Consider the following 68,228-nt stretch of genomic DNA (forward strand, 5'->3'; position numbering starts at 1 on the left):
GGCAGAACAGGTAGAGGGGTGTTTTTTACACTAATGCAGGGAATGCATTAAGGTAAAAAAAAAAAAAGTTTTGACTCTAGAACCACATTAGGGACGGTTAGTGTTAGTGCTAGTTTTAGGGTTACTAATTGGGCTATAAAAAGATGGAGGTAATATTGAGGTTATAAGAAGGGTTAGTGTTGCTCCTGACCATGCTTCTACTTGACCCTGGCTAGACCACTTCTCTCATCGTGTCTGCTCACCTGTGGCTGACCTTGGCTCAGCTTCTGGACTTGTCTCCTTGCCGTAGGCTTGGTCTCCACCCTACTACATCCAAGATCTGCCTCACAGGTTCCTCCTGTACTACTGCGGGCACACAGACTTTCAATCATGGTTCACCCAGAGTGTCTTCAGGACTTCTGTCTGCAGCCCTGACACCACTTCCATGGGCCATTTCCACAATAGCCATCAACCACTTGCTACTCTGTGCCTTGTACGTCTGTCTACATACTCAGTGGTACTCAGAGCCGCAAGGAAAGCCCTCTAGTCACCTCAGCCTCCAATCAAGGTACACGACAGAGGGTTAGGGTTAGTGTTGTGGTGATAGGAAGGGTTAGTGTTGTGGTTATAAGGAAAGCTAATGTTGGGTTATAAGGTGGCCTTGTGTTGGGTTATAAGGAGGGCTGATGTTGGGGTTATAAGGATAATTTTTTTTAAAGTTATAAGAAGGGCTAGTATTGTAGTTATAATGAGGGCTAGTATTGTGGTTATGAGGATGGTTAATTTTGGGTTATAAGGAGGGTTAGTGTTGAGTTATAAGGATGGTTAATGTTGGGGTTATTAAGAGCGTTAGTGTTGGGTTTTTAAAGAGGGTTAATATTGGGTTTATAAGGATGGTTAATGTTGGGGTTTTGCCACAGTCCCATTGGGGAGATCTCCCTTCACTTCCTGTCCCATAGTCAAGTTATAGGAATCCCTGCAAATTAAGAGAATCCATTGGGGGCACCCCAGGTCACCAGAATTACTGTCCCCATTGGAAGAATTACTTTTCTGAGGACAACCCAAAATGTATTTTCTTTTACTATTGCTTTCACTTTCAATGATAATGATAACCATGACAATAACAGAGTGGATGAATCTCCCTGTCGGGGACACAGACAGCAATAAAAACCTAATAGGTATTCTAATCCATCTCCACTCTGTCCAAGAGGGATATTGTTGGGTTTATAAGGAGGGTTAGTGTTGGGGTTATAAGGAGGATTACTGTTGGGGTTATAAGGAGGGTTAGTGTTGGGGTTATAAGGAGGATTAGTGTTGGAGTTATAAGTAGGGTTGGTGTTGGGTTATAAGTAGGATTAGTGTTGGGTTATAAGGAGGATTAGTGTTGGAGTTATAAGTAGGGTTGGTGTTGGAGTTATAAGTAGGGTTGGTGTTGGGTTATAAGGAGGGTTAGTGTTGGGGTTATAAGGAGGATTAGTGTTGGAGTTATAAGGTGGGTTAGTGTTGGGTTATAAGCAGGATTAGTGTTGGGGTTATAAGGAGGATTAGTGTTGGAGTTATAAGGAGGGTTAGTGTTGGGGTTATAAGGAGGATTAGTGTTGGGGTTATAAGGAGGATTAGTGTTGGAGTTATAAGGAGGGTTAGTGTTGGAGTTATAAGGAGGGTTAGTGTTGGGTTATAAGGAGGGTTAGTTTTGGGTTATAAGGAGGGTTAGTGTTGGGTGTTGGGTTACAAGGAGGATTAGTGTTGGGGTCATAAGGAGGGTTAGTGTTGGGTTATAAGGAGGGTTAGTGTTGGGGTTATAAGGAGGGTTAGTGTTGGGGTTATAAGGAGGGTTAGTGTTGGGTTATAAGGAGGGTTAATGATGAAGTTACAAGGAGGGTTTTAAAGAGGGATGGTGTTGGGATTATAAGGAAGGTTAAAGTACTGTAGAACTAAAGGCTTTTTTATTTTAGATAGGGTAAGTGAGGGTTATACTTCCTCTTAGATTTTTTATTTAATATCTTTGTCCCATTGTGGAGATTTTCCTTAATTTCCTGCCCCATAGCCAAAACAGGAAGTGGGAGGAGATCGCTCCAAAGTGAGGGAATCCTTGGAGGTCACCAGTGTCACCAGAACTAGTGTTATCACTGGAAGATTTCCCCTCTATTCCTGTTCTGGTAACAACCCAACATTTGGGGGTTTCTTTCACTTTCACTCTAGTAGATTACAGTAAACAGGAGGGTGAATCTACCTAATTAGGGACACAGCAATAAAAACCTGACAGGGGTTCTAATCCCTCGCAACTCTATGCAACACAAAAAAAAACAAGTTTTGCCTTTAGTTGTAATGTAATGTTGGGATTATAAGGAGAGTTAATGTTGGGATTATAAAGAGGGTTAATGTTGGGTTATAGGAAGGGTTAATGTCACTCGGTCACTCTGCTCTCTCCTTCTATCAGTATATCCCTAATTAGTACATTAACACTGCAGCACAACTGATTGGTACCTTGTGTTTCTTCTCCTTTTCCCTGTCTGAGCTCTATTGTACATAGAATTACAAAAGACTGGTACCAGGTCAAATTCAGGTACTTACACTATTTGCATTAAAAGATCAAATTTAATGTAGTAATCAATACAGAGCTGCATTAATTTGTGTCTTTTTTAATCTGCCCGGAGTTCACCATTAATTCCTCTTCAGTACCATTGTGCTAAAATCCTTTTGTGTTTGTATGGAAGTGGCACCATCTAGTGGCTCTGTGCAATATAGCAATTGTACATTCAGAGCATCCCACTATCCACAAACCAATACTTTAAGACCTCTTTCACACTGGGGTGGTGCTTTACCGTCGTTTAAGCGGTGCTTTTCGGCCACTAGCAGGGCGCTTTTAACCCCGGCCAGTGGCCAAAGAAAGGGTTAAAAGCGCCCGTGTTGCGGTGCTTCCGAAGCGCTTCGGAAGCGCTGCCCATTAATTTCAATGGGCATGGGTGGTGTAGGAGCGCTGTATACATTGCTCCTACACTGCCCCAAAGGTGCTGCGTGCAAGCGCACCGCCCCAGTGTGAAAGCACTCAGGCCTTCACACTGGGATGAACAGCATATGTCATACATAAACAGGTATCATAGACTATGATAGAGATAATAACAGCTAACAAAATCGTGCATTTACCCTACAGTTACATCACATTTGTATGGTTTTTAGCGCTAAAATGCCTGAAAAGCGCCTCGGTGTGAAAGGGGTCTTAAACATTAAAATAGAACTAAATCCATCGATTTAACATATTAAAAAAACTGTTAAGTTCCTATCACGTGCCGGGAATGACGACTGTCACATTGGTTGTGCTCCCAACCAAACTGTCAAACCATCCAATGGCTGGTGTCATAACTGATCACATGTGCAGCACCATGGCAGTTGCAAATCCAATAGAGGTCAAGATGGCAGCTTCCTTGACTGAAAAAGATGGGAGGGTTTAGTCTTGCTTTAAATATACATAACTTAAAGTGGAGTTCAGCTTAAAAAATAAAAATTAAAAGTCAGCAGCTACAAATACTGCAGCTGCTGACTTTTAATAATCGGACACTTGCCTGTCCCAGGGTCCAGCGATGCGGGGAAATGAAGCCCCGCTTGTCTCCCCCTCCTCTTTGCGGCGCCGGCATTGTAACTGTGGGCGCCCGGCTGTGGCTTCACAGCCGGGCACCCACTGCGCATGCGCGAGCCCGCGGCGAGCCGTGACTGGCCGGGCAAATCATCCAGGACCTGTGACGTGTCCCAGATGATTGCCGAGAGGGAGGGGGGAGAGGTGATCTCCCTTCCGGTGCCGCGGTGCACCAGAAGGGAGTGGGAGCTAGGACCCTCTAAAAAGAGGGTATCTGCTCTTCCCCCAAAAAAAATGACATGCCAAATGTGGCATGTCAGGGCGTCACCTTCCCTTAAAGCGGAAGTTCCATATTTGGGTGGAACTCCGCTTTAAATTGGAACATTGGTCAGAAAATGAAGTCCTGCTAGATCATTTCAGGTTGGCCCCTATTGCGGGTATAGCTATGTAAAACATTACAAATAAGTGTCTATACAGTTTAAAATCCAGTAATACATTGTTCCACCCTGCTCTGTACATGCTCAGTTGCTCTCCATTTTTAGGCATTTTTAGGAACTGCCGAGTTTGTAGAGGCCGATCTGCTGACATCCTTAACCACTTGCCACCCGCCCACCGCCAAATGACGGCAGGGCGGTGCGGCTCTCGTTCTGGGTGGACGTCATATGACGGCCCGTGGGGGCGTGCATCGCGGCGATCGGTGGCGATCAGTCTGACACACTACTACACTGATCTCCGTCAGAGGCTCTTTACCATGTGATCAGCCGTGTCCAGTCATTGCTGATCACGATGTAAACAGGAACAGCCGTTGATCAGCTTTTCCTTACTCGCATCTGACAGACGCGAGTAGAGGAGAACCGATCGGCTGCTCTCCTGACAGGGCGGTCTGTGCTGATTGTTTATCAGCGCAGCCTAGGGTTGCCACCTGTCCGGGATTCACCCGGTTCAGTTCAGGTTTTGAATCATGTGTCCAGGTTTCAGTCCACCTGAAACCCGGACACACATAGCTCCCAACTGTCCCTGATTTAGAGGGATTGTCCCTGATTTCGAGCAATGTCCCTCTGTCCCTCATTCCTCCTCATTTGTCCCTCATTTTGGTCTGATCTATATAGATGTATCTAAAATGCACTTTTTATCTATCAAAAAGTGTTTTCCAGCGCTAAACCTTTCATCTGATTTCTAAATTGCTGCATTTGTAAATTCCAAAAGCCAATATAAAGGAATAGAGGTGGTAAAAAAAAAACACTTGTGGGTTTAACCAATCTTGTTTTTTGTACAATTCTCCTTTAAGGGGGCCTGGCAAGGGGTGTGCCCTATGCTTGCATACTTCTGCTGCTAGGTGTCCCTCATTCCCAAAAAGTTGGGAGGTATAGACACTAGGGATGAGCCAGACACCCCCCGGTTCGGTTCGCATCCAGAGAATGCAAACGGACCAAAAGTTTGCGCGAACATTCAAACACCGTTAAAGTCTATGGGACTCGAATGTGAGAAATCAAAATTGCGAACTTTAAAGGCTAATATGCAAGTTATTGTCCTAAAAGGGGTTTGGGGACCCGGGTCCTGCCCCAGGGGACATGTATCAATGCAAAAGAAAGTTTTAAAAACAGCTGTTTTCTCTGCTGGAGCAGTGATTTTAATGATGCTTAAAGTGAAAAAATAAAAGTGAAATATTCCTTTAAATATCGTACCTGGGGGGTGTCTATAGTATGCCTGTAAAGTGGCGGTTTCCCATGTTTAGAACAGTCCCTGCACAAAATGACATTTCTAAAGGAATAAAAGTCATTCAAAACTGCTTGCGGCTGTAATGTAATGTCGGGTCCCGGCAATATGGATGAAAATTATTGAGAAAAACGACATGGGTAATCCCTCAGCCTATTACCAGGGCCTTGGGGTCTTGTATGGATATTAAGGGGAACCCCGCACCCAAATTAAAAAAAGAAAAGGCGTGGGGCCCCCAGGCCCTATATACTCTGAACAGCAGTATACAGGCGGTGCAAACAAGACAGGGACTGTAGGTTTGTTCTTAAGTTGAATCTGTTTGTAATTTGGAACAGGTACATTTTGTAAGTGTAGCTCCAGCCAAAAAAATAAATTTTTTAAGTTTTTTAGGGAGGGGGTAATCATCACCCCTGTAACATTTGTTTTGCTGTCTGTGCCCCTGTTCAGAAGATTTCACCTCACTTTCTGTCCCAATGACAATTGGATTTTGAAAATTTGGGGTTTTTAGGGAAACAAGGATTGGTGATAATAAAGCATCTGTGGAGACACATTTTTTCCCATATTAACTCTTACAGGAGAGAATTTCCCTTCCTAGGGGTAGATTTCCTCTCACTTCCTGTTGTCTCCTTCCGTTTGTAAGTTGGAGTCATTTGTAAGTCGGATGTTTCAAAGTAGGGGACCGCCTGTATATACTATATGGCCTGCCCTATATACTCTGCAGAAATTTGGGCCTTAGGTGTTGGTGGTACAAGAACACTGTAAGCCCTCACAGTTACTCTTGGTGGGTGCTGGAACTGGAACCGCTGTGAAATATTATATCAAGAATTGTAATTACATGCCCCTGTTGAACAGGGGCAGAAAAATTGGGCCTTTGGTGTTGGTGTGGTGGTGTTGCCACAACACTGTAACCCCTCACAGTTACTCTTGGTGGGCGCAGGAACGGGCCCTGCTGTGAAATATTAGATCAAAATTGTAATTACGTGCCCCTGTTAAACAGGGGCAGAAAAATTAGGCCTTAGGCACTGGTGCTGGAGCCACAACACTGCAAGCTTTCACAGATACTCTAGTTGAGAGCGCAGGAACGTGCCCTGCTGCAAAATATTACAGCAAAAATTGTAATTACGCCCCTGTTAAACAGGGGCAGAAAAATTGGGCCTTAGGCGGCGGTGGTGGTGCCACAACACTGCAACCCATCACAGATACTGTAGAGCGCAGAAACGAGCCCTGCTGCAAAATATTACAGCAAAAATTGTAATTACGTGCCCCTGTTAAACAGGGGCAGAAAAATTGGGCCTTAGGCACTAGTGCTGGTGCCACAACATTGCAACCCCTCACAGATACTTTAGTTGAGCGCAGGAACGAGCCCTGCTGCAAAATATTACAGCAAAAATTGTAATTACACACCCCTGTTAAACAGGGGCAGAAAAATTGGGCTTTAGGAACTGGTGGTGGTGCCCAGAACCAAATATGTTCTTAGAAGCTATCAACATGAACATTGAGGAGGAATAGGATAGTCACTCAGCATAACAGGATAGTCACTCAGCATAGGCAGTCTTCAAGGGATCTCACATTCATAAAAAAATTAATCGGTTACATCAGCATCAGGTGCTTGGTAGCTGGTGATCCAAGACTGATTCATTTTTATGAAGGTGAGCCGATCAATCGAGTCTGTGATCGGTTACAAAGCCTTCAGCAGCACTGAATGTGCGTTCAGATAGAACAATGGATGCAGGAGAGGCCAGTAGCTCAATTGCATACTGTGCAAGCTCTGGCCAGTGATCCAGCCTCAAGACCCAGTAACCCAGTGGATTTTCGGTTGGAAAGGTCTCCAAGTCTGATCTTGCCCCAAGGTATTCCTGCACCATGTAAATCAGACGCTGGCAATGGTTGCTGGAACCGATCAGACCTTGGGGCTAAAAAATTTGTCTGATTGTCGCATTGGTCAGACGGCCACCTTCTCCACCGCTCCTTCTGTGACTGACCGAAGCCTCAGCAACACGTTGTCCAGGAGGACCAGGAAATTGTAACCTCCCAGGCTCTGGAAACGCATTGCACAAACCTTTCTGCAAGGCCTGCCGAAGATGTTTCATCCTCTGCTCCCTCTGCGAAGGCTGGATAAGTTCCGCAACCTTACCCTTGTAACGTGGATCAAGAAGGGTTGCCAGCCAGTACTGATCATTGAGCCGATGGAATAGGCCGCTTTGGCAGCTGCATTGGCAGCCAAACTTGTCTTGGCCTGGGTGACAGAGGATGAGGACGGCTTTGTGATCCACTCTTTCAACTCTTCTGCAAGTTGTGTCTCAACACGGCCAGCTGTTGCCCCACGGCCACGTGCTGAGGATGCACCGTGTCCACGACCAGCACTGTTGGCTGTAGACACAGAGCCTGCTTGCCCTCTTTTAGTGGCCTGTGAGCATCTGCCTTTCCTTGGTGGCCTTCCAGACATGCTGTAAAATTGGATTAGCAAAACACCGCCTGAAGTTTACTAGAAAAAATTACACCAGGAGTCAGGTATAGGCTTTGCTAGACTAGAATGCAGTGGATATATATGTAGGAGACTGTATATATATCTTTATGCACTGCAGATCACCGAATCATTTGCCTGGCCTGCCTGCCTGAAAGTGTCTTTGAATACGTACACCAGGAATGGCCTGTAGTCAGGTATAGGCTTGGCTAGACTAGAATGCAGTGGATATATATGAAGGAGACAATATGTTGGAAGGCTGGCCGCAGGCCAGCCTGGATTTGTGGGAGGAGTCCGGGGCTATATAGCCCTCCTCCACGGTCAGTTTCAGAGTCGGCTTGAGTTCCGGGCCAGGCGACGTAATTTGTGGTGGATTCATTTCAGTTTTTTTCATTTAAGGCATCTCCGTGCACCGCGGCACCTCGTGGCTTCATTCCGGTCTGTTGGGTGGAAGGTAGGTGGGGGGCCCTCTCTGATGGCTCGGTGGGTGCCTGGACGATGGACGATGGTGCACGATCGGATGCCACGGTCGGTCGGGGGAGGGACGGTCATGTCATCCACAGCTGGCGGTGGTGCTAGCAGGGCGGTCGGAGGGCTGTGTTGCAGGCTGATTGTGGGCATGATGTGGAGGTGTAGGGGTGACTCGGTCAGGGTTGTGCTGGGTGGCTGTAGAGCTGGGGGGGGTCGTCTGAGCTGCCAGTAGGAGCCTGTGCTCAGTGGGATGGGGTGCCTTCTTCATGTGACTGGCACGTGACTTACTGGGGGTTCGGATGAGGCGTCTCAGGCATGTAGGGGGGAGGGCAGGGGGTCACACAGCAGGGGTCGCTCTGTCACGTTGAACTGTGTGTGGGTCTGCAGATGTGGGCATGCTTCTTTCAGGGGATGCAGTCCAGCGCTACTCTCTCCTTCTGGGGCACGCACTGTCTCAGCATGTGTGGGTGTCATTTGTTCTTTGATATGTTATCTCTTTTTTTGTCATGTTTATTTTCAGGTTCTGTTCCTGTACAGGTGTTTTAGTTCTCTGAGATTCTTGCGTTTCTCAAAAACGTCAGGTGCGTCGGCTTGTCAGGGTTTTTTTTTTTTTTTTTTTTATTGGTTGCATTCCTTTTGCAGGGTAAGTGATTTAGTTGTTTTTTTCTCTGTCTGTTATTTTACCATTTTCAGGTTCATCACCTCGCGGGTGATTTGTTTGTGTTGTCCCAGCTTTTAAGCAAAAGCGGAAGGTGCATGCATGTCGTTTGGGTTCACGGGGGCTTTTAGTCAGTTTACAGATCAGGATCCATCACGACTTTAGATCCTCACGGGCCAGAATTCACTTGTAAGTGTCAATACAGATTCTCGGCCGACATTCATACATCATACGTACCACTTTCACTTCCTACTCTTATTTCCATACCCACTACGCTCTGTGTGTATCGTAGCCTTGAGTGTTCGTTGTTAATTGCCTGTCTTGGTGCCACAGGTTGCTCGGGCTCACTCAGTACATGTACGTAGGGTGGTTGCGCATCAAGTTTCATTCACACGCTGTTTGGCACATTACTGCACCCACGTTTCTTTAGGTCTGATCTTCGGGGGGGGGGGGGGGGGTTGGATGGTCAGTACAAATCTTTCCTTAAAGTGTTTCTTGTTGTTTTTCGTCTTAGATTCAACCATGTCACACGTGTCAGAAAGCGATGAGTTTGCGTTCATTCCTCCATCCCTTACTGGGGTTTCGGAGCACGGCAGCACCCCGTCATTAAGGAGTTGGACTGTGCCCAGGCTCACGGCAGAGTTTCGTCGTAGGGGCATTTCTTTTCCGGCTACGGCCAGGAAGACGGAATTTTTAGGTTATTGTTCCCTAATCCGGCGCAGCCTCTCCCTTCTACCAGTTTGAGTCAGGTGTCGGTGCACAATTCACTTACGCAGATCCATGTATTGTTAAACACTTTCCACTTCCATGTCTCAGATGCAGGACAAAATGGAGGTGGTGGAAGCACATGCGGCCAAAGCACAGCTGTCACCTGCACCCCCAGCTCCAGTCCTTCCCAGTGCTTCCGATGCAGGACAGAATGGAGGTGGTGGAAGCACATGCGGCCAGAGCATAGGCGTCACCTGCACCCTCAGCTCCAGTCCTTCCCAGTGCTCCCGCAGGTAATGTTGCTATTTCCTTGCCTGTAGCAGCTCCATCTCCTTTAGCAACATTTCTGTCGGTATCTCCGGCTCATTTAATTCCTGCCAACTTAAAGAAAGGCATATTGGAAGGGAAGGACATGAATTTGGCCTCCCTGCTGATAGCTTCGCAAGATATCACGGAAAATAAGTCTAATAGGGCGTACACACGGTCGGATTTTGTTCGGACATTCCGACAACAAAATCCATGGATTTTTTCCGACGGATGTTGGCTCAAACTTGTCTTGCATACACACGGTCACACAAAGTTGTCGGAAAATCCGATCGTTCTGAACGCGGTGACGTAAAACACGTACGTCGGGACTATAAACGGGGCAGTGGCCAATAGCTTTCATCTCTTTATTTATTCTGAGCATGCGTGGCACTTTGTCCGTCGGATTTGTGTACACACGATCGGAATTTCCGACAACGGATTTTGTTGTCGGAAAATTTTATCTCCTGCTCTCCAACTTTGTGTGTCGGAAAATCCGATGGAAAATGTCCGATGGAGCCCCCACACGGTCGGAATTTCCGACAACACGCTCCGATCGGACATTTTCTATCGGAAAATCCGACCGTGTGTACGGGGCATTATGCTTGCGGCGAAGTATCGGTTGTGCTGAAGACCAAAGATCCCAGGCTCAACCGCAAGCTTAGTGTGGCGGAATTCGTGCTGGCGTTCGGCATCTTCCGTGATATCATTTGTGTGGTCAGTCCAGACAGGAGGGTGGAGTTAGATTTGTATCGGCACAAGTATGGAGGTACATTTTCTTTGATTATCACCGGTCTTTCTCGGCCAAAGTGGTGGCCACTTGGGCTCAGTTCCAGGTGGTCATGTGTTGGAGCAACGTGGACATGGAACTTTTCTGCAGGCACTTTGCCAACCAGAAGTCCCCGCCAACACCTGCCAGTCCTCTGCGCTTACCTCTGCTTGGTGTCCTATCTTTGAGGCCCCGGGTCCATCAGAGGTTAGTAAGCAGGGGGCCGGTGTGTCCTCCACAGGACCTTCCAGGCAGGTGGACAAGTTGGGTAGGACTATCCATTTCTTAGGCAAATCGCAGGTATGCAACAATTTCAATCATTCTGGCTGCAGTTATAATCAGTGTAGGCTCCTGCATGTGTGGTCCAATTGCTTTCTGGCTCATCCCAAGTCTTCCTGTTTGGTCAAACCCTTTAGTTCAGTATGACTAAGCCGAGTTAATGTTTCTGCTTTAGGGGCTTATTTAGAGGGTCACCCATCCTCTGGTGTCAGGCAGTTCCTGTTAAATGGTTTCACATCTGGGTTCCACACAGGGTCACGCTGCCTACCAGAGACCTTTTTTTTTTTTTTTTGAAAAGTTTTATTTATTGCTTTTTAACATCTACCGAGACCTTTGAATGTAGGAATCTTTTGTCTGCAAACCACCATGCTTCGCTAGTAGAGGAATTGTTGGAACTAGAGGTGGCCAAAGGGTTTGTAATTGGGCCATTCAGGTCATCACCTTTCGGCATGTGGAGGGTCAGCCCCATTGGGGTTGTGTGTGGAAAATTTTCCAATAAACATCATCTCATTTATTATTTGCACCTCATTTTTCGCACGTTCCGAGTCAATTCACTGATTCCCTCAGAGGAATATTCTTTGAAATATTCTTCTGTGGATTCAGCCATACAGCTTATTCTTCAGTTAGACAAGGGGGCTTGGTTGTCCAAAGCTGACATTGCTGATGCGTTTAAGTCACTGCCTATCAGTCCCATAGTTGCCAACATTGGGAAAAAAAAATTAGGGACACTTTTTTTGGCTGTAGGCGGAGTCAGCCTATAATTAGGGGGCGGGGCATGCGTTAGTAGGCGTGGCATAAAAAAAGGAAAAATGCGGCGCGCTTCGCGCGCCGCGCAAAGAAATGGGCGTGGTTTACGTGAAATAGTGGGCATGGCTTACATGGGCGTGGCTAAATGGGGTGTGGTTAGAGTCTGAGGTGAATGAGGGATGCAGAGGGAAAGGGGGGTAGAGGGATGGAGGGAAAGCAGACCCAGACCCTACACCATAATAGCAATGTGTATTCCAGAGTTTAACAATCAGCAGATAAAGATACTCCAAACACCTGGTGTTAGCGCTTCAATCATCCCGGCACCATGGTTGTTATGGTGTCAGGATGATTGAAGCGCATTATTACTATTATTACATTGTAATATAAATAATGAAATCATTCAACTCACCATAATGCAGAATCAGTGGGACCCCTGAGCGTGTCACCTGCCACGTCGCCTGCCACCAGATGCCATCAGGTTCCCCCAGCAGAGTCTGTCCTTACATAAGGTGCCCCCAGCAGAGGGGGGAGAAGGGGGTGCGGGTATGTTGGTGACACAGGGGGGAGGGGGGGAATCAGGTATGTTGGTGACACAGGGGGGGAGAGGGGGGTGCAGGTATGTTGGTGACACAGGGGGGAGGGGGGAATCAGGTATGGTGGTGACACAGGGGGGAGCAGGTATGTTGATGACACAGGGGGGAGGGGGGAATCAGGTATGGTGGTGACACAGGGGGGAGAGGGGGGTGCAGGTATGTTGGTGACACAGGGGGGAGGGGGGAATCAGGTATGTTGGTGACACAGGGGGGAGAGGGGGGTGCAGGTATGTTGGTGACACAGGGGGGAGGGGGGGAATCAGGTATGGTGGTGACACAGGGGGGGAGAGGGGGGTGCAGGTATGTTGGTGACACAGGGGGGAGGGGGGAATCAGGTATGGTGGTGACACAGGGGGGAGCAGGTATGTTGATGACACAGGGGGGAGGGGGGAATCAGGTATGGTGGTGACACAGGGGGGAGAGGGGGGTGCAGGTATGTTGGTGACACAGGGGGGAGGGGGGAATCAGGTATGGTGGTGACACGGGGGGGAGAGGGGGGTGCAGGTATGTTGGTGACACAGGGGGGAGGGGGGGGAATCAGGTATGTTGGTGACACAGGGGGGGAGAGGGGGGTGCAGGTATGTTGGTGACACAGGGGGGAGGGGGGGAATCAGGTATGGTGGTGACACAGGGGGGGAGAGGGGGGTGCAGGTATGTTGGTGACACAGGGGGGAGGGGGGAATCAGGTATGGTGGTGACACAGGGGGGAGAGGGGGGTGCAGGTATGTTGGTGACACAGGGGGGAGGGGGGGGAATCAGGTATGGTGGTGACACAGGGGGGAGAGGGGGGTGCAGGTATGTTGGTGACACAGGGGGGAGGGGGGAATCAGGTATGGTGGTGACACGGGGGGGAGAGGGGGGTGCAGGTATGTTGGTGACACAGGGGGGAGGGGGGGGAATCAGGTATGGTGGTGACACAGGGGGGAGAGGGGGGTGCAGGTATGTTGATGACACAGGGGGGAGGGGGGAATCAGGTATGGTGGTGACACAGGGGGGAGAGGGGGGTGCAGGTATGTTGGTGACACAGGGGGAGGGGGGGAATCAGGTATGGTGGTGACACAGGGGGGAGAGGGGGGTGCAGGTATGGTGGTGACACAGGGGGGGAGAGGGGGGTGCAGGTATGGTGGTGACACAGGGGGGAGGGGGGAATCAGGTATGGTGGTGACACAGGGGGGAGAGGGGGGTGCAGGTATGTTGGTGACACAGGGGGGAGGGGGGAATCAGGTATGGTGGTGACACAGGGGGGAGAGGGGGGTGCAGGTATGTTGGTGACACAGGGGGGAGGGGGGAATCAGGTATGGTGGTGACACAGGGGGGAGAGGGGGGTGCAGGTATGTTGGTGACACAGGGGGAGGGGGGAATCAGGTATGGTGGTGACACAGGGGGGAGAGGGGGGTGCAGGTATGTTGGTGACACAGGGGGGAGGGGGGGAATCAGGTATGGTGGTGACACAGGGGGGAGAGGGGGGTGCAGGTATGTTGGTGACACAGGGGGGAGGGGGGAATCAGGTATGGTGGTGACACAGGGAGGAGAGGGGGGTGCAGGTATGGTGGTGACACAGGGGGGGAGAGGGGGGTGCAGGTATGTTGGTGACACAGGGGGGAGGGGGGAATCAGGTATGGTGGTGACACAGGGGGGAGAGGGGGGTGCAGGTATGTTGGTGACACAGGGGGGAGGGGGGAATCAGGTATGGTGGTGACACAGGGGGGAGAGGGGGGTGCAGGTATGTTGGTGACACAGGGGGAGGGGGGAATCAGGTATGGTGGTGACACAGGGGGGAGGGGGGGGTGCAGGTATGTTGGTGACACAGGGGGGAGGGGGGAATCAGGTATGGTGGTGACACAGGGGGGAGGGGGGGGTGCAGGTATGTTGGTGACACAGGGGGGAGGGGGGGAATCAGGTATGGTGGTGACACAGGGGGGAGAGGGGGGTGCAGGTATGTTGGTGACACAGGGGGGAGGGGGGAATCAGGTATGGTGGTGACACGGGGGGGAGAGGGGGGTGCAGGTATGTTGGTGACACAGGGGGGAGGGGGAATCAGGTATGGTGGTGACACGGGGGGGAGAGGGGGGTGCAGGTATGTTGGTGACACGGGGGGGAGAGGGGGGTGCAGGTATGGTGGTGACACGGGGGGGAGAGGGGGGTGCAGGTATGGTGGTGACACAGGGGAGAGGGGGGTGCAGGTATGGTGGTGACACAGGGGGGAGGGGGGAATCAGGTATGGTGGTGACACGGGGGGGAGAGGGGGGTGCAGGTATGGTGACATGGTGTGCAAGAGGGGAGCCAGGACCATCAATGTCCCCAGCCAGCGGAGCCCCAGTCCATCCATGCTGGACCTCAGCCTTTGAGAAGTGTACTGCAGGGAAAGCTCCAAGCCTCCCATACACTGAGTACACCCCCTCCCCCTATCTCTCTTCTCCCCCACTACACTGACAGGCCACTACTCACAGGTCAGACAACTCCTGAACAGCCAGATGAAAGCCTCCCTTCTTCCCTCCCGTCACTCCCACTATTCCCTGAGCTCCGTTGGACACAGGGGGGGGGAAGGGTGATGGCAGTGGAGGCTGATCACGTCTTCCTTGTGTGCAGTGTAGAGCGGGGAGGGGTTGCCAATCCCTCCAACCAATAGGCTTCAGTGTACAATAGAATTTTCTATTTGTACACTGAAGAGAGAAGCGGATTGGCTGCCCCTCTCCCCTGCACTGAACACAAGGGGAACATTGTGACTGACTCGTGGAGGCAACGGCGGCCATTTTTGTGGAGCCGTTGCCGTTTTTTACAAAAACACTCACGATTTTCTCGGGACAAACCCCAAAAATTCGGGAAAACACCCGGGACAAAATTAAATCGGGACAAGGGTCCCAAAATCAGGATTGTCCCGGGAAAATCGGGACTGTTGGCAACTATGCAGTCCTGCGCTTTGGCAATGGCACGGCATCATATGGTGGGGTTGTTACTACTTTGCCACCAAATTAACCTTTGGATCAAAGAGTAGTCCCTGTTTGTTCGACATTTTCTCTCAGGCTCTCCATTTGATCTTGGTTCACTGTAAAGGTTGTCTTGGGGTGGTGCACTACCTTGTTGATTTTTTGCTCGTAGACAACCCTGGCTGGCCACCCAGGGATTTGCAGTGTCTCATGGAACTGTTTGCCGAATCGAATGTGCCACTGGCGGTCCACAAGGTGGAAGATCCTGCCAATATCATAAATCTTTTAGGTATCACGCTTGATTCCGATCGCATGATTGCAAGTTTGCCCAAGGAGAAGTTGGACAGAATTCGTTTGACAATCCATGCATTCATCTGCTCGAAGAGGGAGTTGCAGTCACTCTTAGGCATGCTAAATCATGCGATGAGGATCATTCCACAAGGTAGGGCATTTGTCTCCAGATTGTCGGCCCTTTTGCCCCTTTTTCAGGATGTTGACGCGTGTGTCAGCTTGCAAGCTGACGCACGTGCTGACTTGGTCATGTGGGACAAGTTTTACAGTACCAACAGCAGGTGGTGTCCGCTCGAGGTACTTGACTCATTTTCTAGGTTTCTGGCTACATCCCTGCCGGACAGCCCTCTGTTGCCATTTCCCTCAGATCCTCTAACTTCCAAACAGTTCATGGCACATGTTAGGATCCTGATCGCGAAAATAGGCTTGAATCCAAAACGATTTACCGGGCATTCTTTTAGGATCGGGGCGGCATCTGCCGCTTCTAAACAGGGGGTGCCTCCTTTCATCATTAAGCATATGGGGCGATGGAGGTCCTCCTGTTTTAGCAGGTACATTCCTGAACCGCATATGGAGGTTATTGGGGTGTTCACCTCTTTGTTGGATTGGTCTTGTTATCTCATTTCCATTAAAATTTTCTGTTTCACACCTACTCATGTATCTTTTGCCCTCTTTTCAGGCATACCAACCAATTAGGCCAAGGCACACCACAGGTCTTGGTAAGTTAGTATTTGTCAGTCTAGGGGGACTCTGACTACAAGTTGGAAGGCTGGCCGTAGGCCAGCCTGGATTTGTGGGAGGAGTCCGGGGCTATATAGCCCTCCTCCACAGCCGGGGTCAGAGTCGGCTTGAGTTCCGGGCTCTCACCCTCCCGGTTCCCACACTTATTTCAGTCATAATTTGTTCAGTCATGCTCACATATTTTCATCCATACAAGGTATGCCCTCTTTTCAGGTATACCGACCAATCAGACCAAGGCACACCGCAGGTCTTGGCAAGTATGTATTTGTCGGTCTAGGAGGACTCTGACTACAAATATATTTAATGCACTGCAGATCACTGAATCACTTGCCTGCCTGCCTGAAAGTGTCTTCGAATACGTACACCAGGAATGGCCTGCAGTCAGGTATAGGCTTGACTAGACTAGAATGCAGTGGATATATATGTAGGAGACAGTATACAGTCAGGTCCATAAATATTGGGACATCGACACAATTCTAATCTTTATACACCACCACAATGGATTTGAAATGAAATGAACTTTAACTGCAGACATCCAGCTTTAATTTGAGGGTATTTACATCCAAATCAGGTGAACGGTGTAGGAATTACAATAGTTTGTAAATGTGCCTCCCACTTTTTAAGGGACCAAAAGTAATGGGGCAATTGGCTGCTCAGCTGTTTCATGGCCAGGTGTGTTATTCCCTCATTATCCCATTTACAAGGAGCAGATAAATGGTCCAGAGTTCATTTCAAGCGTGCGATTTGCATTTGGAAGCTGTTGCTGTCAACTCTCAATATGAGATCCAAAGAGCTGTCACTATCAGTGAAGCAAGCTATCATTAGGCTGAAAAAACAAAACAAACCCATCAGAGAGATAGCAAAAACATTAGGTGTGGCCAAATCAACTGTTTGGAACATCCTTAAAAAGAAAGAACGCACCGGCGAGCTCAGCAACACCAAAAGACCCGGAAGACCACGGAAAACAACTGTGGTGGATGACCGAAGAATTCTTTCCCTGGTGAAGAAAACACCATTCACAACAGTTTGCCAGATCAAGAACACTCTCCAGGAGGTGGGTGTATGTGTGTCAAAGTCGACAATCAAGAGAAGACTTCACCAGAGTGAATACAGAGGGTTCACCACAAAATGTAATTGGTGAGCCTCAAAAACAGGAAGGCCAGATTAGAGTTTGCCAAACAACATCTAAAAAAGCCTTTACAGTTCTGGAACAACATCCTATGGACAAATGAGGCCAAGATCAACTTGTACCAGAGTGATGGGAAGAGAAGAGTATGGAGAAGGAAAGGAACTGCTCATGATCCAAAGCATACCACCTCATCAGTGAAGCTTGGTGGTGGTAGTGTCATGGCGTGGACATGTATGGCTGCCAAAGGAACTGGTTCTCTTGTATTTACTGATGATGTGACTGCTGACAAAAGCATCAGGATTAATTCTGAAGTGTTTCGGGCAATATTATCTGCTCATATTTAGCAAAATGCTTCAGAACTCATTGGACGGCGCTTCACAGTGCAGATGGACAATGACCCAAAGCATACTGCGAAAGCAACCAAAGAGTTTTTTTAAAGAAGTGGAATGTTATGAAATGGCCAAGTCAATCACCTGACCTGAATCCGATTGAGCATGCATTTCACTTGCTGAAGACAAAACTGAAGGGAAAATGCCCCAAGAACAAGCAGGAACTGAAGACAGTTGAAGTAAAGGCCTGGCAGAGCATCACCAGGGATGAAGCCCAGCGTCTGCTGCTGTCTATGTGTTCCAGACTTCAGGCTGTAATTGACTGCAAAGGATTTGCAACCAAGTATTAAAAAGTCAAAGTTTGGATGATTGTTAATCTGTTCCATTACTTTTGGTCCCTTTAAAAAGTGGGAGGCACATATAGAAACTGTTGTAATTCCTACACCGTTCACCTGATTTGGATGTAAATACCCTCAAATTAAAGCTGAAAGTCTGCAGTTAAAGGACATCTTGTTCGTTTAATTTCAAATCCATTATGGTGGTGTGTAGAGCCAAAAAGATTAGAATTGTGTCAATGTCCCAATATTTATGGACGTGACTGTATATATTTAATGCACTGCAGATCACTGAATCACTTGCCTGAATGCCTGAAAGTGTATTTGAAAACATACAATAGCAATGGCCTGCAGTCAGATATAGGCTTGGCTGGACTAGAATGCAGTGGATATATATATGTTGGAAACTGTATATATATTTAATGCACTGCAGATCACTAAATCACTTGCCTGCCTGCCTGAAAGTGTATTTAAAAACGTAAACACCAGCAATGGCCTGCAGTCAGATATAGGCATGGCTAGACTGGAATGCAGTGGATATATTTATGTTTGAGACAGTATATATATACAGTATATTTAATGCACTGCAGATCACTGAATCACTTGCCTGCCTGCCTGCCTGCCTGCCTGAAAGTGTATTTGAAAACGTACACCAGCAATGGCCTGCAGTCAGATATAGGCTTGGCTAGACTAGAATGCAGTGGATATATATATGTTGGAGGCCTGGAGCCGACCAATAAAGAAGAACTCTTCAATAAAGAAGTTCTTCTTTATTGGTCGGCTCCAGGCCACCTGTTGATTGCATTTGCTGTTGATTGCTGACTTCTTCAATAAATTCTTCGTTAAGCCGGCATAGCAACACTCACAGTACGGACCAGAGACATCCAGGGCTGCTACACAGTGGCAAACACTGTGACTGCTCATACCCCTGCAGGGGTGTCCCTATTCGGTGAGTGCAAGCATAATAAGACCCCAGTTAAGGAGCACCATCACAAGACCAGCACTTGAATAAGGAATTGTTTTTCATAACACCACCTCCTAATGAGAATTTAACCCTTTCCAAATCATAATTTAAACAAAGACTTTTTGAACCATTTAAAAGACTTTTCATCATAATTATGCATATATCTTTTTCCAACAAGTACTGGGCTTATGAAGCACAAATCACTTGTTTTACTGTTTAAGCACCAGTCACTTTATGATTTTAGTATAACTAGCATGTTTTTTGCACTTAAATGAAATGGTATGTCATATAGAATTGCAATACTTATAAACCCATATTTAGCACAAGGCACTTTAATTACAAGTATTCACATATGTGTAATCAGTAAATAGTTTTCACTTTTAGTTTTGGTTTATGCGACATCCATCTGTAATTTTTATTTGCATATTTTAATCATTCTTACCCACAACCAACATCTAAAAGGAGTAATCTACACTATTATTTTAATTTAATAACACACACACACCAGAGGGTGTAGCACAATTGAAAAATAAGCACAAATTGGCCTTTCAAGGCTATATCACATGCCACTTTAAATTTTAATTTTTAAACAGTTTTCATTTTGCTTATAATATGCTCTCCGTAAAGAAGTCACTTTTTAAAGCACTATTTTATTAAGTTTATCACCTTAGAAATTTGCAAGATAACACATTTAGTCAGCAGATTCCAATTAAGTCATCACACAAAGCAGCTATAAAAATCGCATCACATCAGAGCAGCGCCATACCTACACCCCTTACCTTTATTCATATTATAGTATTTTTCCACCCTGGTGGATTTATACCTGTAGGGGCAGCAGCTCATAACCCACCCGGAGAGTACCTCTATCCATAGCGCGGATTCATTTCACTTATCCATAGTGCATGCTTGGCCAATCATCAGCCAGCAATGCACTGCGATGACGCAGTGCATTATGGGGTGTGACGCACCACTCGAATTTGGCGCGAACGCCCCATAATGTTCAATCTTCATCGAACAGCCGATGTTCGACTCAAACAGAAAGCTCATCCCTAATGGACACATTTCACACCTAATCTCATCGGGATTCCCCCTATAACAGCCACCCTCTCTGCATCTTCTGCTGCTCACCACCACCAGCTCTCCCCCTTCCTCTGCACCTTTGGCCTCTCACCGCCCCCCAGCTCCCCCCCTCTATCGGCACTTCAGTTTACAATCTACCCCCCTGCGCTGTTTCCGTTCTCGCTTGGTTTCTCCCTGATCCTCTTCTGCTCCTCATCCATTCATGCTTTGGTTCACCTCCACTGTAACACAACCTAACTGCCTTTCATTCACATTACCTGCTGCTTAATCTCTCACCCCCACTAGCAATGCCGCATCTCACTTCAGAACTGCCGCTCTCCCATTCATTCAGCCTCTTCCTTCTCCTCACCACCGACTCTGGTCCTCCCCTGATCATTCCCTCCTCGCTCACCTCCATCCACATCTCTCACCTTAAAGAGCATGCTCCCTTCTCTCTGCAAGTCTCATTCCATTCCTTTCTCCCTTCCCATCCTTGTCTGAATTCCACGCAACTCCACCAACCTAGCACCTATCTTTGCTGCATCCCCTCTTTCCATCCCCAGTCATCCCCCTCACTCACCTTTCCCCCACCTTTCTGTCCTAGGTCACCTCTCCCCTTGCAGCCCCTCCTATTTATACTACCCACAACCCCCCCCCCCATGCCCCCCCCCCCCCCATCCTGCCACATTTTTACTCTCATTGGCACATCCAAAGGTGTGTGAGGTCTTTTACTAATAATACAGGGTATACTACAAATAAATTGCCGTGCACCACTAAGGTGTTTGGGTTTGGCTTGAAGAAAAGGTGGCAACCATAGCGCAGCCCCCCCTCGGATGTCCGCCCAGGACCACCAGGATGCCGAGTAAAAAGAATTGCAGCTCACAAACACTCCCTGCTCCAAGATGACACCGCCCCAATGAAAACTTGTTCCAGGTGCTGGCTTTGCATGAGTAGCAATGGAATGAGGAAAATCCTGGATAGCCGCACTCTGGGATGAAGATGTCTTTATTAAACAAAAATCCACACTGCAGTCAAATTACAGGAAAGTACAGGGTAATAGATAGGCTAACGCGTTTCACATCATTGGATGCTTATTCGTAGCTGAAGAGAAACAGTAAGAGTGTGGTATAAATAGAGAAATAAAAAAAATTAAAAAAGGGAGGGGGTGGAGTGTGTGCGCTGGTGAACCAACCAATCAACCCGCTGCACAAAAAACCCAACCCTTTCAGTGCAATTAAAAAGTGATTAACGCTTCCATAATAAAACCTACACCTGTGGAGTGGGGCGAAAAAGCATCCACTTAAAGCCAAGACATAATAATATTTACTTATAAAGAAAAAAATATATATGTAATAGTAATACCCGCACAATGGCATGAATTAAACCCACATACATTTTTTATACATTTTCACCCAGAACGCGGGTTATGTGTTTACACTGTAATTTTATACATTTTCACCCAGAACGCGGGTTATGTGTTTACACTCTTTTTGGTTTATATAGTTTATTATGGATAGCCTTTCTATCACATCCATTGGCCGTTTTCGGCTTATGTGTTTATCCTTCATTTATTTCAGCAACAGAAGTGAGACCTATGGTTTCCGCATGGCTCGTCCTTGGATTGGTCCATGCAGTAATGGAATAAATGAAACAGTGTTCCTTTAGGATTTTATGTTCTTTTATCATGTAAACTATAATCACTATCATATGAAAATAGAAAAAAATCATGAGAGTCCGATCACACACAACAATGTTTAGTTATTTCTCTCCTATGACTCATCTGACATTTAACCCATCTCGGTTTTTTTTTGTTTTTTTTTCTTTTTAGGAGGCAAAATTCATTTGGCATTATTGATAGTATTTGTTTGGACAGAATCTTGTATTTTGTAACGTTTGTCATTACCTACACTGAGTAGTCTGAAGTCCATCTGTATCCAATTTTTACCATGTACCTCCTAATTAATATGTGATACAAGCCGATACATGTGAGTGAATATTTGGTTAATATGTATTCATTCCACTCCTATGTTCGTTTTATCCGATTGTTTATGTACCTTTTAACTTGGGTTTTGTCAGCATTTTAGGATATTTGTTGATGCCATGGAGAGGGTTTGTATACTGCACATTGGTGTTTTTGCATATGCCTAGACTTTTTACACGAGTGCAGTTGCGGTATCCTGTGCATCAATTTAATTTTTCTCTGATGTCAATAATATTTCATTTGTTTTGTTGTGCTTTCACCTGCTGTGGGGCGGCATGGCATCATATACTCACCTTTTACATATATGTAAAAAATGTTTTAGTTTTAACCCCTTTTTGTGTCATTTAGCTAGTTTTGACATTAAATAGTATGTGGGTTGAATTCATGCCATTGTGCAGGTATTACTTTTACATATATATTTTTTTCTTTATAAGTAAATATTATTATGTCTTGGCTTTAAGTGGATGCTTTTTCGCCCCACTCCACAGGTGTAGGTTTTATTATGGAAACGTTAATCACTTTTTAATTGCACTGAAAGGGTTGTGTTTTTTGTGCAGCGCGTTGATTGGTTGGTTCACCAGCGCACACACTCCACCCCCTCCCTTTTTTTATTTCTCTATTTATACCACACTCTTACTGTTTCTCTTCAGCTACGAATAAGCATCCGATAATGTGAAACGCGTTAGCCTATCTATTACCCTGTACTTTCCTGTAATTTGACTGCATTGTGGATTTTTATTTTAATAAAGACGTCTTCATCCCAGAGTGCGGCTATCCAGGATTTCCTTCATTCCATTACCACCAGGATGCCGCCAGGACCACCAGGGATGTCCACTGCACTAGACCACCAGGTATGCCACCCTAGACCACCAGGGAAATGCCAATCAGTGCCCAGGCAGCTGCCAATCAGTGCCCATCCCAATGCCTGCCAGTGCCATCAGTGCTGGCTACCAGTGCCCATCAGTGCCACTTATCAGTGCCTAGCAGTGCCCATCAGTGCCACCTATCAGTGCCCAGCAGTACCGCCTATCAGTGCCACCCATAAGTCCCCCTCAGTGTCGCTTATCAGTGCCCACCAGTGCCACCCATGAGTACCCATCAGTGTCGCCTATCAATGCCCATCAGTGCCACCCATTAGTGCCGCCTACCAGTGCCCATCAGTGCCCATCGTCAGTGCCCATCAGTGCCACCTCATTGGTGCCACCTCATCGGTGCCGCCTTATCAGTGCCCTTCAGTGCTGCCTTATCAGTGTCCAACAGTGAAGGAGAAAACTTACTTATTAACAAAATTTTATAACAGAAACAAAAGGAAACCTTTTTTTTCAAAATTGTAGGTCTTTTTTTATTTGTTTAGCAAAAAATTCTGTTTGGGTACAGTGTAGCATGACCGCGCAATTGTCATTTAAACAGCGACAGCGCTGAAAGCTGAAAATTTGCTTGGGCAGGAAGGGGGTGTAAGTGAACTGTATTGAAGTAGTTAAAGCGGAATTAAATCCTTTTATCCTTTACAGCCAAGGAATCTGCTTCTGTTTTGATCTGCAAATGCCATGGTGCTGTACATGTGATCAGTTATGACTCCAGCCATTTGATGGTTTGACAGTTTGGTTGAGGACACAAGCAAATGTAACAGTTAGCAATCCCAGCATTCCATGAATGTAACTGTTTTTTGGAACCGTTAAATTGATGGGTTTAGTTCCACTTTATGATTTACTGCTATCAGGGTCTCTGGGCTTCAGCAAAATGGCAGCCTCCAGCTAGAAGAAACAATAACAATGCTGGAGACAATTTATAGCACACACTAATTTTGGTAGAATAATGTGAAATGTATGTTCCTTGCTAATGAACATTCGTGCCGATATATGTTGGCAGAATGGCATAGCTGCCCTTTAAGAGCCGCCGGAGGCGTGCGCGCCCGCGGCATGGCAGGGGGCCCATTGCGCGTGCCCGGTGGGCACGATCGCCGCCAGCCATGCGCGATTGCGGGCATGAGAGCCAGCACAAAACACACAAATCCCTGTTCTGTCAGGGCAGAGGAGACATATTGTGTGTTCCTAGTAAGTATGAACAACGATATGTCTCCTCCCCCAGTCTGCCCTATCCCCATACAGTTAGAAACACTAACTAGGGAACACATTTAACCCCTTGATCGCACCCTAGTGTTACCCCTTTCCTGCCAGTGTCATTTATACAGTAATCGGTGCATTTTATAGCACTGATTGCTGTATAAATGTCAATAGTCCCAAAAATGTGTCAAAAGTGTCCAATCTGTGTCACAATACCGCTAAAAATCACAGATCACCGCCATTACTAGTAAAAAAAAAAAAAATAATAAAAATGCCATAAATCTTTCCCATAATTTGCAGACGGTATAACTTTTGCACAAACCAATCAATATACGCTTTTTGCAATTTTTTTTTACCAAAAATATGGAGAAGAATATATATTAGTCTAAACTGATGAAGAAATTTGTTTTTTAAAAACATTTTTGGGGACATTTATTATTAAGTAAAAAATATTTTTTTTTTTTATTATTAATTGTTGCTCTTTTTTGTTTATAGAGCAAAAAAGAAAAAACGCAGAGGTGATCAAATACCACAAAAAGAAAGCTCTATTTGTGGGGGGAAAAGCTAATTTTGTTTGGGTACAGCGTCGCACGACCGCGCAATTGTCAGTTAAAGCGACGCAGTACCGAATTGTAAAAAGTGCTCTGGTCGGGAGGGGGGGGGGGGGGGGGTCAAATCTTCCGGGGCTGAAGCAGTTAAGGAGGAGGTGAACTTTGGAAGTTGTGCCTGAAAAAGCAGGCAGAGAGCAAAGGACTATTCATTAATATTACCTGTGGTCTCCCTGCATATGATTTTCATCTGTTGTTCTGTACTGTGTCTCTGTGTGAAGGCGGCCATCTTGGTAGAGTCAGGGCTTTACTTCCTCATGTCAGAGACTCCAGCCAGGAGAACAATGCGCAGTACAGTAGTGACCTCATCAAATCTCACTGAAAATCTGCTGAGACTAGCAGTCAGAGGCAGCAGTACCTCATTCATACTGGAGTAACTTTTATGTTTCCCAGATCACTTTCGAGCATTTTAGATATCCCTGCATGTTAAATCACTTTTAGCTGTATTTACACACAAGTCTACATACGTTTAGCTGCATTTCGGGTTTCTAACTAGATCCTGGAAATGCAGAATTCTATTTTCTCTAAATGCATCTAAACTGACCGCACCTAAACGCAGGTAAACATATCAGCAGCACCTGCTAAAGAGAAGCTACAATGACTTTGCATCAATTTTATGCAATTTTTTAAATACTTTTTTATTATTTATTGGGATTGCTTTTTACTTTAAAACATTCTAACCCGTGAGCCTGAAAAAGAGCAGGGACACATAAAACTTTAGTCCTCACATTTTTGTAAATATTTTATTATATCTTTTCATGTGACAACACTGAAGAAATAAAATTTTGCTACAATGTAAAGTAGTGAGTGTACAGCTTGTATAACAGTGTAAATTTGCTGTCCCCTCAAAATAGCTCAACAGACAGCCATTAATGTCTAAATCGCTGGCAACAAAAGTGAGTACACCCCTAAGTGAAAATGTCCAAATTGGGCCCAAAGTGTCAATATTTTGTGTGGCCACCATTATTTTCCAGCACTGCCTTAACCCTCTTGGCATGGAGTTCACCAGAGCTTCACAGGTTGTCACTGGAGTCCTCTTCCACTCCTCCATGATGACATCACAGAGCTGGTGGATGTTAGAGACCTTGCGCTCCTCCACTTTCCATTTGAGGATGCCCCACAGATACTCAATAGAGTTTAGGTTTGGAGACATGCTTGGCCAGTCCATCACCTTTACCCTCAGCTTCTTTAGCAAGGCAGTGGTCGTCTTGGAGGTGTGTTGGGGTCGTTATCATGTTGGAATACTGCCCTGCGGCCCAGTCTCCGAAGAGAGGGGATCATGCGCTGCTTCAGTATGTCACAGTACATGTTTGCATTCATGGTTCCCTCAATGAACTGTAGCTCCCCAGTGCCCGCAGCACTCATGCAGCCCCAGACCATGACGCTCCCACCACCATGCTCGACTGTAGGTAAGACAGACTTGTCTTTGTATTCCTCACCTGACTGCCGCCACACACGCTTGAAACCATCTGAACCAAATAAGTTTACCTTTATCTCATCAGACCACTAGTAATTCATGTCCTTGGTCTGCTTGTCTTCAGCAAACTATTTGCGGGCTTCCTTGTGCATCATCTTTAGAAGAGGCTTCCTTCTGGGACGACAGCCATGCAGACCAATTTGATGCAGTGTGCAGCGTATGGTCTGAGCACTGACAGGCTGCCCCCCCCCCCCCACTCCTTCAACCTCTGCAGCAATACTGGCAGCACTCATACCTCTATTTCCCAAAGACAACCTCTGGATATGACGCTGAGCACATGCACTCAACTTCTTTCGTCGACCATGGCAAGGCCTGTTCTGAGTGGAACCTGTCCTGTTAAACCGCTGTATTGTCTTGGCCACTGTACTGCAGCCCAGTTTCAGGGTCTTGGCAATCTTCTTATAGCCTAGGCCATCTTTATGTAGAGCAACGATTCTTTTTTTCAGATCCTCTGAGTTCTTTGACATGAGGTGCCATGTTGAACTTCCAGTGACCAGTATGAGAGAGTGAGAGCGATAACACCAAATTTAACACACCTGCTCCCCATTCACACCTGAGACCTTGTAACACTAACGAGTCACATGACACCAGTTAGGGAAAATGGCTAATTGGGCCCAATTTGGACATTTTCACTTAGGGGTGTACTCGCTTTTGTTGCCAGCAGTTTAGACATTAATGGCTGTGTGTTGAGTTATTTTGAGGGGACAACAAATTTACACTGTTATACAAGCTGTACACTCACTACTTTACATTATAACAAAATGTAATTTCTTCAGTGTTGTCACATGAAAAATATAATAAAATATTTACAAAAATGTGAGCGGTGTACTAACTTTTGTGAGAATATTCCATAAGCCCAATAAAAAAAGAATTTTTAATACAGAAATGTTGGCTTAGTGAAAAGTATGTCCATGTACAGTATAGTATGCGCTCAATACTTGATCGGGGGTCCTTTTGCATGAATTACTGCATCAATGCGGCGTGGCATGGAGGCGATCTGCTGAGGTATTATGGAAGTTCAGGTTGCTTTGATAGCGGCCTTCAGCTCATCTGCATTGTTGGGTCTGGTGTCTCGCTTCTTGCTCTTGACAATACCCCACAGATTCTCTATGGGGTTTAGGTCAGACGAGTTTGCTGGCCAGTCAGGCACAAAGATACCATGATCATTAAACCAGGTATTGGTACTTTTGGCAGTGTGGGCAGGTGCCAAGTCCTGCTGGAAAATGAAAATCAGCATCTCCAAAAAGCTGGTCAGCAGAGGGAAGCATGAAGTGCTCTAGAATTTTCTGGTAGAGGGCTGTGCTGACTTTGGACTTGATAAAACATAGCGGACCAACACCAGCAGATGACATGGCTCCCCAATTCATCACAGACTGTGGAAAATGTTGTATTTCATTTGGAAATCAAGGTCCCAGAGTCTGGAGGAAGAGTGGAGAGGCTTAGAATCCAAATTGCATGAGGTCCAGTGTGAAGTTTCCATAGGCAGTGATGATTTTGGGACCCATGTCATCTGCTGGTGTTGGTCCACTGTGTTTTATCAAGTCCAAAGTCAGCACAGCCCTCTACCAGGAAATTCTAGAGCACTTCATGTTTCCCTCTGCTGACCAGCTTTATGGAGATGCAGATTTCATTTTCCAGCAGGACTTGGCACCTGCCCGCACTGCCAAAAGTACCAATACCTGGTTTAATGATCATGGTATCACTGTGCTTGATTCGCAAGAAAACTCTTCTGACCTAAACCCCATAGAGAATCTGTGGGGATCTGCCAAGAGGAAGACGAGAGACACCAGACCCAACAATGCAGAGGAGCTGAAGGCCGCTATCAAAGCAACCTGGACTTCCATAACACCTCAGCAGTGCCACAGGCTGATCGTCTCCATGCCACGCCGCATTGATGCAGTAATTCATGCAAAAGGAGCCCCGACCAAGTATTGAGTGAATACTATACTGTTCATACTTTTCAGTAAACAAACATTTCTTTTTTTTAAATCAATTTTTTTATTGGTCTTATGTAATATTAACATTTTCTGAGATACCGAATTTTAGGTTTTCACTAGCTGTAAGCCATAATCATCAAAAAAAAAAAAAAGAAAAAAAAAAAAAAGAAAGAAATGCTTGAAATATATCATGCTGTGTGTAATAAATCTATATAATATATGAGCTTCACTTTTTGAATTGAACTACTGACATAAATTAACTTTTTGATGAAATTCTAATTTTATGAGATGCACCTGTGTGTGTGTGTGTGTATATATATATATATATATATATATATATATATATATATATATATATATATATATATATATATATATTCAAACACACACAATTTGTGTTTAACATGTAAACAGTTATCACATAACAAAGGATTCCCAGAGCACAGCGGGTTAACCAATGGCATAACTCAGCTTAGATTATAGCGTACAATGAAAGGAGGGGAGATCTGGAGAAGCAGGGGGTGAAATCGCTGCTCTGGAGAGGGAGGGGAAGAGCCAATAATCTGGGAAGGGAAGGGTGCAGCCAACCCCCAAATAGGAAAAGAGGGGAAGAGACAATATCCTGAAGAAAGAGGGGGTTGAATCAATGCTCTGGAGATGGAGGGAGGGGAAGAGTCAGGCTCTAACACTATACTGTGGTGACCTGCATTTTACTGCACTGTGGAACGCAGGTCAACAATTTTTTTCTATGTGTTCTGTTCATACTGCAACATAACCCAGAGGTGCGGTGCAATAACCTGTGGTAAAATTCAGACATGTTGCATTTTATTGCAACGCACAGGAAGGTGCCACATGTCACTGCACAGCATCACCATTCTGCTGTCTGCACTGTGCTGCTGAAGTGTGCATCACACCACCCCCTACTGCCGGCTGCAGCTGACTGCAGCTGGAATTGACAGCTGCCCACACAATAAACCACTGCATTTCGGAGTGTGGGCAGTGTGAACTGGCCCTTAAGGATCTGGGGAGGAAGGGGTCTGAGACACTGTTCTGGAGCGGGGAGAAGGGGGAGGAGTCAGTTCTCTGACTAATTCACTTTTGTGTGTAAATTTCAGCTTGAGCTATTGATCTCTGTAAACAACAAGCCTATTTCAGCAGATGAAAAAATCTTGTATACATGAAACAATAAAAATACACACAACTACTATGCATTCCCTTAAATATTTACCAGCTCTGGGTCTGAACTAAAAGCCTTACAAACAGGCCCCACTGTCTATGACTATAGAGGAAGTAATGTTCCCAGACCCTCCACTTCCTGACCTCAGTGCTCATTTCCCTCTACTGCACTACTCAGCAATGATCAGATCAGCAGCAACCAACACCCAGGTGAGTGCACATATGTATACAGGATAGATAGATAGATAGATAGATAGATAGATAGATAGATAGATAGATAGATAGATAGATAGATAGATAGATAGATAGATAGATAGATAGATAGATATTGTATGTTATCTACCACTATCTCTTTTTCTGCACTCATTGTGTTGCTCTCACCAGCAGGATGATTGTGCTGTGGGTTGTCGCTCTGATCTTTTGGGGTAAGTCTCTTATTGTAACCTTCATTATATACATTTAAATAAAATGGCACATATTTATGAGACAAAGTAATTTTTAGAGAATATGTAGTCCTTGTTGAGACCTAATGTTGGGAAATAAATTATCTTTAAAAATTAGCACAAGGGATGGTACTTACATTTAACCACTTCAGCCCCGGAAGGATTTACCCACTTCCTGACCAGGCCATTTTTTGCAATACACTGCGTCGCTTTAACTGACAATTGATGTCCCTCGGGCTTTCACACTGAACAAACAGCGGAGGCTGTTTTGGGGCGGTTTGCAGGCGGTATTTTTAGCGCAATAACGCCTGCAAACCGCCCCAGTGTGAAAGGGGCCTTAAAGTGTTACTAAACCCACAACAGTAAAATCAGTCTGTATATGCAGTAAAGCATGCTTGTTATACTCACTGTGGAACCTAAGGGGTTAATCATCTTCATTGTGTAAAAAAGCTGTTTGATCCTGTCTTCTCTGATCCTCCCCTTCTTGCACTGTCCCCAATCTATTGCCTGATAGAACAGACATGGGGGGCACTCTGCACATGCTCAGTTTGGTGTGTATTGCTAGAGAGTGTTTTTTTTTCTTGGGAGGGTCCATGTGATCAGCACTGTCCAGATAGAGGGTCAGGGGTCATGCAGCCTCTTAGGACAGTCAGAGGAGAATGAAAACTCCTCCTACAAGCTTTAACCAGACACTGATAGGCTGGATACAGGGATCTAACATCTGCTTACAGACCTGCTGGTTGGTGCATCACCAGCGGGTTCCCAAAGAGCTGTAGTGACTCAGGGACGGCAGCAGATGGAGCCAGAGCACACAGTGGGGGACACATAGGCATTGGACAAGCCTAGAAGTATCAGATGTGTAAACCAGGAATAATCTACTACCCCCACACAAATGAAAAAAGCCCAAATGATGAAACTAGATACCTTGCATATTAAAAATGCAGTGAAAAAGGTGCTGCAACCTAAAAAAAACCCTGAATATAAGGTTTGTCAAAATGTGCAAAAAGGATTAGGTGCGCTACCTAGAACAACACTGTGAAAAACAGACATAAGACTTGTCTGTAGAACAAAGAGTGAATATTGTATGAATGAAAATTAAATGAACACAATAAAAAATTAATTATATTAGTTAGCGCCTGTTTACAGTTAGAACCCAATGGGGTAAACAGAAGTGTTACTATACTCTTTATGTATACTTTAATTGATAATTTGTATGACTATTGTCCATTATTTTGATTGAGATTAGTATGTAAATGTTTTACTGCTGTACCTGATTGTTATATACCAAAACTAGCTGCCTTTAATTTTTCTGTTATTTGTATGGAAATTTCAATAAAAATTCTTTAATGATAAAAAATAAATAAATAATAAAATCAAGTCCATATATGATTAAATAAATGTGAAATGAGTTCAATAAATGTGAAACCAAAAGAAAAGAAAACTTGTCCAGAGGCTTGTCAGGACGTCACCACCTACCAGCTGGCTGGCTCTCGCCACGGCTGAGTTTTCCGTTTGAATTTTGTTGCTCGGATAATGCCTCTCAGGATGTCAGCTGTTCTATGAATTGAAAATAAAGGAAGTTGTTTTAAGCTTGCTGCACTATGAAGCACCTTCTTTCCTCTTTTCTTGCCTATCATATGCCACGAGTGGCCTCTTCTGGCTAAAGGAGATAAGGAAATCACAGCCTGCTGTACCAGCGCTACGATGTCCAGACCTGCTTGATGAGGAGAGAGCCCCGTCAGAAGTGTGAATCAGCTGTTTGTTTGACGGAAGTCTGAATCAGCAGTTTGCTGCCTGATGATCCACCAGCTCTAATGATCTCTGTAAGGGGGGGTCCTACATATCTGGTAAGCAGCCTCCTTTTACCTTTGCTGAGCATAGTGAATTGTGAAGATCACATCTCAGGTTTTACAATTGAAGGTTTTTTTTTCCTGTGAGAAACTTGCCCCTTTGGATGCTATCTTATAAGGACACTACTAATGCAGCGTGGACTTTTTCGACCGGACTGGGTCGACGGACCAAATCCGGCGGACAATCCGATCGTGTGTGGGCTTCATCGGACCTTCAGCTGACTTTTCCAGTCGCAAAGCTGACGGACTTTAGATTTGGAACATGCTTCAAATCTTTACGGCGTAACTCCGCCGGACCCAGGAATCCGCTCGTCTGTATGCTAGTCCGACGGACAAAAAACCCACGCTAGGGCAGCTATTGGCTACTGGCTATCAACTTCCTTATTTTAGTCCGGTGTACGTCATCACGTACGAATCCGTCGGACTTTGGTGTGATCGTGTGTAGGCAAGTCCGTTCATTAAAAAGTCTGTTGGAAGTCCGTCAAAAGTCCATCGAAAGTCCGCTGGAAAGTCTGTCGGACCAGTCTGGTCGAAAAGTCCGACCGTTTGTACGCGGCATTAGCCTCTGGACAAGTTTTCTTTTGGTTTCACATTTATTGAACTCATTTAACATTTATTTAATCATATATGAACTTTTGTTGATTTTATTAATTTTTTATTGTGTTCATTTAATTTTCATTCATGTGATATTCACCCTTTGTTCTACAGACAAGTCTTATGTCTGTTTTTCACAGTGTTTTTCTAGAAGTATCAGATGCTGAAGATCCTTCAACCAATGGAGACCCTGCAGGAGATCGCTGACTGTGGTCACTGACATCAGGACTGTCACATGGTTGTTTTTTCATCTTTTTTTATTTTTAGCTACCGAGTCACTTTAATAGCTAGGTGGAAGACTAGGTTTATGTTGTGCGTTATCATTGCAAAAGATGGTAATGTTTGTTCTAAACTCCAGTTTGGAGGCCAGAGATGGGCAGCTTTATATAATGGCAGTCGATAAAAAAATATATATCTATCATTTTGTGTTGTTCTTCCTTTGTACTCTAGATGATTCTTTCATTTATACATTTTTGTAAACATTAACTTATTTATTTTATAGCCTATCAAACGAATGTGTCCTATGGTGGAGCAGCAATGGGGCAGGAAAGCCCGAGACGGTCGGTCCTACTTCCTCTGCGGGGCAAGTTTGAAATGCCCCTATCTGATGTAGAGTGGAAGAAAGAAGGGCAGTTACTGGCTAGAATAAACAGGGGGCGCTGTGACTACGGCTGTGGTAATACATCCCAGCTCTTCTCCAATGGGAGCTTGTGGCTGAGTCATGGTGGAAAGGAAAAGGAAGGAAGATACTCGGTGACGGTGTATAATGCAACTGGTATTGTCATACATAAGGTGGACATCACACTATGGATTATAGGTAAGTACTGTGACAGACCTCAGAAGAAATAGAATGTTGGGGGTAGGGCGCACACCTATAAGATTAACACAACTTTATAGTGTAGTGCAGGGGTCAGGAATAGGTAATGTACAGAATGCAGGGGTCAGGAATGAGTAATGTACAGAATGCAGGGGTCAGGAATAAATCATGTACAGAGTGCAGGGGACAAGAATAAATCATGTAGAGAGTGCAGAGGTCAGGAATAAATCATGTACAGAGTGCAGGGGTCAGGAATAAATCATGTACAGAGTGCTAGGGTCAGGAATAAATCATGTACAAAGTGCAGGGGTCAGGAATAAGTAATGTAATGAGTGCATAGTGCAAAGTACATATACTGTAACCATGCATTGGCACACATCTTTTCCGTGGTGATCTGCTTTGCGGATGCTTACTCCTTTATGGTCTATTTATAACAGGTTCTTATATAGTTTCGCATACATTCTGGTCTTGTCTTGGTGAATCACCCTGTGTACCTCTGCTGGCCTGTCCCATCTTCAGCTCCCTGACATAATATGCCTCTCCATAGCACTTGCCAATTGGTGAACTGCTGGTTCCTGTTACATTTTTAAACCCATCCATGGTTTATATATTTGGACTTTATTGTCTCCTGAAGAAGTTAACTTTGCTTCAAAAAACGCGTCGAGATTAATATCAGTACCTGTGAAAACGTTGTCCCTATATGGAACATACACCCATGTTTATATTCGTTATCTTAGCAATGCATGGTTATGTGTACTTTGCACCTTGCTTTTAACCTTGATATGGTGTGTGCCCCACAATGTGCTCCATGTTCTGCTATGTGCCCATAATATGCCTCATGTTCTGCTGTGTGCCCTGTGATGTGCACCATGCCCTGTTATATGTCCTATGCCCTGCTGTGAGCCCCATGATGTGCCCAAGATTGTGCTGTGAGCCCCATAATGTGCCCCATGTTCTGCTGTTTATCCTGTGATGTGCCTCATGACCTGCTGTGAGCCCCACAATGTACCCTATGTTCTGCTGTGTGCCCCATGTTCTGTCCAAGGTTCTGCTGTGAGCCTCATGATGTGCCTAATGTTCTGCTGTGTGCCACATGATGTGCCCCATGTTCTGCTGTGTGCCCTACGTTGTGCCCCATGTTCTGTGTTCCCCATGTTCTGTGTGCCCCATAATGTACCCTGCTGTCCCCTCCTGTAATGTGCCCTATTGTACCCCCTGTAATGTGCCGTAACCTCCTGTGCTCTGCCCTGCTGTCCCCTGTACACTACTTACCTCAAGTTAAACCCAGAACTGAGCATCTGTGCAGAAAAAAACAGCACAAATTTCACATAAAACAGGTAAGTTCTAAGATTTTTTTTTCTATTATTTAATGCTATTTCTTAAAATAGAAGTGGAATGCAGAAGATTATTGCGCTAACCTGTGTAGGAGAAAAGAAGGAAGCTGCTACACATGAATGTGACAGAAATTCAAATACAAGTGAAAGTGGAAAATGTAGCGCTAAAAGTAAAACAGTGTTAGTGAACTATATAAACACAAGAGTGACCCTGTATATATATATATATAAACAATGCCAGGTACCATGTATAAATAAACAGTGCTGGAAAACTTGTATCAGTGCATAAATGACAAAAAATAGTAAATATAAACATAGATGAGTCCCAACAAAGTAAAAAATAATTGAAGGGTGGAACAAAGACCCAAATATATCAGTCCCATAAAAACAAACAGCAGATATGCCACGAACTCAAGGTCATTCATATGCAGAGGCCAGGGATGGTTGGGTGTATATCTGGAAACATTGATGTCAATGGTAAAGTAAAGATGGGTACTCTTACCAGAGCCAGTGGACCTGGATGTCAGCGACACTAGGTCAAACAAGCATAGAAGCACACCGAGGCAGGAACGGTCCGGAAGGTCCAAAGGATCATTCGATAGGTCCAGAATGGGTCTTTGTTCCACCCTTCAATTATTTTTTACTTTGTTGGGACTCATCTATGTTTATATTTACTAGTTTTTTGTCATTTATACACTGATACAGGTTTTCCAGCACTATTTATTTATACATGGTACCTGGCATTGTTTATATATATATACAGGGTCACTTTTGTGTTTATATAGTTCACTAACACTGTTTTACTTTTAGCGCTACATTTCCCACATTCACTTTTATTTCTTAAAATAATTGCTGTTATATCACAGCTCGCTGATCACGCCAATGTCCTGTGAGCTGTAGATCTGAATGCTACAGGGTACAGTACACCTAAATTGTTAGCCCCACTTCTGAACCCCCAATGGTTGCCTTACCCATGCCCCAGTTAATTTTTCTCGCTTGAATTATTTTTACCATCATGGGCGTGAGTGGGGTCTCAAGTCTAAATTTTGCCTAAGTGGGTGAAATGTGCAGCGCTTATGTGATCATATAAACCATAACAAATAATATGAGTACAAAAAACGTGAATAATAAATGATGTGCTCAAAAATACTCCAAGCAGTCCTCTATTATGACATGTGATGTCTATAAATAGAGGAACTTGGACGTGTGATGTCCAAAAAAGGAAAAAGTCAGTGACAAGCTTCAATCATGTGTGATGATAATCCTCAACCACATGTGGATATAATATAGTGACAGTCTTTAACTTCAAATATGTATGATGTAATAACAGTTAATAGTAGGTCCACCACCAAAGACACCAGAAGCTGCTTACCAGAGGGATTGAACTCAAATAGGTGTACACCTAGTGAGTCAATCAAGCTTTGTGGTATAATATACCAAGGGGATCAGATGCTCTATCCAGATATGACCTCCAGATGGACCTCCGAACAGGTGAAAGGTATGGATGGACTCAGTAGATATAGGCAGTCAGCCCCATCATTAAAAGAAAGAGGAAGGCATATAGTGTAACTCAGTATGGAAATTTTAATACATAAAAAGCAAAGGAACTACACTCACGTGTTTAGCAGTAAAATCAAGTGCTTGTATAAAAGAAGACAGTGGTCTCAGCATATCCTCCCGACGCGTTTCGACTTAGAAGTCATCATCTGGGGTGCTGGACCACTGTACTGGCTGAGTATTTATAGATACTGGTTACCCCCATAACAAGTGGCAGCTCCGTCTGATTGAAAGTGCGAATTATGGAGATTACTTCCTGGTTCCTCCAAAATGGCGCCCGGGCTTGCATTCCAAGCCTCGTTTTCATATGTAGAGGAGGATTACTTCCTGGTTCTGCCAAAATGGCACCCGGACAAGAGTTCCAAGCCTCATTTTAACATGTGAAAGAGGATGTGACATCATGTGGAACAGTGACTGGTTTAAACAGCCAAAAACATGGCACCGCTATTCTCGGGGACATATAGGGGCAGATGTGGCTTAAAACGGCACAATGTCCGGTGTATATAACCTAACCGTTTGTCATAAGGACATGTATATTAATACACTAAGTCACAAAGTATCACCCTTCTGGCAGCAAAAATGAAAAACGATATAATACATCCAAACATTGCTCTAGCCTGAACATGGGCAGTGGTGTAGTGGCCTGCACTTCCACCGAGCAGCAAAAGGGTCGCCGGTTCGAATCCCGAGATTCCATGTGGGATGTATAAAAAAATAAATAAAAATTATGTAACATATATAAAAAATATATGATACTAAGGTGTGACAAAATGATGGCACCCCTCAGAAAGGACACGTTATTGGTTGGACCGAGCTGATATTTGTGATAGGAACCAAACCAGTATATATTCAAATAAGAAATCCAAAATACATTCTAAAATATATGTTATAAGAATTTAATAAAAATACCCTCATAAAAACATTTATAAAAAACCTCTCATAAAAGATATTCTAATAGGTACCAACTGGACCCTAAAGTACCAGAAATAGAGAAAAGGCATCATGCTTAGTTGATAAAAGCATTGATGTCCCATTCTATGTTCAACCCAAAAGGGGAGTAGGTCTGCAATTGGTGGATCCAATAAGTCTCCAAGCGAGAGACTCCCCTTGTCTTAGCTCCTCCCCTCCAAGGAGGTGTATATTTATCTATGACAAGAAATTGAGAACCAGTAGGGTCTCGTCTGTGATGTTCTCTATAATGTCGAGGCACGTTATGTTTGACGTCACCACTTTTTATTTTAGCGATATGCTCGCTGACTCTAACAAAAGCCCACTCACTTGTGACATTAGCGAATGAACATTCGCTATTGTCTTCCTGCTTCATCCTGCTTTTTGGGGAAGGGTTTGTTTGCCGCCCCCCCCTAAAAAAGGAGCACTAGCCGCCACTGTAGGCCACCCTCCCCAGCAACATAAGACCCTCCCAGAAACAACAGATCCCCCACCAGCAAAAATAGATCCACCCCTGCAACAAGAGATCCTCCAGCACCCCCTTGCCATTAGATACATTCAATGCTGGAGGTGCCGAAACTGCGTTCCTCCACGTTCCGGCTGAAGCCTGCAAATGTCACTGTAAACCCCCCCAATGTTCTCTTACCATAAATGTACAAGAGGATCTCAGTCTGGTGGATCAGGATGTTATGCTCATCATACACCTCTGCAGAGTATCTTCCCTCGTCCTCTCTCTGGACACGTCTCAGGAGGAAGTTGCCATTAAGGAGTATGCTGTATGTCTCTTTGCAGCCAGAGACACAGATACCCCTAAAGATCTCCCCCAGTGGCTGCTCATCTTTCCTCCAATTCACCTGGATGAGTTGTAACTCCAAATCCAGAGGCAGCAGGACTGAGGTGTTGCCAGGCCCCAGCACTTGCTCTGCAGGGATCTCTATAGGGATAAAGAGTGAGACAACTTATCCTATCAGTGTAGCACATTACAAAAGTGGTTCTAGAGGACCCAGGAGCCACATGAGACTGTATAAGTCCTAATTACATACAATCAGAGGCGGCTCTAGGCTTTGTGAGGCCTTAGGCAAAATTTTGGGTGGCAAATTTTAAACCCTTGTCCAATATCATCATTTCCTGAGTGGTCAATTCCTTAGTGCTTAAATTAAATACTCCATTGCCTATCATGTCCTTTTTCTTTTTTCTTCTCTGGATTCTCCGCCCCCCTCTAGAACCTCTTTTGAGTCCGAAAACCTTTTTCTTCCCTGTGTGCCCTGACGAAAATCCTGGTTTCCATTAGGATTTAAATCATATCGATTTTGACTTATTGAAGAACGATTATATTCATTCCTGTTATATGACTGATCCTCTCTATGACGCAGTGGAGATTGACGGATGGTCATAATAACACTGGGATTGACGGATGGTCATAATAACGAGAGTCATAGGGGGGTGGATTATCATAGGTTCTCACAGGGGACCCGTTGTATCCATAATTTCTATAATCGACATAATGAGGAGTCTGATGGTAGTGTTGGTTGCCTCTGGAGCGACCTCTACCTCCCCTCTTATTCTGATTATTGGCCCGTCCACGATGTGGTGGTGGAGGGGTATGATAACTAGGATGCCTACCTCTCTGTGGACCTAAATGACCTACAGGTTCATGTAAGTACCCTCTAGGTGTAGGTGGGGGTTTAGGTTGTGTGTGACTGGAATGGCTGGTGTTCACCATATTATTGACAGCATGGGGACCATTTACGACAGCCATAGAAGAGACTTCAGGATTGGTGTTCGCTAACAATGTCTTTTGCCAACCGAAAACCAACCCTGATTTATAATCCCCCGCATCTCGAGAGTATTTTTTATATTTTTTATTCTTTTGCTCTCTATCTTCCTTCTCAAGAAAAGACTGAAGATTAGAGGAAAGAGAATGATACTCTTGGAAATTTTTGAACTGTAAAAGCTTATCTTTCAGTTCTTTTTCTCTCTATGCAGGACTTGGAGTCTATTTTTCTTCTTGGAATTCAAAAACCCCAAAAATTCGGTAACCGAAACATTGAAATATTTGTACCAAGAGTCCAAGTCTGGATCTCCTTGCTGTGGATGGATGTCCCATCTCAGACTTCTTGGGACCATATGTTCTCGTATGTGTTGCTCCAAGAAGGCAACATCCCATTGCAAGTGTAGCTCAGAGACCATGGCATTTTTAGGTCTCATAAAAAGACCGCCTATCTCTGTATCATTACCTGCAACAGTGAACACGCCCTCAGTATTAACCGTGCGTGCTGCTCGATATTCGAATACATCCATCTTATTTGAAAAAGACGTGAATAAATGTGCAAGTGTATGAACTTACAAAAGACTGCAGTAGTATAAACCAATCTCAATAACAGTACTGTAAATTATAAACAAATATATACCGCGCTGTCTCGCGGTAGGTTTGGTCCCTATCACAAATATCAGCTCGATCCAACCAATAACGTGTCCTTTCTGAGGGGTGCCATCATTTGTCACACCTTAGTATCATATATTTTTTATATATGTTACATCATTTTTATCTATTTATTTATTTATTTTTTTCTACCCCCACATGGAATCTCGGGATTCGAACTGGCGACCCTTTTGCTGCTCGGTGGGAGTGCAGGCCACTACACCACTGCCCATGTTCAGGCTAGAGCAATGTTTGGATGTATTATATCGTTTTTCATTTTTGCTGCCAGAAGGGTGATACCTTGTGACTTAGTGTATTAATATACATGTCCTTATGACAAACGGCGCCATGTTGTAGGTTATATACACCAGACATTGTGCCGTTTTAAGCCACATCTGCCCCTATATGTCCCCAAGAATAGCGGTGCCATGTTTTTGGCTGTTTAAACCAGTCACTGTTCCACATGATCTCACATCCTCTTTCACATGTTAAAATAAGGCTTGGAACTCTTGTCCGGGCGCCATTTTGGCAGAACCAGGAAGTAATCCTCCTCTACGTATGAAAACAAGGCTTGGAATGCAAGCCCGGGCGCCATTTTGGAGGAACCAGGAGGTAATCTCCATAATTCGCACTTTCAATCAGACGGAGCTGCCACTTGTTATGGGGTAACCAGTATCTATAAATACTCAGCCAGTACAGTGGTCCAGCACCCCAGATGATGACTTCTAAGTCGAAACGCGCCGGGAGGATATGCTGAGACCACTGTCTTCTTTTATACAAGCGCTTGATTTTACTGCTAAACACGTGAGTGTATTTCCTTTGCTTTTTATGTATTAAAATTTCCATACAGAGTTACACTATATGCCTTCCTCTTTCTTTTAATGATGGGGCTGACTGCCTATATCTACTGAGTCATCCATACCTTAGACCTGTTCGGAGGTCCATCTGGAGGTCATATTTGGATAGAGCATCTGATCCCCTTGGTATATTATACCACAAAGCTTGATTGACTCACTAGGTGTACACCTATTTGAGTTCAATCCCTCTGGTAAGCAGCTTCTGGTGTCTTTGGTGGTGTACCTACTATTAACTGTTATTACATCATATATATTTGAAGTTAAAGACTGTCACTATATTATATCCACATGTGGTTGAGGATTATCATCACACATGATTGAAGCTTGTCACTGACTTTTTCCTTTTTTGGACATCACACGTCCAAGTTCCTCTATTTATAGACATCACATGTCATAATAGAGGACTGCTTGGAGTATTTTTGAGCACATCATTTATTATTCACGTTTTTTATACTCATATTATTTGTTATGGTTTATATGATCACATAAGCGCTGCACATTTCACCCAATTTGTCATTTTTGCAACTTTATCCACTGCTGTGCTGGCTGCTTTAGTTTTTTTTTGTTTTCTTGAGACAGCGCGGTATATATTTGTTTATAAATTTTGCCTAAGGACTCACAAAGCCTAGAGCCGCCTCTGATTGTATGTAATTAGGACTTATACAGTCTCATGAGGCTCCTGGGTCCTCTAGACCACTGAAGAACCACTTTTGTAATGTGCTACACTGATAGGATAAGTTGTCTCACTCTTTGTCCCTATAGAGATCCCTGCAGAGCAAGTGCTGGGGCCTGGCAACACCTCAGTCCTGCTGCCTCTGGATTTGGAGTCACAACTCATCCAGGTGAATTGGAGGAAAGATGAGCAGCCACTGGGGGAGATCTTTAGGGGTATCTGTATCACTGGCTGCAATGAGACATACAGCATACTCCTTAATGGCAGCTTCCTCCTGAGACGTGTCCAGAGAGAGGACGAGGGAAGATACTCTGCAGAGGTGTATGATGAGCATAACATCCTGATCCACCAGACTGAGATCCTCTTGTACATTTATGGTAAGAGAACATTGGGGGGGTTTACAGTGACATTTGCAGGATTTTTTCAGCCGGAATGTTGAGGAGCGCAGTTTCGGCACCTCCAGCATTGAATGTATCTAATGGCAAGGGGGTGCCGGAGGATCTCTTGTTGCAGGGGTGGATCTATTTTTGCTGGTGGGGGATCTGTTGTTTCTGGGAGGGTCTTATGTTGCTGGGGAGGGTGGCCTACAGTGGCGGCTAGTGCTCCTTTTTTTGGGGGGGCGGCAAACAAACCCCTCCCCAAAAAGCAGGATGAAGCAGGAAGACAATAGCGAATGTTCATTCGCTAATGTCACAAGTGGGTGGGCTTTTTGAAGGGTGGGCTTAAAAAAAAAACCTAATAGAACTCTATGTGTCCGGCGCCCCCATTGGGGATTAGGGACCGGCGCATAGAGATTAAGGGGGCGGCGCCCCTGCACCCCTAATGGACCGCAGCTGGTGGCCAATTGTTGCTGGGAGTAGTCCACTGTTGAGGGAGGTATCTATTGTTGCTGGTGGGAGTCTATTACTGCTGGGGGGGGGGGTTGTTTTTGTTACGGGGGTATATTGTTGATGAGGGAGGTCTTTTGCTGGCTGCAGGGGATCTATTTTACCACTTTTATTGTTATCATTAACAAATTCTATAGAAATTATTTTTTAAAATACCACAAATAATGCTTGGATCTATATTCTCTAAAAGAGGACGGAGACAAGGGGTGACTGGGAAGGTGAGAGTATCTGCAATTATTCTCTGAGAAAAAAGCCCTGGACATTTGTAATTGGTTTCGGTCCACTAGACTTATATGGAGACAGGTGGATGCAGAAATGGGAATCTGCCCCCAAGTTACTGCCAGTGGAAAGCTCAATCAGAGCAATTTGTGTCTGTGTGGGTTTTCCTTTCCTGTCTACCTCCTCCGGTCCCTCCATCACATACATGGGACTGTGTTCAAACTGGAGGAAGCTTTTGGCATCAGGAATCCAGAACAGGTAGTGCTTATTGCAGGGCTGTTGGCACTGAGAAAAACATTTTCATAGTGGACTCACACATGATCCCTAACCTATAACCTAAAGTAGAACTGAAGATAAAACTTTTTTTCATTTTGGATTGAGTACAGGAGGGTTATGACCCCTGTCAGTCCCCCCCCCCCCAATCTGTGTCCCATTGTGGAGATTTCCCTTCACTTCCTGTCCCATAGCCAAAACAGGAAGTGAGAGGAAATACCTTCAAAGTGAGGGGCTTCCAGGGTGTCACCAGAACTAGTGTCCCCATTGGAATTTGGTATTTTCTTTTATTGTTACTTATGATGATGGTAAACAGGACATATAGAGAGGATGAATCTCCCTAATGGGGACACAGACAGCAGTAATAACTGACAGGGGTTCTAATCCCTCTCCACTCTGTCCAAAACCAGGAAAAAAAAGGTTTTATTTATACTTTAACCACTTTCTGCCCGTACTATAGAAAGACAGCTGCAGTGCAGGCTTAAAGTGTAGTTCCGCTGATTTTTTTTTTTTTTTAAGTCAGCAGCTACAAATACAGCAGCTGCTGACTTTTAAAATATGGACGCTTACCTGTCCAGGGCGCCCGCGATGTCGGCACCCGAATCCGATCTCTCCCTCGGCTCTCGGGTGCTGCCGCCGCCATCTTCGGTAAGGGAATCAGGAAGTGAAGCCTTGCGGCTTCACTTCCTGGTTCCCTACTGCGAATGCGCGACTCGCGCTGTGCATTCCCACTGGTCCCAGCTGTCTCCTGGGACCCGTGTGTCTCCCAGAAGACAGCATGGGGGAATGCGAAGTGGCATATCTATGCCCGGAAGTGGGAGCAAAATGCCTTTATTAGACAAATAGTCTAATACAGGTATTTGCTCCCCCCTGAAAGGTGCCAAATGTGACACCGGAGGGGGGAAGGGTTCTGAAAAGCGGAAGTTCCGTTTTTGTGTGGAACTCCATTGGCAGCCGAGTAAACGGGAAGTGACGTTGTGACATCACTGTTTACAGAGAGAAGACTGGAACGAAGCCGTTTCCGGCTACAGTAAGTGCCAGTCTCTCTCTAGTCGCCAGAAGAGGCGGATCAATCATCAGGATTCCCGGTGGGTCGGGAAGCCCGATAAGAGTGGCGGAAGGTGGCGGGAGGGGGGAAGCCGCCTCCCGCACCTCCGGGATAACAACCGAGCGTCTTTTAGCCGCTCGGTTGTTATCCCTGGATAGCCGATTACCGGCTCTAAAAACCGGTACCGGTATGATGCCTGCAGCTGCGGGCATCATACCGGTATAACCCCCTAAAGCGGAGGCTGCGTATCTGTGTACACTTGGCGGGAAGGGTTTAAAACTCAAGTCTCCGCCCCCTCCACTTTTTTTTATAGTAGTTTAGCAAGGGGGAGTTGGGCAAACAAAAACAGCAGACCTTGCTTTTTAGGTGTAACTTTAACCACTTGCGGACCGCCTGCCCGCAATATACTGCGGACGGACAGCCTGTACAGGCAAAGCTACCTACCGGTATGTTGCTGCCCGTTTCCAGGTTTAGGGGGCGTGCATGCACCCCCCTTCTTCCCCCTCCCATCGACACCTGCAGTTATGATTCACAGCCAGGACCTGCTGATTGGTCAATCACAGCTCAGAGCCCTGTGTTGACAGTCAACACAGGGCTCTGTACAGAGGGAATGATCTCTCTGTGTCTTTGCCCTGCAAAGCAGGGAGAAGAAACAAAGAGATCATTAGTAGAAAGCAGCACACATTACACATAGTTAGGCACACATTTAACCCCTTGATTACCTGAGATGTTAAACCCTTCCGAGCCAGTGTCATTAGTACAGTGACAGTGTATATTATTAGCACTGATCACTGTATTAGTGTCACTGGTGATGTCAGTGGCAGTTAGTCAGTTCCCATTCAGTGTCAGATTGCCCGTCGCATCACAGTCCCACTATAAGTCGCTGATCACCGCAATTTGTAGTATAAAAAATAAAGAAATAAAAATTCTAGTATATATACCATAGTTTGTAGACGCTATAACTTTCATGCAAACCAATTATTACACATTTTTTTGATACATTTTTTACCAAAGACAAAGCAGAATACATTTTGGCTTAAATTTATGAAGAAGTTTGATTTTTAATTTTTTTTATATGTTTTATAGCAAAATATTAGTTTTTTTTCAAAATTTTTGCTCTTTTTCCGTTTATACAATAAAAAACCCAGTGGTGATCAATAGCCACCAAAAGAAATCTCTATTTGTGTGAAAAAATTATAAAAAATATCATTTGGGTACAGTGTTGCATGACCGCGCAATTTCCAGATTAAGTTGTTGCGGTGCTAAATAGCAAAAAATGGCCTGGTCATAAAGGGGGGTAAAACCTTTCGGAGGTCAAGTGTTTAATATTTGTTCTGCAATAAGCGCTCATCTCCTACCTGCCAGCCAGGTTTCCTCTGAATGTACATTAAAGTGGGAGTAAACTCCCATGCATGACTTTTACCTATAGGTAAGCCTATAGTAAGGCTTACCCATAAGTACAGTAAATATCTCCCAAACGTGCGCCATTCAGGAGATATTTATTTTTGATACAGCCGGTGAGGACACTGACGCATGCGCTCTGAAGAAGCGGCATCACGTGCTGTTTCCCCTCAGAGTCCTGTGCCGTAAACGGCGGCTACCACGCACATGTGTATAAGTGACGTTGTTTCGGCTCCGGCCACTCACACAGTCGGAGTCCGCAAACCGGTGAAGGAAGATCGGGTGAAGATAGAAGCGTCTTCAGCGGTGACATTGCGCCGCTGGAAGGCTTTGTTCTAAGGTAAGTTTCACATAATGTGCTAGTATGTGATGCATACTAGCACATTAAGGCTTTACCTTGCAGGATTTAAAAGAGAAACAGCGGTTTACTACCGCTTTAGGGCTCCATTCACGACAATGCAATTTTAGCACATCACATTTAGAGCAGCTATTTCAAGGTATGTTAGCAAAGTGTGTTTGGGTGCCATTAGGAATGAATGGCACTGCTGCGAGGCTGCAAAAGGAATGTTTGATTTTCCGCATTGCAGGAAAGCGTGCAATTTTGTGCGCAGTCCCACATCATACAAATGTTAACCAGGCCTTAACCACACATGCACATTTCAGTGTACGTTCTTGCATGCCTCTCTGTGCATGAGCAGGAGTTATATCATCTTGGGCAGGGCCATCAAGATGGGCTTGGCAGAAGATCAGTTAGGATCAGTCAGGATGTTAGTGGCGCCAAAAGAGCAATGGGGAGAGACCGCGTCCGTCACATCGCTGGAGGGGGCGCTTTGGCAGGTAAGTCTATCATAAAGTGCCTATAAAAGGCTATCTGAACCTGTCTTCTCTGATCCTCCCCTTCTTCCACTGTCCCCAATCCATCTCCTGATAGAACAGAGCATGGGGGGGCACTCTGCACATGCTCCGCTTGGTGTGTATTGCTAGAGAGTTGTTTTTTTTTTTTTCTTGGGAGGGTCCATGTGATCAGCACTGTCCAGATAGAGGGTCAGGGGTCATGCAGCCTCTTAGGACAGTCAGAGGAGAATGAAAACTCCTCCTACAAGCTTTAACCAGACACTGATAGAAGTCACAAGACAGAGATCAGGAATACTGCTGATGAGAAAAGGTATTTATCAGTTTATATTTACTAAAATAATTGCATTTCCATGTTCTGTGTACTGTGGGAGACCAGATATAGTGAATGCAGGTTCTCGGCATTGGACAAGCCTAGAAGTATCAGATGCTGAAGATCCTTCAACCAATGGAGATCTGCAGGAGATCGCTGACTGTGGTCACTGACATCAGGACTGTCACATGGTTGTTTTTTCATCCTTTTTTATTTTTGGCTACCGAGTCACTTTAATAGCTAGGTGGAAGAATAGGTTTATGTTGTGCGTTATCATTGCTAAAAATTGTAATGTTTGTTCTAAACTCCAGTTTGGAGGCCAGAGATGGGCAGCTTTATATAATGGCGGTCAATAAAAAATATATATATATCTATCATTTTGTGGAGTTCTTCCTTTGTACTCTAGATCAGTGGTCATCCACCCTGTCCTCAGGGCCCACTAACAGGCCAGGTTTGCAAGATAACTGAAAATACATCACAGGTGATATCATTTGCTGCTCAGTGATTGCAGTATTCTAGTCTGCATCTCCCCAAGGTAATACATAAAACCTGGCCTGTTAGCGAGCCCTGAGGACAGGGTTGAGGACCACTGCTCTAGATGATTCTTTCATTTATACATTTTTGTAAACATTTCTCTTATTTATTTTATAGCCTATCAAACGAATGTGTCCTATGGTGGAGCAGCAATAGGGCAGGAAACCCCAAGACGATCGGTCCTACTTCCTCTGCGGAGCAAGTTTGAAATGCCCCTATCTGATGTAGAGTGGAAGAGAGAAGAGCAGTTACTGGCTAGAATAAACAGGGGGCGCTGTGACTGCGGCTGTGGTAATACATCCCAGCTCTTCTCCAATGGGAGCTTGTGGCTGAGTCATGGTGGAAAGGAAGTGGAAGGAAGATACTCGGTGACGGTGTATAATGCAACTGGTATTGTCATACATAAGGTGGACATCACACTATGGATTATAGGTAAGTACTGTGACAGACCTCAGAAGAAATAGAATATTGGGGGTAGGGCGCACAATTATAAGATTAATACAACTTTATAATGTAGTGCAGGGGTCAGGAATAGGTAATGTACAGAGTGCTGGGGTCAGGAATAGGTAATGTGCAGAGTGCAGGGGTCAGGAATAAATCACGCACAGAATGCAGGGGTCAGGAATAGGTAATGTACAGAGTGCAGGGGTCAGGAATAGGTAATGTGCAGAGTGCAGGGGTCAGGAATAGGTAATGTGCAGAGTGCAGGGGTCAGGAATAGGTAATGTGCAGAGTGCAGGGGTCAGGAATAAATCACGCACAGAATGCAGGGGTCAGGAATAGGTAATGTACAGAGTGCAGGGGTCAGGAATAGGTAATGTGCAGAGTGCAGGGGTCAGGAATAGGTAATGTGCAGAGTGCAGGGGTCAGGAATAGGTAATGTGCAGAGTGCAGGGGTCAGGAATAAATCACGCACAGAATGCAGGGGTCAGGAATAGGTAATGTACAGAGTGCAGGGGTCAGGAATAGGTAATGTACAGAGTGCATAGTGTAAAGTACATATACTGTAACCATTCATTGGCACACATATTTTCCGTGGTGATCTGTTTTGCGGATGCTTTTTCCTTTATGGTCTATTTATAACAGGTTCTAATACAGTTTTGCATACATTCTGGCCTTGTTTTGGTAAATCACCCTGTGTACCTCTGTCCCATGTTCAGCTCTCTGACATAATATGCCTCTCCATGGCACTTGCCAATTGGTGAACTGCTGGTTCCTGTTACATTTTTAATCCCATCCATGGTTTATATATTTGAACTTTATTGTCTCCTGAAGAAGTGAACTTTGCTTCACAAAACGTGTCGAGATTAACCACTTACAAACCGCCGCACGCTCATATACGTCCTAATTTTGAAGAGGAATATCGTTGATATGGCAGCAGCTAGCTGCCATAACCCCGGTATCCTCTTCTTCAGCCGTCGGTCCGCTTTCAGATAAAAGTGGTCTCTGCGGCGGATTCGCCAAACTTTCATCGGTGGCAGGAGAAGTCCCCCCCTCCCGCCACACTCTGGTGCCCCCTGCCACTTACCAGAGCCGTCGGCAGTGGAGGAGGAGATCGGATCCTTTCAAATGCTGGGTACGGAGACGGGTGAGGGGAAGATGGCCCCCACCCGTCTCCATACCATTGCAGGGCGGAAGCGACATCAAAACGTTACTTCCGCCCATACCTTCTGAAGGGCTTTTTTTTTTTTTTTTTTTTTAAATGACAATTCTTTTATTGCATTTTAGTGTAAGTATGAGATTTTTTTGACCCCAGATCTCATATTTAAGCGGCCCTGTGATGCTTTTTTTCTATTACAAGGGATGTTTACATTCCTTGTAATAGGAATAAAAGTGACACAATTTTTTTTTTAAAAGAACAGTGTAAAAATAAAAAATAAAAGGTAAAATAAATAAGAAATTTTTTTTTTAAACGCGCCCCGTCTCGCATGCAGAAGCAAACACATATGTGAGTAGCGCCCGCATATGAAAACGGTGTTCCAACCACACTTGTGAAGTATCGCCGCGAAAAGTAGAGCAAGAGCAATAATTCTAGCCCTAGACCTCCTCTGTAACTCAAAACATGCAACCTGTAGATTTTTTTAAACGTCGCCTATGGAGATTTTTAAGGGCAAAAGTTTGTCGCCATTCCACGAGCGGGCGCAATTTTGAAGCGTGACATGTTGGGTATCAATTTACTCGGCGTAACATTATCTTTCACAATGTAAAAAAAATTGGGCTAACTTTACTGTTGTGTCATTTTTTAATTCAAAAAAGTCTATTTTTTCCAAAAAAAAGTGCGCTTGTAAGACCGCTGCGCAAAAAAACACGGTGTGACAGAAATTATTGAAACGACCACCATTTTATTCTCTAGGGTGTTAGGAAAAAAAATGATAATGTTTGGGGGTTCTAAGTAATTTTCTAGCACAAAAACTGTTTTTAACTTGTAAACAACAAATCTCAAAAAGAGGCTCGGTCTTACCTGTGAAAACGATGTCCTTATATGGAACATACACCAATGTTTATATTTTTTATCTTAGCAATGCATGGTTATGTGTACTTTGCACCTTGCTTTTAACCTTGATATGCTCTGTGCCCAATAATGTGCCTCATGTTCTGCTGTGTGACCTGTGATGTGCCCCATTGCACTTTTGTGTGTCCTATGCCCTGCTGTGAGCCCCATGATGTGCCCAAGGTTCTGCTGTGAGCCCCATGATGTGTCCCTTGTTCTGCTGTGTACCCTGTGATGTGCCCCATGACCTGCTGTGAGCCCCACAATGTACCCTATGTTCTGCTGTGTGCCCCATGTTCTGTCCAAGGTTCTGCTGTGAGCCCCATGATGTGCCCCATGTTCTGCTGTGTGCCACATGTTCTGCTGTGTGATCTATGTTGTGCCCCATGTTCTGCTGTGTGACCTAAGTTGTGCCCCATGTTCTGTGTGCCCCATAATGTGCCCTGCTGCCACCCCTGTAATGTGCCCTATTGTGCCCCCCTGTAATGTGCCGCAACCTCCTGTGCTCTGCCCTGCTGTCCCCTGTACACTACTTATCTCAAGTTAAACCCAGAACTGAGCATCTGCGCAGAAAAAAATTTCACAAATTTCACATAAAATAGGTAAGTTCTAAGATTTTTTTCTATTATTTAATGCTATTTTTTAATGCTATAATTGCTATATATCACAGCTCGCTGATCACGCCAATGTCCTGTGAGCTGTAGATTTGAATGCTATGGGGTACAGCACATCTAAATTGTTAGCCCCAATGGTTGCCTTACCCATGCCCCAGTTGGTTTTTCTCACTTGAATTATTTTTTCCATCATGGGCGTGAGTGGGGCCTCAAGTCTAAATTTTGCCTAAGGCCTCACAAAGCCCAGAGCCACCGTCTGATTGTATGTAATTAGGACTTTTACAGTCTCATGAGGCTCCTGGGTCCTCTAGACTCAATGACCACCGAAGAACCACTTTTGTAATGTGCTACACTGATAGGATAAGTTGTCTCACTCTTTATCCCTATAGAGATCCCTGCAGAGCAAGTGCTGGGGCCTGGCAACACCTCAGTCCTGCTGCCTCTGGATTTGGAGTCACAACTCATCCAGGTGAATTGGAGGAAAGATGAGCAGCCACTGGGGGAGATCTTTAGGGGTATCTGTATCACTGGCTGCAATGAGACGTACAGCATACTCCTTAATGGCAGCTTCCTCCTGAGATGTGTCCAGAGAGAGGACGAGGGAAGATACTCTGCAGAGGTGTACGATGAGCATAACATCCTGATCCACCAGACTGAGATCCTCCTGTACTTTTATGGTAAGAGAACATTGGGGGGGGGGGGGGGCAGTTTACAGTGACATTCAGTGACATTTGCAGGTTTTTTTTCAGCGGGAACGTGGAGGAAGGCAGTTTTGGCACCTCCAGCATTGAGTGTATCTAATGGCAAGGTGGTGCTGGAGGATCTCTTGTTGCAGGGGTGGATCTATTTTTGCTGGTGGGGGATCTGTTGTTTCTTGGAGGGTCTTATGTTGCTTGGGAGGGTGGCCTACAGTGGTGGCTGGTGTTCCTTTTTTAGGGGGGGGCCGGCAAACAAACAGCAGGAAGACAATAGCGAGTGTTCATTCGCTAATCTCACAAGTGGGTGGGCTTTTTGAAGGGTGGACTTCAATAAAAAAAAAAACTCATAGAACTCTATGCATCCGGCGCCCCGCATGGCGATTAGGGGCCGGCGCATAGAGATTAGGGGGATGGCGCCCCTGTGCCCCTTATGGACCGGCCGCAGCTGGTGGCCAATTGTTGCTGGGAGTGATCCACTGTTGAGGGAGGTATCTATTGTTGCTGGTGGGGGTCTATTACTGCTGGGGGGGGTTGTTATTGTTACGGGGGTATATTGTTGATAAGGGAGGTCTTTTATCGCTGGCTGCAGGGGATCTATTTTACCACTTTTATTGTTATCATTAACAAATTCTATAGAAATTATTTTTTAAATTACCACAAATAATGTTTGGTCCTGTATTCTCTAAAAGAGGACAGAGACAAGGGGTGACTCGGAAGTTGGGAGTACCTGCACCTATTCTATGAGAAAAAGGCCCTGGACATGGGAATCTGCCCCTAAGTTATTGAGAGTGGAAAGCTCAATCAGAGCAGTTTGTGTCTGTGTGGGTTTTCCTTTCCTGTCTACCTCCTATTTCAGTGTACAATCTCGCATGCCTCTCTGTGAATGAGCAGCAGGTATATCATCTTGGTCAGGGCCATCAAGATGGCCCGAAGATGATGGACTTGGCAGAAGATCAGTTAGGATCAGTCAGGATGTTAGTGGCGTCAAAAGAGCAATGGGGAGAGACCGCGTCCGTCACATCGCTGGAGGGGGCGCTTTGGCAGGTAAGTCTATCATAAAGTGCCTATAAAAGCATACATAAATATTTCTACTACACATACATATAATCGTAAAAGCCTGGAGGACATGCAGGATACTTTAGTCCTACATTAAGATATGGTGACCATTTGGTTTAAGCTTGAGACCGCAGAGGGATTGCTGGGATTTCCTCTCGTCATTTATCCCTGTATGTCTCTTGATTTCTGGCACAGACAATCAGACTGAGAAATCACCGGATCCAGATCCAGGTCCAGGGATCATCTTCATGATTAGGGGTGCTATCTTCGTTCTAGTCCTTGTGGTGTCCATGGTGTATCTGGGAAAATGCCTGTGCAAAAGAAGGAAACAAAAACTGGGTAAGAAGGACACACAACTGTTATATGCAGTGCTCAGGCTTTACCCCTGCTGTCTATAGTTCCCTACTCCACATCCCAAAATCACATAAAAAGGAAATATTGTTGTTTTAATTTTTTTTTCTAGATAGACATGAAACATACATTGCCTTGAAAAAGTATTTATACCCCTTGAAATTTTACACATTTTGTCATGTTACAACTAAAAACGTAAATGTATTTTATTGGGATTTTATGTGATCGACCATCACAAAGTGGCACATAATTGTGACATGGAAGGAAAATGATACATGGTTTCAATATGTGAAAAGTGTGGCACGCATTTGTATTCAGCCCCCTTTACTCTGATACCCCTAACCAAAATCTAGTGGAACCAATTGCCTTCAGAAGTCACCTAATTAGTAAATAGAGTCCACCTGTGTGTAATTTAATCTTAGTATAAATACAGCTGGTCTGTGAAGCCCTCAGAGGTTTGTTAGAGAACCTTAGTGAACAAGCAGCATCATGAAGGCCAAGGAACACATCAGACAGGTCAGGGATAAAGTTGTGGAGAAGTTTAAAGCAGGGTTAGGTTATAAAAAAATATCCCAAACTTTGAACATCTCATGGAGCACTGTTCAATCCATCATCCGAAAAAGGAAAGAGTATGGAACAACTGCATACCTATCGAGACATGCCCAAGCATTCATCAGAAAAGTAGCCAAGAGGCCCATGATAACTCTGGAGGAGCTGCAGATATCCACAGCTCAGGTGGGAGAATCAGTCCACAGGACAACTATTAAGCCTCGTACACACGATCGGATTGTTGGCCAACAGAGCGTCAGACTTTTGTCAAAAGGGTGTGTGCCTGGATCTTGTCTTGCATACTAACGGCACACACAACTGTCGGCCAACAAACACGAACATAGTGACGTACTATGTGGAATTTCAGCTCTTGAGCGCCACCCTTTGGGCACCTTCTGCTAATTTCGTGTTTGGTGAGCATTGATTCTGAGCATGTGTGTCTGTACTTTTGGACTTTTGTATGACGGACTTGTGTAAAGACGATACGAAAATCTGACAACAGACCCGTTGTCCGCTGAAAATTTACTAGCCTGCCATCCAACATTTGTTGGCCGAAAGTTGGACAACAATTGTCTGAAGGAGCGTACTAATGGTCGGATTTTAGGCCAACAGTCTGTCATCACACAATCCCCTGCCAATAATCGGATCGTGTGTACGAGGCTTTAGTCGTGCACTCCACAAATCTGGCCTTTATGGAAGAATAGCAAGAAGAAAGCCATTGTTGAAAGAAAGCCATAAGAAGTGCCGTTTGCAGTTAAGAAAGTACTTTGGTCAGATGAGACCAACATTGAACTTTTTGGCCTAAAAGCAAAACGCTATGTGTGGCGGTAAACTAACACTGCACATCACCCTGGACACACCATCCCCACCGTGAAACATGGTGGTGGCAGCATCATGTTGTGGGGATGCTTTTCTTCAGCAGGGACAGGGAGGCTGGTCAGAGTTTATGGGAAGATGGATGAAGCAAATTACAGGGCAATCTTAGAAGAAAACCTATTAGAGTCTGCAAAAGACTTGAGACTTGGGCGGAGGTTCACCTTCCAGCAGGACAACGACCCTAAACATACAGCCAGAGCTACAATGGAATGGTTTAGATCAAAGCATAGTCATGTGTTAGAATGGCCCAGTCAAAAGTCCAGACCTAAATCCAATTGAGAATCTGTGGCAAGACTTGAAAATTGCTGTTCACAGACACTCTCCATCCAATCCGACAGAGCTTGAGCTATTTTGCAAAGAAGAATGGGCAAAAATGTCCCTCTCTAGATGTGCAAAGTTGGTAGAGACATCCCCAAAAAGACTTGCAGCTGTAATTGCAGCTAAAGGTGGTTCTACAAAGTACTGACTCCGGGGGGCTGAATACAAATGCACGCCACACTTGTATAAAATGTTGTAAACCATTTATCATTTTCCTTCCACTTCAATTATGTGCCACTTTGTGTTGGTCTATCACATAAAATCCCAATAAAATACATTTACATTTTTGGTTGTAACATGACAAAATGTGGAAAATTTCAAGGGGTATGAATATGTTTTGAAGGCACTGTACAGTACATGTATTGTAAATAATCTTATTGGTATATGTTCCTGCTTACAATTCTCATTTCCATTCATAGTTTTTAATTACAATTTGTAATTTAATTGTAAATAAATGGGGAAGGCCAAATTAGCTGCTTAGTAATGGTGAATGAACACCTGCGAATGCACCCGACACGGACTACGTGTGAGAACCCTAGAGGGAGTTTCCGGTGATTAGCTGTGGGAGGCAGCCCCAATGAGAGCATCCTACAGCTAATTTGTGGCCAATCACGTGTATTTGCTCATGCAGTAATTACATGCGAGTGATCGGCCCTGGATGCAAATAACCTTAGGGTTGCCACCTTTTCTTCAAGCCAAATCTGAACACTTTAGCGTTTAGCATTTTTTTTTTTTGAAGAGGGAACGCTGTGGACTCTTGTGTAAAGGGGAACTCTGATTTAAAGTGGGTTTCTGCTCACCAAAGCTGCCATTTACTTTACAGTTCCCAGCATTCCCTCTTAAAGTGGTTCTAAATACCCAAGGTTTTTTTTACTTTCGTGCATTCTATGCATGATGGTAAAAAGCCTTCTGTGCACAGTAGCCCCCTCTAATGCCCCGTACACACGATCGGACATCCCGATAACAAAACCGTGGATTTTTTTCCGAAGGATGTCGGCTCAAACTTGTCTTGCATACACACGGTCACACAAATGTTGTCGGAAATTCTGAACGTCAAGAACGGAATTCTTTCTAAAAGTACTATGGGGTTTATTTACTAAAACTGGAGAGTGCAAAATCTGGTGCAGCTCTGCATAGAAACCATTCAGCTTTCAAATTTTTTTTGTCAAAGCTTAATTGAACAAGCTGAATTTAGAAGCTGATTGGTTACCATGCGTGATTTTGCACTCTACAATTTTAGTAAACCAACCCCTGTGTATCAGAAACAATTTCCATGTGTTAAAACTAAAAAATACTTATTTTCTCCTTTTTTCTATTCTTTGTTGCATCTCGGAGCTGATCTCCTGCAGCCTTTTTGTCCAATGCGCCCATTAAAGTTAATGGGAATGTAACCACCAGCCAAATGCTTGGTTTGCGGTTGTGGAGCGGTATTTTTATTTTTTTTACTATCTGCCCCTTCAATATTAATGAAGCAGCAATGCAGAAATGCATGTTACATGCTTTACCACAATGCAGAGGTGCAAATGGGCCCTTGGATTAATTCTTTCCTTCATATACAGTGGATATAAAAAGTCTACACACCCCTGTTAAAATGTCAGGTTTCTGTAATGTAAAACAAAAATGAGGCAATGATAAATCATTTCAGAACTTTTTGCACCTTTAATGTGACCTATAAACTGAATAACTCAATTGAAAAACAAACTGAAATCTTTTAGAGGGGGGAAGTAAAAAATAAGGTGGCTGCAGCTGTGCACACCCACTTATAACTGGGGTTATCTGTAGCTGTGTTCAGATTTAAGCAATCCCATTCAAACTCATGTTAAATAGGAGTCAGTACACACCTGCCATCATTTAAAGCGCCTCTGATTAACCCCAAATAAGGTTCAGCTGTTCCAGTGGGTCTTTCCTGACATTTTCTTAAGCCTCGTACACACGATCGTATTTTCTACAGACAAAACCTCGGACTTTTGTCCGAAGGCATGTGCCTGGATTTTGTCTTGCATACAAACGGCAAGGAATTGTCGGGTAACAAACACGAAAGTAGTGGTGTACTACGTGGTTTTTTAGCTCTTTAGCGACACCCTTTGGGCTCCTTCTGCTAATTTGTGTTAGTAGAAGTTTGGTGAGTGTTGATTTGCACTTTTCATTCAGCGCTTTTCATTTAGCACTTTTCAGTTCGCGCTTTTCATTTCGTGCTTTTCAGTTTGTTTCTGAACGGCCGTTTGTCAACCAGACATGTTGAGAAATCGGAGGAGATAATGTGTTTTATATATTATTGGCCTTGGAGTTATTGCTTTGACCAAAGTCCAGTCCAGGAACAGGAGGAGGAGAAGTTCTTGGACCAAAAATTGGTTGCTTTATAATTTGTGACCAATTATGTCATATGCCAGGGATATGCAATTAGCGGACCTCCAGATGTTGCAAAACTACAAGTCCCATCATGCCTCTGCCTCTGGGTGTCATGCTTTTGGCTGTCAGAGTCTTGCTATGCTTTGTGGGACTTGTAGTTCTGCAACAGCTGGAAATCCGCTAATTGCATATCCCTGTCATATGCCTTTGCAGCGGGAGCTCCAGGAGAATAATCTGGATGTTTTTTGCAATTATCTCCGGATGACGGACCCCTGCTTTCACCAACTCTTGGATTGTTGACCCCCTATATTAAGAAGGACACATGCATGTGGTTGAATAACCAAAAAATGCATCCAAAAATATTTTCTATATTTTTGGATGCATTGAATGCACTTTTTGGTTAAGTTCTATTGGCAGATAGCATGTCTAATTTTCATTTTTCTTTTTTTAATGCAAAAAAAAAAAAACTGTGGAGAATAATACTTGGCTATGTGTTTTACTTTAAATGATAGTTTGGGAGTAGGCAGTTACATTTAAAAGAAATACAATGTAAAATTGACAAGGGACACCAACATTGTTGTAGGTACAACAGTTGTATCTTTGATCCTAAAAAGTATGGGATAATGGTGTTGTGGTAACTTGCCCAAAAAAAAAAGCATAATAATATTATTCTTGATATCACTAGAAAAAAAAGCCTTTGAAAGTTTGTTTGCAATAACTCCATCAGTATCACCAGCAAAGCAGCTTCATTATTATCCCATTAAAGAAGAAGAGAATTGTGCGCTGCATTTCGAGATTTCATAATTTGCCGCGCCATGAATGTTAATTCTCCATTACGAACGCTAGTTTACAAGACCGACCGCTTCTGGCTTGTCTCTGCTTCCGAGCATGCGTGTTTGTACTTTGGACTTTTGTCTGACAGACTTGTGTACACACGCTCGGAAAATCCGACAACAGACATTTGTCCGCGGAAAATTTTAAAGCCCGCTATCCAACATTTGTCCACGGAAAATCCGACAAAAATTGTCCGATGGAGCGTACAAATGGTCGGATTTTCCTGCCAACAGCCTGTCATCACACAATTCTCGTTGGAAAATCTGATCGTGTATACAAGGCTTTAGTTGCATCCTACAGCAAAAGCCATGGTCTGCATAGAGCTTTCAAAGCATCAGAGGGATCTCTGATCAGAGGAGAAGGGTACAAAATAACTTCCAAGGCATTAGATATACCATGGAACACAGTGAAGACAGTCATCATCAAGTGGAGAAACTATGGAACAACAGTGACATTACCAAGAACTGGACGTCCCTCCAAAATTTATGAAAAGACAAGAAGAAAACAGGTCAGGGAGGCTGCCAAGAGGCTTTCAGCAACATTAAAGGAGCTGCAGGAATATCTGGCAAGTACTGGCTGTGTGGTACATGTGACCACAATCTCCAGTATTCATCATATGTCTGGGCTATGGGGTAGAGTGGCAAGACGGAAGCATTTTCTAATGAAGAAAATCATCCAAGCCAGGCTAAATTTTGCAAAAACGCATCTGAAGTCTCCCAAAAGCATGTGGGAAAATGTGTTATGGTCTAATGAAACCAAGGTTAAACTTTTAGGCCATAATTTCAAAAGCAACACTACACATCACCACCAAAAGAACACCATACACACTGTGAAGCATGGTGGTGGCAGCATCATGCTATGGGGCTGTTTTTCTTTAGCTGGAACAGGGGCCTAATTCAAGGCAGAGGGAGTTATGAACCGTTCCAAATACCAGTCAATATTGGCACAAAACCTTCAGGCTTCTGCTAGAAAGCTGAACATGAAGAGGAACTTCATCTTTCAGCATGACAACGACCCAAAGTATACATCCAAATCAACAAAGGAATGGCTTCACCAGAAGTAGAATAAGGTTTTTTAAATGGCCCAGCCAGAGACTAGACCTGAATCCAACTGAAAATCTGTGGGGTGATCTGAAGAGGGCTGTGCACAAGAGATGCCCTCGCAATCTGACAGATGTGGAGTGTTTTTGCGAAGAAGAGTGGGCAAATATTGCCAAGTCAAGATGTGCCATGCTGATAGACTCATACCCAAAAAGACTGGGTGCTGTAATAAAATCAAAAGGTACTTCAACAAAGTATTAGTTAAAGGGTGTGCACACTTATGCAACCATATTATTTTAGTTTATTATTTTTACTTACTTCCACCTAAAAGATTTCAGTTTGTTGTTCAACTGAGTTGTACAGTTTATAGGTAACATTAAAGGTGGGAAAAGTTCTGAAATTATTTATCTTTGTCTAATTTTTTTATATCACAGAAACCTGACATTTTAACAGGGGTGTGTAGACTTTTTATGGAAGGGTAGATGACTGCGCTTAGGAACCTGCCTAGGTATGCTGCCTCTCCTGATATAGCTCCCCTGAGGGGTCTATAAATACAAGGTTATAATGAGAAGGGGATGGTGGCGCTCCCTGGTTTGGGTAAGAGTGCCAGTTAATGGTGTATACTTAACTCAAATGTGGTATAATACAAATTATTAGAATTTATTATAAAATATAGTGGTCAGTGAGCTTTAAATCCGTGAACAATACTCACCTTAGAGATATATATATTGTGTTAAATTCACTAGTGGAAAAATGTCAACTGAGTGGGGATAGGCTAATTTTATAGTGGATCACCTCGTTCAAGTGACTAATAGCTATAAGCACTGTTCACGGATTTGAAGCTCACTGACCACTATATTTTATAATAAATTATAATAATTTGTATTATACCACATTTGAGTTAAGTATACACCATTAACTGGCACTCTTACCCAAACCAGGGAGCGCCACCATCCCCTTCTCATTATAACCTTGTATTTATAGACCCCTCAGGGGAGCTATATCAGGAGAGGCAGCATACCTAGGCAGGTTCTAACCTTGTGTAGACTTTTTATATCCACTGTATGTATGTCAGTGTAAGGAATATACAAATTTTTGCATGACGATTCCATCACTTTATCAATGTGGTAATCATATATCTTCTGCTATTTGTGATAGATACTGACATGGGAATTTATAGATAGGCAACTCCTATCCTCATATTGATTAGTGGTTCCAAATTAATCATAACTACTGCAGTAGGGAACAGACACAAAAGATACACTCCGCATCTTTCCAAATAACTGTTCTGCTTTATTATGACGCAATTGAAGGTTTTTATACACATGATTACGGAGGTATCACATTAATATTACAATTGTACTTTTATGGTAACAAGGGGTGTAACATAGGCAGGCTAATTCTAATCAGGACTCGAAAGAATGCAAACATGTACTGAAAACATTATTAGTGTCGTGTGCACAGTGAGGGCAGTGTGCAATACATACAAAATAGAATACAATTATATACAGAACTTACAAATTTCCTTTACAATACTATAACTCTGTCTTATCATATGATGATGGTTTTATATAAAGATATGTACTCACCTGTGTCCTCATATTGCAGAAAGCCTGGATAGTACGCAGAGGCTCAGCACATACCAGAACCTGGAGGAACTGACCACCTTCATTGCAGTAGGCAAGGCAGATGCTAAGGCCTGATATATCAGCCAACTTGACCCAATGGCACCTGGAAGGTGTTCTCATATGTGGACTCTCCAATTCCTGTAATATTCTGTATGTCAGGAAAATGGAACATGCCCATCCATACTGGGACTGCCCCAACATAATGGAAGATTGGTGTGATGCTAAGAACTGATATGATCATTGCCGAAACATCCCATTATCACCAAAATCTCCAATATAGGAATTTCCAATTTCCCTTTTATTGTGTTTTAAATGAAGTGTATAGAAACGCTCTCTTTTGTTCCATTATATACACTATTCAAAGAATTCTGTTATATCTGTTCTAGAAGGGCAGCTGATGCTGCCAGAAATGCTACGAGCCAATAATGTTGTGCGCTGCACTCTTATCACTTTGCATCATTCCCAGGTTTCTCTGTGGACTAAAGAAAACCACCCCCCTCTCTATGTTATGGAGATGGAGAAGAAGGATTCTGATGTTCTAACACACTTCCTGTCCTAGGGTGACTACACTGCTCCTCCACAGATACAATAGTCAGTGAACATGGTCCCTCTAGGACAGGAAGTGTGCTACTGCTAAAATCACCAGCTGAAAAAAAAATAGAAAACCAATGCAGCCACCATATATAAAAACTGGTAATCTGCAGTATATGTAGATTTCTGTGTTTAAAGACAGTGCATCCGCAAAGTATTCACAGCGCTTCACTTTTTCCACATTTTGTTATGTTACAGCCTTTTTCCAAAATGGATTAAATTAATTATTTCCCTCAAAAACCTACAGACAATACCCCATAATGACAATGTGAGTGAAGTTTGTTTGAAATCTTTGCAAATTTATAAAAAAAAGGGTACAAACCCCATTTCTTGATCATACATCACAGGACACAGAGAATTCATTACATAGTGGGTTAGATAGGCACCATTGGTGATTGGACACTGGTTAACCCCAATTAAGGAGAATTCCTCCCCTATATAACCCCTCCCATACGGGGAGGACCTCAGTTTTTTCACCAGTGTCTAAGGTGGTTGGTCAAGTAAAACATGTGCTGTGAAGAAAGCTCCAGTTTGGTCCCTGCGGGGGCTTAAAGGGCTATGCTAACCGGATCCATATCTCGGGCCGATATTTTGACTCCCAAGATGGTATGGTACCCGGGCCTCGTCATCCGAAGAAGCGAGGTTTTGCCTGCAAGTCTCTCTTTGGAGGACTGGGCTCTGAGAAAACCAGGCTTGGTGTACTATTAGAACAGTGGCACGAAGGTTTCTGGCAGAGTCTTTTACAGGTCCAGGTAAGAGGTTTCTCTGAGTAGGAACCCAAAAAACCCTGAAGGTTGGCACAACGCTACCCGCCGTGATGGGTGAAGGCTGGAAACTGTCTGTTCTCAGCAGTTCCTGCGGCGGGGACAGGTAGGAGAAGTTAATCCTATATATATATTTATATTACAAATGGATTTTCTTCAATGAGTAGTTGCATGTCTTACCTGATTTCCACCACTAGAGGGAGTAAGGAGCAAACTTACGTGCCTTTCAGATACACACTCAGGTGTCCGTTTATGAAGCAGTGAAATCTATTCACTGCTTCGTTCTCCGGCATTCACAGTGAAGAATCTTCTCCTCTGTGTGCCAGTTTATGAAGCGGTGTAGATCGCTTCACCTTTGGAGGAGTGAAGTGATCTACAAATGCTTCAAATAGTGGAGAACGTCCCCTGATACTGGAATCTCGTGAGACTTTACGAGATTACAGCACCAGATGTCAGTTTATCAAGCAGTGATAAATTATCACCGCTCAACGGCGTGGATTAATGTTAATAAAATAATGTGTCCCCCTACATTATACACATATGTATACACACACACACACTATATATACATGTATATACACACGCATGATATATATATACATATACACATTATATGTATATATGTATAAATATGTATACACATAAATATGACAGGGGGACATGCTTACAGTGTTGGGGGGTCTGAACGAGGCATAAGGAAGTTAAAAATCTTCCTCCTTCCCCCTCAGATCCCCCCAGATTTCCTCTTCACTCCCCGATTCACCACCTCTGAGATGGTGAACCTGGGAGTGTGAATTCTGACACAGATCGCCAGTGAAGCGGTGAGATCACCGCTTCATAAACTGGCCCTTTCTGTGTCATTCAATGAGGATTCTCCGTGTGTAGAGATAATCGGCGGGAGAACAAGTTCAAACATGTTCTCCCCCGATTATCACTGTTTCATAAACTGTTTATGGACTGTGATCTGCAGTGATCCTCGGGATCACCGCTGATCACTGCTTCATAAACGGACACCTCAGTGAAGCTGGTGTCCAATCACTTCCTCCACTGCAGGTGTGTAGATGCCAGGTGGCTAATTTAAAAGCCCAGAGTGTTCAGAGCATTGTAAACAAATGGACACAGAGTGTGGGCAGTGAGCATCCTAAAGTGGTCGGATCCAGGCTAAACCTAAGACACCTACTCGGCATCAGGTTGTGCAGTATTAAGCATATATGTATATTGTGAGACTTTTAGCAAAACAGTGATTGCATATGTACTAGTACCTCTGCTTTGTAGCTTGGGACTATGTCTCCTCGTAAGAGGGTCTCGGGGGGAGGTAACAAAGGCACAAGCAAGTCACCGCCTGTGTCTAGTGGTCCTAAAGATGCCTGCAGATTACCATCCCCCCTACAAGACTGGAGCCAGCCTCACAGGATGAGTCAGTGCCCCTGTCAGGTTTTGCATTCTCTCCTAATGTTACAGCCCCAGCGTATGTCACAGAGGATTCCCTTAGGGCTACATTGGAGGGTTTTGAGGGAAGAATTATGAATTTTATTTCAGCTTCCTTAAAAGATAGCAGAAAAAGGGGTAGATCCCCTCCCTCTGCTGCACTTTCTCTTTCAGATGATTCTTCTGACATTGAGGAGAGATCCCTATCCAGAGATAGGGATCAAGAGCAGTCTGAGGATTCAGAGGAAGAGGAGAGAGCTTCTTTCTCTCAGGCACTCAAGAAGCAGGTCCAGTATTATACTGAACTAGTGCGTTCCACATTTAAAATGCCCTCTGCTGAGGCCGCTACATCCTCTGTTTCTTCCCTGGGGGTCAGAAGGATCCCATAGACTGTCTTTTCCTTTCCAATTCATCCTTTAATGGATAAATTGTTGTATGAGGACTGGGGACATCCCAATAAACTGTTTACTCCTCCTAAAAGGTTTTCTATGCTTTATCCTCTGGAGGAAAGCTTCACCAAGAAGTGGGAGGTCCCATCCGTGGATGCGACCGTCTGTGTGAACAAAAACCTGACCTGTCCCTTGGACAATGCTCAGGTGTTTAAAGATCCAACTGATAAAAATCTGGAAACTTTATTAAAAGCCTCCTTCTCCATGGCTGGCGCTGTAGTCCTACAGTTGCAACTGTGGGTTTGTGTCAGTACCTTAAGGAACAGGTTAAGCAGATGCTTGGCCTCCTTCCCAGTGAGGAAGTGGAGAACTATGCAGACCTTCCACAGGTGCTGTGTTTTATGATTGATGCCATTCTGGATTCTGCCCAGCAAGCATCTCGTTTGTTTCTCCTGTTGGTACACATGCGCAGGTCCCTTTGGCTTAAAAGTTGGGCAGCAGAGCCTTCATGCAAAAGATATTTAGCTGGCTTCCCATTCAAAGGGGAACGCCTATTTGGGGATGACCTAGATAATTTTATCCAAAAAATTACAGGTGGTAAATCTACACTCCTACCAGTTGAGAGGAGGAAACGTCCACCATTCAAACGGCCTCTTTCCCCTGGAACATCAGGCTCTAAACAGTGGCGACGGCCTTCCCAATCTACTTTCAGAGGAAAGGCCCAGGGTCACACCCAAGGGCAGAAAAAGGCTTGGGGACGAAAGCCTGCCAAGCAGAGCCCCAAAACATCCCTGTGAACGGGAGCCCCCACTCGGCCGAGTGGGGGGAAGGCTCCTACAATTTTCAGGAGCCTGGCGGGAAGAGGTTCAAGACAAGTGGGTGGTCTCTTCAGTATCTCTAGGTTACAAAATAGAGTTCCTAGAGCTTCCACCAGCTCATTTCCTAAGGTCAAGAGTTCCCAAAGATCCAGTAAAGCGAGAACCACTACTACTGGCCTTAGATCGCTTACTATCCCAGGTAGTGATAGTAGAAATGAACCCAAAAGATCAGGGTTCTACTTGAATCTCTTCACCGTTCCAAAGCCAAATGGAGATGTCAGACCCATCCTAGATCTAAAGGATCTGAATCAGTTTCTACACATTCTATCCTTCCGAATGCAGTCAATTCGTTCGGTGGTCTCCACCCTGCGGGGGGGAGAATTTATGACATCAATAGATATCAAGGATGCATATCTTCATGTGCCGATTTTTTCCGCTCACCAAAGATATCTAAGGTTCGCGGTAGACCAGCGCCATTTCCAGTTTGTGGCCCTTCCTTTCGGTCTCGCTACAGCTCCTCAAATTTTTACAAAAATTCTAGACCCTCTCTTAGCAAATCTAAGAGCTCAGGGCATAACTGTGGTAGCTTATCTAGACGATTTGCTACTCGTAGAGCAATCGGTGGCACACCTGAACTGTGCTGTCTTCAAGACAGTAAGACATTTGGAAAGACTAGGCTGGATAATCAACCTAGAAAAGTCTTCTTTGCAACCTTCAACAAGGTTGGAGTATCTAGGCATTAACATAGACACCGCTCAAGGCAGGGTGTTTCTACCGGAGCCAAAGGTCAAGGCCGTAAGAGCTCTAGTCCGCATAGTATTAAGCAAAAAGAGTCCATCCATTCGGCTATGTATGAGACTGTTAGGAAAGATGGTTGCCACTTTCTAGGCTGTTCCATTTGCCCAGTTTCATTCAAGGCCCCTGCAGAGAAGCATTCTCGCAGCTTGGAACAAAAAGACTCATGCCTTGGATCTTCCGATGTGCCTATCCCCAAGGATACGCAAAAGCCTCAATTGGTGGTTACGAACCAAAAATCTTTTGAAAGGCAAAGCCTTTCTTCCACTACAATGGAAGATCGTAACCACAGGTGCCAGTCTGACAGGCTGGGGAGCAGTTCTGGAAGAAACATGCACGCAGGGAAGATGGTCTGCAGACGCTTGCCCATCAATATTCTAGAAATTCGGGCAATTTACTTGGCCCTCATGGACTGGTCTCACAGGCTACAGGGTCATCCTATTCGGATACAATCCGACAATGCCGCGGCTGTGGCTTAGATCAATCACCAAGGAGGCACCAGAAGTCTGGATGCCCAAAGGGAGGTGAATCGCATGTTCCCTGCCTGTCTGCGGTATTCATCCCAGGAGTGGAAAACTGGCAAGCGGATTTCTTAAGCCGCTGGCAATTATGCCCAGGAGAATGGTCCCTACACCCCGACAAATTCAAAACCATATGTCAAAGGTGGGGAACACCAGATGTGGATCTATTTGCGTCCAGATTCAAGAGGAAGCTGGACAAATTTGTGTCTAGAACAAGGGATGTACTTGCTCAGGGGTCAGATGCTCTGACAATCCCATGGGATCAGTAGCCCCGGCTTGGCCCAGACGACCTTGGTATGCTGAGATCGGAAAGATAGCAGTGGGCAGGCCTTGGGTCCTCCCATTCCGGCCAGATCTGCTCTCACAGGGTCCGATTTGCCACCCTGCTTTACGAAGTCTAAATTTGACGGCTTGGCTGCTGAAACCCACATTTTAAAAGACCGTGGGCTCTCGGAGTCAGTCCTTTCCACTCTGGTCAATGCCAGAAAGCCGGCCTCCAGGCTTATTTACTACAAAATCTGGAAGGCATATGTTTCCTGGTGTGAACCCAGGGGATGGCATCCTAGAAGGTATATGATTAGCAGAATCTTGACCTTTCTTCAGTCAGGCCTAGAAATGAGATTGGCTTTGAGCACTATCAAAGTCCAAATTTCGGCTTTGTCTGTATTTTTTCAGAAGCCAATTGCTTCACATTCCCTAGTCCAGGCCTATATTCAGGGGGCACTGCGGTTGAATCCGCCAGCCCAACCTCCAGTATGCCCATGGGATTTGAATTTGGTGTTGTCGGCTTTACAGGGACAACCCTTTGAGCCACTGCACCTGGCTCCTTTAGCGCTTTTGACTAAAAAATTAGTCTTCTTGATAGCCATATCCTCTGCTAGGAGAGTATCAGAATTGGCAGCTTTTTCTTGTAAAGAGCCATATTTAAATATTCACAAGGACAGGATTGTTATGCGTCCTCATTGTTCCTTCTTACCTAAGGTGGTTTCAGGATTCCATTTGAATCAAGATGTAATCCTACCATCCTTTTTTCCAGATCCGCAGTCCGCTGAGGAAGAATCTTTGCACACTCTTGATGTGGTTAGAGTAGTCAGTGTCTATCTGCAGGCAACCGCTCAGATACGGAAAACTGGTTGTTTGATTATTCTGCCAGATGGCCATAAGAAAGGCCAAGCAGCGTCGAAATCCACTCTTTCTAACTAGATTAGACAGGTTATTTTTCAGGCTTATGATATAAAGAGGAAGACTCCTCCTTTTCATGTGAAAGCGCACTCAACTAGGGCTGTTAGTGCTTCTTGGGCAGTGCATCACCAGGCCTCCATGGCTCAGATCTGTAAGGCTGCGACTTGGTCTTCAGTCCTTACATTCACCAGATTCTATCAGGTGGATATAAGAGGGCAAGAGGATACCGCCTTCGGGCGCAGTGTACTGCAGGCTGCAGTTTAGTTCCTCTGGTCCGTTTGCGGTCTATATTTTCTGATCTATGTCTCCCTCCCCTCAAATGAGCATTGCTTTGGGACATCCCGCTATGTAATGAATACTCTGTGTCCCGTGATGTATGATCAAGAAAATAGGATCTTTAAATACAGCTTACCTGTAAAATCCTTTTCTTGAGAGTACATCATGGGACACAGAGCTCCCGCCCTTCTATGGATTTTACGTGGTTACCTATTGCTTTGCTACAAAACTGAGGTCCTCCCCGTATGGGAGGGGTTATATAGGGGAGGAATTCTCCTTAATTGGGGTTAACCAGTGTCCAATCACCGATGGTGCCTATCTAACCCACTATGTAATGAATACTCTGTGTCCCGTGATGCACTCTCAAGAAAAGGATTTTACAGGTAAGCTGTATTTAAAAATCCTATTATATATAAGTATTCACAGCCTTTGCCATGACACTCAAAATTGAGCTCAGGTGAATACTGTTTCCACTGATCATCCTTGAGATGTTTCTACAACTTGATTGGAGTTAACCTGTGGTAAATTCAGTTGATTAGACATGATTTGGAAAGGCACACACCTGTCTTTTTTAAGGTCCCACAGTTAACAGTGCATGAAGAAAGTCCAAGGAATTATCTGTAGACCTCAGAGACAGGATTGTCTGGAGGGGAAGGGTACAGAAAAATTTCTGCAGCATTGAAGTTCCCAATGAGTACAGGGGCCTCCATCATCCGTAATTGGAAAAAGTTTGGAACCACCAGGGCTCTTCCAAGAGCAGGCCACCCGGCCAAACTGAGCGATTGGGGGAGAAGGGCCTTAGTCAGGGAGGTGACCAAGAACCCAATGGTTCCAGAAGAACAACCATCTCTGCAGCACTCCACCAATCAGGCCTGTATGGTAGAGTGGCCAGACGGAAGCCATTCCTCAGTAAAAGGCACATGACTTTTACTGAGGAATGCCAATAGCCACCTGAAGGACTTTCAGACCACGAGAAACGACATTTTCTGTTCTGATGAAACAAAGATTGAACTCTTTGGCCTGAATGGCAAGCATCATGTCTAGAGGAAACCAGGCACCGTTCATCACCTGGGCAATACCATCTCTACAGTGAAGCATAGGGATGGCAGCATCATGCTGTGGGGATGTTTTTCAGCAGCAGGAACTGGGAGACTAGTCAGGATAGAAGGAAAGATAAATGCAGCAATGTACAGAGATAGCTTTGATGAAAACCTGCTCCAGAGCTCTCTGGACCTCAGACTGGGACAAAGGTTCATCTTCCACCAGGACAACGACACTAAGCACACAGCCAAGATAACAAAGGAGCTGATATGGGACAACTCTGTGAATGTCCTTGAGTGGCCTTGCCAGAGCCCAGACTTGAACCCAATTGAACATCTCAATTGAACATCTCTGGAGAGATCTGAAAATGGCTGTGTACCGACGCTCCTCATCCAACCTGATGGAGCTTGAGAGGTCCTGCAAAGAAGAATGGGAGAAACTGCCCAAAAATAAGTGTGCCAAGCTTGTAGCATCATACTCAAAGAGACTTGAGGCTGTAATTGGTGCCAAAGGTAGTTCAACAAACTATTGAGCAAAGGCTGTGAATACTTATGTACACAGGATTTTTTTTGGTTTTTTATTTTTAATCAATTTGCAAAGATTTCAAACAAACTTCTTTCACGTTGTCCTTATGAGGTATTGTTTGTAGAATTTTGAGGAAAATAATTAATTGTATCCATTTTGGAATAAGGCTGTAACATAACAACGTTTGGAAAAACGCGAAGCCCTGTGAATAGTTCCCAGATGCACTGTACTTTAGGGCCTGAATACATATCATCATATCATTTAACCGCTTCAGCCCCGGAAGATTTTACCCCCTTCCTGACCAGAGCACTTTTTGCGATTCGGCACTGCGACGCTTTAACTGACAATTGCGTGGACGTGGGACGTTGTACCCAAACAAAATTGACGTCCTTTTTTCCCCACAAATAGAGCTTTCTTCTTTCTGGTATTTGATCACCTCTGCGGTTTTTATTTTTTGCGCTTTAAACAAAAAAATAGCGACAATTTAAAAAAAAACGCATTATTTTTTACTTTTTGCTATAATAAATATCTCCCAAAAATATATACAAAAAACTATTTTTTTCCTCAGTTTGGGTTGATATGTATTCTTCTACATATTTTTGGTAAAAAAAATCGCAATAAGCCTATATTGATTGGTTTGCGGAAAAGTTATAGAGTCTAAAAAATAGGGGATAGATTTATGGCACTTTTATTATTAATTATTTTTTAATAGTAATGGCGGCGATCTTTGGGACCATTGGCATTAATACAGCGATCAATGCTATAAAAAATGCATTAATTACTGTAAAAATGTC

At 44.5% G+C, this 68,228-nt stretch overlaps 1 protein-coding gene across 7 annotated transcripts; it reads left to right on the forward strand.

Moving 5' to 3' along the window:
• Positions 1-21,934: 21,934 nt before the first annotated feature.
• LOC141126874 (neural cell adhesion molecule L1.1-like) lies at positions 21,935-59,867 on the forward strand. Of its 7 annotated transcripts, none has more exons than XM_073612898.1 (9): positions 21,935-22,021; positions 22,782-22,868; positions 29,663-29,703; positions 32,668-32,982; positions 40,863-41,150; positions 46,418-46,732; positions 49,795-50,082; positions 51,355-51,498; positions 59,085-59,867. In XM_073612898.1, exons 3-9 carry the CDS (start codon positions 29,667-29,669, stop codon positions 59,177-59,179), a joined length of 1,482 nt encoding a protein of 493 aa, XP_073468999.1. In that variant the 5' UTR covers positions 21,935-22,021; positions 22,782-22,868; positions 29,663-29,666; the 3' UTR covers positions 59,180-59,867. The 7 variants fall into 7 exon arrangements, with proteins under 7 accessions (XP_073468999.1, XP_073469001.1, XP_073468997.1 ...); XM_073612902.1 differs by lacking the exons at positions 21,935-22,021; positions 22,782-22,868 and adding exons at positions 29,470-29,488; positions 32,306-32,403 and having other exon boundaries at positions 29,666-29,703; positions 59,085-59,866; XM_073612900.1 differs by lacking the exon at positions 21,935-22,021 and having other exon boundaries at positions 22,778-22,868.
• Positions 59,868-68,228: the final 8,361 nt, after the last annotated feature.

This window comes from Aquarana catesbeiana, linkage group LG02, assembly GCF_042186555.1.
Source record: "Aquarana catesbeiana isolate 2022-GZ linkage group LG02, ASM4218655v1, whole genome shotgun sequence".
In the NCBI taxonomy this organism is placed as follows: domain Eukaryota; kingdom Metazoa; phylum Chordata; class Amphibia; order Anura; family Ranidae; genus Aquarana; species Aquarana catesbeiana.

What these genes read in the sequence shown, in the direction of transcription:
- LOC141126874 (XM_073612898.1), top strand. Translation starts at nt 29,667, where the DNA reads ATGATTGTGCTGTGGGTTGTCGCTCTGATCTTTTGGG. An exon ending in TGTCGCTCTGATCTTTTGGG is followed by an intron (nt 29,704 to 32,667) that starts GTAAGTCTCTTA and finishes TTTATTTTATAG; the next exon opens with CCTATCAAACGAATGTGTCC. An exon ending in AAGAAGGAAACAAAAACTGG is followed by an intron (nt 51,499 to 59,084) that starts GTAAGAAGGACA and finishes CTCATATTGCAG; the next exon opens with AAAGCCTGGATAGTACGCAG.